The sequence below is a fragment of the Caloenas nicobarica genome, chromosome 17 (assembly GCF_036013445.1).
Source record: "Caloenas nicobarica isolate bCalNic1 chromosome 17, bCalNic1.hap1, whole genome shotgun sequence".
In the NCBI taxonomy this organism is placed as follows: Eukaryota; Metazoa; Chordata; class Aves; order Columbiformes; family Columbidae; genus Caloenas; species Caloenas nicobarica.
Window position 1 is genome coordinate 333,390 of NC_088261.1, and position 70,865 is coordinate 404,254.

Below are 70,865 nucleotides of genomic sequence, written 5' to 3' on the forward strand. Positions count from 1 at the left end.
AAAGTGCTTGCTCTTTTTTTCTTGACTTGTAAGACCAAATGCTTAGTAACACAACAGAGCTGCTGGCTACGAACCTGCCTATGGCAGGTACAAAGGGCTTTGTGGATGTGATCACGTTCGTGTTTCTTCCTCCGTGACTTGCCGGCGGGCGCTGTGCCGCCCTGCCCGTCCCAGCGCTTCCCTCGCCGTTCCTCTGCCGTGCTGGCTGCTGCAAACCGAGACCCACTGGCGTGGGGAGAGCGGCAGGCACAGACCCTCGGCCCGTCCCTCGCGTCCAACCCTAGGGTCTTTCTGCTGTGTTTAAAACAAAATGTGTGTTTTATGCGTAGCTCATGTAGAATAAGCCAATTTGGTATTTTGTAGTATCGTTCTGTTAATTTCCATCACCTTTTACCTTGCAGATAACTTGTTTAATTTGAAAGTCTGCAATCAGGCTTGGTAATATTAATAAATTTTAAGTCGGCATAAATAATACAGAAATAAAACCTAAGAAAGCAGGAATGATTTGAATGTGGACGTTATCAGAGGCTTTAGCTGCCTTCTGAGCTTTCTACATGTTGCTGACACATTGAAAATTATTTATAGAGCATGTGTGTGCTATTGTTTCTAATTTAAATATGTGCACTGACTGTTTTAAGACCTGGAGGCAGCCCTGCTGGAAGCAGGAAGGCTGTTCTGTGCTCTTGGTAATACTGATCAAAACAGACATGTAGACCAAATTGTGCTGTTGGGGCGAAGGACACTTCTTCAGGGTCAGGACTGAAATCTTTCATTGCGCACACTAAGAAGCAAGATGAATTTTTTTCTCTTGCTGGGTGTGTGTGGTGGTTTTTTTTTTTTTCTTTCTCAGCAAGCTGGTTGAAAAGTGTTTTATTGAATTAGGATAATAAAAGCTCATAGCCCAGAGACCTTGACACCGATTAAGTTGTAGCTGTGGAATCTGGAAATTTAAGTCCAAGGTGCAGTGAATTCAATAGCCACAAATGGAGGGTCACTAATCTCTGGATATTGTAATTATTTCTGTGTGTTTCTTTGATACTGGCTCGGCACCATCGCAGCAGACCATGTTTGTGTGCATCTCTCGTTAAAGACGTGACACGAGGTAGCACTGCAAGCAGCCGGGTCTGGGCTGCTCTGGTCCCCGTGCGGGGCTGGCGGGGGCAGACCCGGGTGACCCCCGTGGGGACCCGGCTGCCAGCCCGGCTCTCGGCAGCCCTGGCTCTGCGGGGCCGGATCCTCAGCTGGAACTGGGCTCAGCGGCCGTGGTGGGACAGGCCGGGCAGGTCACAAACTGCCCGGTCCAGCCCCTGCACCGTGGTGGCACCGGCCCCTCCGCCAGCATCAGGATTCGCTGATGGAGTCACTTCAAATTAAACAATACATGTCTGCGTTTGTAAGTAAACAGTTGTTAAATTTGCTCAAATATTCAATTTGTTCCATCCCAAGGATTTCCAATCAATATTGTATTCTAGCAGAAAAATAATGTAGTAAGCTGTTATTAGAATAATGTTGTTTTAGTTTGTTGATGCTCACAACTGACAGCAAATCTTTATTTTAATTAATCCTTAGATTAGTTAAATAAAAGCCATTCTCATTTTTCATGCTGCCTTTTTTTTTTTTAAGTTTTATCGTGCTCCTAATACAGATAAAACTGGCAGGATTGACCAGAATTTTTTGTTCTGATACTACGCAACTTTTATTTCTGAATGCTGTTGATGCAGGCCTGTGTTTATTTTTGGAGGTTGAGTACAAATAGTGATATCAGTTCTCATAAAATGCTGTGGAAACAAGTTGTTTTGGAAGTTGCACTCTGCATGATTCTGATTAAAGGTATTTTGCATATATGCTAATGCTTTAGCAATTTCCAACTTGGCTATATTTACACTTAGCATATATCTTGCAGGGTGTGATAAAATGAAGTGTTTTAGCTTTTCTAGCCTGAAATAAGTGTGCTGGTGCTGGGTTATGGTTATCCCCCAAGCCAAGAATCTTTCTCATGCAGCTCTGGAGAATGCCAGTGTGTGGTTTGCATCTTCTGTTCTAATTCTGACTGGCCATATATTTAGAGCAATAGCAAACAAAACATGGTTAACAATCCAAGTATACTGAAAATAATTTTGTTGTGCCTGCTGTACATGGAGAGTAGGTAGAGGTTGTATAAATGTTTGTAATGAATCTCTATGTTTAAAAAAGCTCAGAACTTAATTTTAATGCTGCTGTAGATATGAGCAGAAAATTTTGCTTCCTGTCCCAAAAGAAATTTGAGATTTCAATTTGTTTACCCTCTTTACTCTTTCATATTGCTGCTACTTTAAATGAGAGATGAAAGGACAATTTGTATGTCCATGAATGTAATTAGTCTGAGGAAGAAAACAGGCCCAGAAAGGATGTTGCTTCACCTTCACTTTATGGTTGGTGGTTTTTTAAGCAACTGAAATTGTAAAGCTAATGTACTCTGAGCTCTACTGGATCTTTTTCAATGAATGCTGCTTTGGCAGTTGTAGGGCTTTTTCCAAGTCTGTGTTCTTAATTTGGGATGCTTTGAATGCGGCCTTTTTCTATATGCGGTTTCTGCGAGAGCGGGAAGAGGGTGCGGGATGTTCCTTCAGCACCTGGTGTTCGGTACCTTCCCCTGGTGCTTCTCGGTGACCTGGGCTGGAGAACCGAGTGTTCCATGGGATTTATTGATTGTTCTTAGCGATGTGATTAACTGGAGGGGTGCTGAGGTACTGGTGATGGTCACCAGCACAAAACTCGCAGACAGACTAAGCAAAGCACTAGATAACATCCTAGGACCCTGCAGGAATACCCTGCACCTCGTTCTGGGCTGGATGGCCTTACAGGATTTCTGTCCCTGGCAATTAGGATTAATCCTGTTCATGGCTGGTAAAGAGTTGTCAAAGGCAGAACCTCTTGTCTCTCTCCTTTCTGAATGAGCATTAGAAGAAATAAATGCGTGCTTAAAGCTTGGGCCTGTTTCACCCTTCAGCAAAGAAATTTAGTCATGACGGCTCGTTCCTGCGGCCTCGGGATAAAGCGCTCGGAGGCTGCTCAGAAGGGGCGAGCGGGTCCTGCACATCGGGGTCCCTTAAACACCGAACTGGGAAAGTGGATGCACAGTTACCTTGTACATCTCTGCCCCTTCCTTCAGGAGGTGTTTGGCTTTCAAATTTGCATTGTTCTGCAGACTAAACTCCACTTGTGATGGTGTTTCTCCTCTCCCCTAAAGCGGTAGACACGGATAACTTGAGCTGTTGTTGAAATATCTCTTGCAGCCGAGGTGCTGTGGGAGAGGATCTCTTGTACTGAGGATCCTGATGTTATGGGAGAAACAGTCTAGCAAATTGATCTTTATTGGCCTTCTGAACTAATACAGCTCAATTTAAACATTCAAAATTGACCTTAGCGAACTGGAAAATGAAGAGGCTAGTGCTGCCATTTGGTTTGAAAGTGAATTTCATCCTTTCAAGTTAACTTTCCCAGTGCTCTGAATAGGAAAGACATTTTTTTCTAATTTATACCAGCTTGACCTTCTCAGCAGCAAATGTGCTATAAAACAAGTAATGGTCTGTCTACAATCCATTTTTTTTTTTTCCAGGAATAATATAAGTAATGTGCTGGGTGGATTCAAAATATGATGCGAGTATCGCTATAACTGTTATTGTTCCCTGAACTTTGCACAGTCTCCCGAAGGCAGAGCGGGTCCCCTGGTCTGGCTGGGCTGGTTGGTGTTCTGCGGAGCTCCCTCGCTCCTCAGCCTCGGGAGCACGATGGTCTCGAAAGGGTGATTAAATGACACGCTTGTTTGAGAGGGCCTCTCAAAAGGTGAGAGCTCTTCTCTTGCTCTCCGTGTTCGGGTTACTCAGCCGACTTTTCCCTGCCATTGTTGGGATTTATGTGAGCATGAGCAGAGAATCAGGTCCTGCACCAGGAGAGTTTCCCAGGAGGGGAGAGGAAAAAAAGACCCAAAGTGTGTGTGGCTTTTATAGTAAAACGCAATAATGATTAAAAAAGATTACTCCCTCAGCTGGTCTGCTCCTTGAGACGAGCGTTTTGTCTGAACTCACAGCATCTCCGGGTTTTCCTGTGTAACAGCTGTGTGCAAGTTCTGCAGCACAGGAGGACGCAGACCCGTGTGTACTGGGTACGCTCCAGGTGCATCCTGTCTGTTGTTGTAGTAATTAAATACAAACCCTTAATTTATCTTCTAATTGGGACTAAATCGTTGTTATTAAAACTGAAATACTACTACTACTACTTGATCCTCTAAGACTATTACTACGCCAAGAAAATCCTTGCAAAATAGACATTTTGACAAGCTACATACTTAGTGGAAAACTGGCAACTACACAGTTTTATGCAAAATTAAAATGCTTAATTCTTCCCTCCTTTTAGAAGACCTTACGCACATTTGTAGTCTGCCAGTTTTCTGAGCAATGTGTAAATGTTCCATACTGAGGAGAAAAGTACACGCTTGTTTTAGGTCACTTTTTTCCACTATGTGCTGTTTAATATTAATGATGTAAGTTGCTATGTCAAAATATTAAATAATTGTAACCTGTCTAGGAAAGGAGTTTTATTTTAGCCTTTGAAAACTGTATTTACATGTTTTAGTATATATGAATAATGCATAAAGTTAGGCGCTAAGGTTATTTTCAAAGTCAGCCATTTCAGGATCAAACTGTAGAAAACAATAAAAGAGAAGAGTGGTCTCTTTTCTCTTGCTCTCCCTCTTTCTGTAGTTCCCCAGGATTCAGGAAATAGCATTGAAGTCTTGTGCCATTGGGATTTCTCACTAAACTTCAAAGCTTAATTTAGTCTCTGCTGGAATGAAGAGAGGCATCAAACAGGCACAGTGGAATCCATTTAAATGAGTGACTGTGAAAGAAGTACAGTTTCTAAGAAAACCAAGGTTCAGCACAGTCTTGTAACAAAAAGTACTGGCCGGAGCACGGTGGCCAGAGCACGGCTGCGCCGCGGGGGGCTCGGGGCAGGGAGCACCCCTGGGCCCTTGGGGGACGCAGGACCCGCTGCCAGCGCCGTCACACGTGCACGTACTTGCGCACATTTGACATTTTTCCAGAACATCATTTTAATAGGGTAAGGCAGCATGGAAGATTTGGTTTATTTTCCAGCATATTTGATGCTTCATGAAGGATGCAGTTTTACTTCAGATTGCTCCTTTATAACCCTACTCGTCAAAGAAATGTTCTTGTCATTAGCAAGGTGTTTCCTTTAAATCATTTCCCTATCTGTATATTTTATCCATTGTGACATGAATTTTCTTCTACGAAATGAGCTGTATAATTTTGCTAAGGCAGTGCTAAGTGCTTTATTTTAGAAGCATTATAGGTTAATGCAGACTTGCGACATATCTTAAAAAACCAAAGGCTGTGATCGTTTGTTCTGCCTCTGCAGTAGTTTTATGATAATTGCTTGTAATCCAGTCGGTGCACATATGCAGGAGCTGCTCCAGCTACGCAGTATTTCTTCTGACCCACTCCACTGATGCAGAACTGACCTTGAAAGATCTCACCACTATGGTCTGCGTGAGAAAATGATTCTCCTTTTCAGTAATTGTAAGAGCCCGCAATGGTACAGCCTCTCCCATCTGCACACGACCGTGCTGTAGGTTTGGACCTGCTGAAGGGTGGGCAGGCGGGTGTTACTGGTTGCACCAGGCAGGACCTGCGGGAGATCTGGCCAAGGCTTTGATGAGCCTTGGACCTCGGAAAGTCCTGCCTGGTGTCCCTGGGGTGAGCAGGAGCCAAACCGGCAGCTCCCGGGGCAGGGAGGGGACGAGGGGGCTCCCCGAACCGGGGAGACACAGCTCTGCGGGAAACGGCGGGGTGGGGAGACCGGCTTGATGAAATGACATAGCATTAATTAGAATTGATTTCATTTAAAAATCTTTGGGCCTATCGTACTATTTTAACTATTGCATAAAACATTTCATTTTAATAATGCACTTTAATCTTTTCATTTATGGGAGTGCTTGACACCATTTCCTGTGACTAAGAGCAGCCATTCTTCTCTGTGCTGCTCTCACAGATACCATGGTCCGAAGTATGCACCCATTAATGATGACCATGCCCATGTGCAGAAATGATGTACTTTCTGACATGTTTCTTGCATTTTCTTGGATGTACATGCGAGTTGCTGTATTTGTAAGAAAAATAGCGTAGTGGTGCCACCGGAGAGCCCTGCAGATTGAAATGGGCCGTGGTGTTTGGGTGGGAGGCTGAGTATTGCAACAGGAAAAACTTCTGACCTGAGAAGCATTAATTGAAAATAAATAGATGCTGAAAGGAACCAGAGCAAATGCAGAGAGAGAGCTACATTTGCTGGTCTGAGTACAAAGAAGGCTAAAAAATGCTTTCCTCTGAGACACTGTGGTTCAAAGGGGAAGAGCTGATTTACAGTCCATTATAATTTGTACATCTGGAAATTTGTTAGAGTAATTAAATGCTAATATAAAAAGGAGATTCAAAGGGATAGCCTCCTTAAAGATTACTCTCAACTATGTGGGGTCAAAAGTAAATTATAAGTAATGCAGTTGAGAAGCTGGATCTTTCTGGCTGAATAAATGTCACAACTGAGAAAAGCGGTAACTCAACTTTCTATATTTGAACATCTCATTATATTCTAGGCCATTGAAAGACACATTAGGTTCCAGAGAGGTGACACGTAAGGTCTCATGCTGATAATCCATCCTTTAATTATTTTATGGAGGTTAATGTTGCTGTAGTAGAGTGGTAGCTTGGTCTTAGCAGTGAATAATTGGTTTTAGTAAAAATGAGTTTAATGGAAAATTAATAAAGCAGTGCAGAATGGCTGAGTTGCATAAGAAGGCTGGTGATGACGTTCATGCTTTCTATGCCTTTATGCCCCCTGTTCCTAGTAAGATCTACCTTTTCTTTTTTTTTTCCCTCCCCCTCCCTGTCTCTAGAAGGGTGGGGAGTGCTGGAGGGGTCGGTAGATCTGAGGTACTGACCCAGCCTCTGTGGCGGGGTTGTCCCCCCTGCCCGGAGCGGTTTTCCAGGAGGGGCTCATGGTTCCCGCCTCCCAGCGAGTCTGGTAAAATGTTGCTGGTTTTTGACTCAGCAAGAGGATGGAGGCATAACCTGAATCCAGGGGTGCAGCAGGGCAAAATGTAGCTGCAATTTAATGGAGCATCTTGATTCCAACTTGTTTTTTGTGACAGTTGTTCACTTTAAAAAACTCAAGTGTTAAGCTCTTTTTTTCAGATGTAGCATCTCTGTTTTGTTCTGGTTCCCTGCTCATGACTCATCACAGCCTGAGCTTCCCGAAGAAAACTGAAAGCTTGAGGGAATTGCATGCATGTTTCTAATATGCTACTATTGGATACAAAATAAGAAGAAAAATGTATGTGGAGTGAACATAAACATGACTTTTAATGGCATAATAGCTTTTTTTTTTGACTAAAACATCCCAGTTAATTAAAGGTTGGTGTGATAAGCATAGAGCTTGTTGAGTATAGGAAAACCTGCCTTGCACGGAAATTGCTTGGGGTGTTTTTAGCAGTTTTCTTCATCTGCACCTGTGTTTCATTAAAATAGATGCAATAAAACCTAACATTCACCAATAGGATTCTGCTGTGTGACAGTCCCAGATGCAACTTAATTTGACTGATTTCAGTAGATTTATTGCTAGTGTCACTCCCTGATCTGGCATGAACAGAAGAGTCCCAGTAAAATTTGTTACTGGATGGAACAATCTGCTTTTTCAGAGCCTCCTGTCCCCTTGACGCGGAGCAGGTTTTGGGCTCTGACCATTATGTCATCTGCCCACAGATTATTTGCTCTTGTGAGATGGAGCTTGAGAGAGGATGTGATCCATGTCTGGGCAGGTAAAAAGGGCTATTTAAGCAAAAAGACAATGCCATCAAGAAAAAAAAACCAAACAAAACCCAACAACAACCACCAGAAAAACAAAGGAGTGCAGTGAGAGCTACAGATATGTTCCGGCTGTTGGTTTGGAGATAGTTCCTGAGCATTAGAGGAAGAACATTCTACATCCTTCTTCCTAGGAGAGTAAGGGGTAAAAGTACTGCAGCTGCTTTTGAACATAGAACTCAGTGTATTTTTATGAATAACTTGCATGCATGCAGTGCTGCAGGTAGTAGCAGGATTGTGTGCAATGGCCTAGGAAGCCCTTGTCTACGCCTATGGCCTTAAATCAGCCAGAACATATAGCAAGTTGGATATGTACATGTGTATATATGTACAATGGATATAACACATGTGTATATATTTTATATTAAAAATACATATAAATAACAAGGCAGTCTCTCTACCTCATCTATTAAGAGTTGGTTAGCTACAGTTTCTTTTTTAATTGAGCTGATTTTTGGCATGTACAGAGCTAATGAATATTTATAATTTTTGCCCATTCTAATTTTAGCCACCTAGAGTCTTCATTACAGGACATGCACATAATTAAATAGCCTTCTTGAGAGTTTGCAGGCTGTCCTTGCTTTCACCATTTACAGGTTTGGAATGATCAAAATATTTCTTTTTAACCGATCCTATAAAGCTATGCCAGGCTAGAAAGGCAATATGATGAAATGTCATTCTCATAATGTCAGTGTTTTGTGGTCTGTGGTCTCATGCGTGTGAGTCAGTGAGGCCAAGAGCAGCTTCGTTCTGTGCGGTATTCGTGCCCCTTCGTGCGCTGGGCTCAGCTTCACAGGGTGTGAGACGTGTCCCTCAGCAACCAGGGCCCAGGGGGACCCTCGAAGTGTTTTAATGTCCATTTCAAAAAGAATCTGCTCTTTACTAAGCTGCAGTAAACGTGATGGTAGTCCTGTTGTGTAAGCATCCTAATAACCCCTTTGTGTGTGTTTCCATACCTGTGGTGTTTGCTGGGTCTGTAACAAGGTATTGTTTGGTTTTGAGGCTAATAGGGGACTTGTGGAGAGAATGTTAAAACCAGACTAGTTTGCGTAGCAGTCCCGGCCAGAAAAAAACAGGGGTGGGTTCCCTCCCTGGTGGGAGCTGCCCCAATGCTGTGTGCACCCTGTTCTGTCCCTGCTCCCCGTCCCCAGCCCCGGGGAAGCCCTGCAGGGTTCCACACCCTCTTTTTTTTTTTTTTTTTTTAAGCATCAGTGATACACACGCAGAGGAAGTCCAGCTCTCTTTATGTAAATTTCTTATTTTATTAAAAGTATTTTTTTCACTCAAGGTTTTAAGAAATCCTTTATGTCACATGAGCAAAGGCATCCCGCAGCAGGGCTGTGCGGCTGCACCATCTCCGAGCTGCGCTGGCAGGACCACGGAACTGGCAGGTCCAGCAGCACCGCGCACGACCCAGCACGGGAGGAACAAACCGCAGTGAGTTAGAAATAAACCGCACATCGCTGCTGGGGCGGCTCCAGAGAGCAGCAAGAGCTGCAAGAGGGCGGGTGATCCCGGCAGGGCTGGGGCTCGTCCCCGCTCCCTGGCTGCTCAGTGCCGCCCAGCCCTGGCCACTGCTAGCACCAGGTGCACCAGGCGGTGACGTTTGGCCCCGGTGTCCACCCGGACCCACGGTGACTGTCCAGGCACAGGGGCGGAGGCACAGAAACCTGTGCTCCTGGCCTGGCTGCCCGCCCTCCCCCAGCCCTCTGGGTCCCCTCCATGCCCTCGGGGCCAGGCCTTGGGTCTGTTTGGGGCTGGTGACACCCAGGGATTTCCACCCCCGGTGGGGGGATCTGCAGCCGCCCACCTCCCTGCGGGGCTCCTGTGGCCCCAGGTCGTGCTGTTCCGTGCGGAGCCCTGGGGTCGCTCCTGCAGCATCTCTGTGCCCAGCGCCCCAGGCGCCTTCGCTCACTGCTGCTCTTCTCCTCCTGCACTGCTGTGGCAGCTGACCTGACCAGCAAACCCAGGAGAAGGATGGGCAATACTGAGATTTTTCTTAAATGATCGGTTGAAAATTGTTGATCAGCATTAAGAATTTTTTTTTCCCCTCCTCCTTTACATCCATCCATTTTCAGCACAGTTGCTGTGCAAACCCAGGCAGCCCCTGGCAGGTCTGTGGTGGCAGCAGGTGGAAGGTGGGCTGCCTGCTGCAGGGCTGCTCTGCTGAGAAGGTCTGAGCCGTTTGTGCAGGGAGGGGCACACGCAGGTAGACACTAATAGCTTTTTGCCTTGGTTTATAACACAATTTCCATCCTTCATTGCTTGCCTTCTGGAGTTCTTAGTGCCCTGAAGAACACCCAAGAGTAGAGGGAATTTGCACTGCTCAGCAGGCTCCACAAGTATCTTTGCTTTAACTGCTATAAAGATCTGGTCTCTTTTTTTTTTTTTTTTTATAAGAAAAAATGTATTTTATTTTTAAACACAAGAGAGTGCTACCAGGCTATCATCTTGGCACATACTCTCTGGGCAGCCCTGTGAAGTTTCTTCCCCTCAGGGCTTCATCCACTGTCAGGATGTATCTGTTGATAAGATCTTTCATTTCCTGGGTGAATGGCTCAAAATCCTTTTGCTTAGCACCAGATCGCTTGAAATTCCCATCCCTGTTGTTCTCGACGCAGAGCAGTCTGTCCTCTGTCACTGTCACATTCAGAAACTCCACCATTTCCTTCAGCTTGGGGATAAGGCTTTGCTTCAGGTCCTCGTAGTGCACGATGAGCAGGCGCTTCCCGTACTTTAGCCAGTCCAGGACGTGGGAGGCCCACCAGGACGCGTAGCTGTTCACAAAATCCGGCCACTCTGGAGACCGAGAACCAGGAAAGGAGACACCATTAGCTGTGCTGCAGCTGCTCTCCAAACCTCACCCTGTGCAGCAAGATGGGTGCTGCTTCTCCCAGCCCCCCAGCCCTTGGCTGTGTAATTTGCCAAGCTGCAGCTGTAGTAATTAAAACATGTGCGAAGAGAAATGCAAGCTGAATCTCTGCTGCGGAGTCGGAATGCAGCCGTGTGTCCAGTGGGGAAATTGTAGTGTCACCGTCCAGCTTGCCAGTCAAACGCATGAAGCGTGGCAGGCATACTCTGGAGTCATTTCATGTGTTCAGGGAACACTGAATCTCAAGTCCTCTTATTGCTATTATCCTTATTTATCTGCAGCGCAGTAGCACCTGTACAGTGCTGTAAAATTTCCTTCAGGAAATGTCACGCTCCATTGAATCCTCCAAATCTTAAATGAGATTTCTCACGGTTATTACATGCTGCAGGGGTAAATTTTCTTCACCTCACATAGCTTGGCACATGGGCTGTACGCAGGGGTGTTGTACCTGGACATGTTTTCTGTGCCAAACTGTACGAGGGCAGCAATGTGCAAGCCCGTGGCCACAGCCCTGGCGCCGTGCTCCCCTCTGCTGTGGTGGTGGGTGCGCGGGGAGAACCCAGCCCTCCTGTGAGCCGGTGTGAGTGCTCTGGGACCGAGCTGGGCTGCGCTGGGACTCAGGTCCCACTTAGTTTTCAGTGCTCGTTGGGGTCCCAGTGTGTCACCCCTGTCCCAGCCTGCCCAGAAGACAGGTCTCAAACTGTCCCCATGGGCAGCCCCGCCATGCCGGCTGTTACCTTTGCTCTGCCAGTTGCGGTCGGTGGCGTAGCCCAGGTGCCCGGCGTATTTTCTGTTGAACTCTGCCATCAGCGACTTGTATGGGTTCCTTATCAACAAGATCGCAGAGTCAAACATCTCGATTTCTGTCTTGCCGCTTTCGTGTGTTTTCACACAGATGGTCCTTCTACTTCTCCAGTGGTCTTTTTCTCCTTTAAAACCTGTTTTACAAGACAGGATTGTTGGCTTGTTCACTTGATGGTATGTCTGTGCTCTTTCACACTCTAAATCATTCCCTGTAGTGGTGTAAAATTGTTGTGAACTTCCCAGTCAATTAAACCCACCCCCAGGACCTGGGAACCATCCCCTCGTGTGTGTCTCTGCCGTGAGGAAGGAGGACCCTGCAGCCCCGGCCGCGGAGCGGGGTGTGCGCTGAGCCGGGCCTCCCTCCAGCTCGCTGCAAACAGGCCACGCTGGGCACTTGCTAAATATCGTACCCCCTCAGGATACTGTCCTCCCAGAATAGTGACGTTTAAATATTCAATTCATGTGCTACCAAAGGGTCTCATCCTCAGGGATTAGTCAGGTTTTTTTAGTTACCTGGTCTTTTGGACCAGTCTTTTAGATGGGAGCTGCATGCATGTGTGTGGCCTGTCCCTCTGAGTACGGTACCTTTGTTGTAGAGGGCTCCATCGAAGTAATAGCTCCCCGTGTAGATTCCGGTGGCGTGCTCTATCAGATGGCGAGCCCACGTGTTCCCAGCCCCCGGAAAGCTCGACAAAGCAACAAACACTTTGGATTTGGTGGTTAAGAATTTCCTGTCCGTGCAGCGGGTGTCTGCGAGTACAGAAGATACTTCATTGTTAGCAATGTGGCTTTTTAATAATTCCACTGATAGCTGCTGATTACAGGGTTTATTGCTGCTTTCTTCTCTCTTTTATGAATACAGAATATCAGTTCGAGTCCAGTTGTGAGTTGGCTACTTCCCAAAATTAATTCAGCCACAAGAGGCTGAAGAGATTATCCTCAGAAAAGGTTTTTGGTAGCTTTGTCTTAGGCAACACTTTTTTGATAGAGCTGTGGCAAACCATTGTACTCGCCAGCAAGTTGTGATAAAAGTTCGGGCTGCGCCTGCCCAGGCTCTGCCTCTGGCCCTCCATCTGCAAAATAATTACGTTTCTGGGGCAGGGAGAGGCTGTGCTGCTCAATGAGAGAATGGAAAGATGCTTCTTTAAGTGTAATTGCAAGGGGGAATCTTAAGGGCTATTTCCTAAACTTTTGCCCATGTTGTGATACCAGGCACTGTGGCTAAGCTGCCGTGGGCAGGTGCTCTGACTGCTGCGAGGGGGCTGGAGCTCGTACCTTGCACCGGTGTCTGGTACACCCGGCAGTGCGTCCCGGTGCCGCGGCACAGCTGCCCGTCCGCGCCGTCCCGCAGCGGGAAGCGCGCCGTGGGGAAGCCGCAGTGGCACTCACGCCCACGGATGACGGCCAAGGGAAACTCCTGTGGGAGAGAAAACAGAGCAGTGTGTGAATGCCACGGCCTCTACAGCCCAGAGGAATGCTGCTGCTGTACAAAGAAAAATAAATTTTCACAAGGCCACTGTCAAGATAAAGGCGGTGTTTGATATATCATTGTAAAGCTCATGCTTCTTGTACTACTCCTGTCTTTCATAGGGCAATTCTTAAAAACTGGTTTTCAGACACAAGTGTTGTAAAGCTTGAAAATTCACAATGTTCTGTTTTTTTCATTATTAATAAAAATAACTTCATAATATTCCTGCAGCACCTAGCATGTAATTCCACCTGCAAAATATCAGTGTGGTAAAAATTGTTCTTATTTACTCCTGAAATGAGCATTTTTAATTGGATCATCTTTTAAACTTCTGTTTCTGTTCTCCTAAACTGAGAAGTCAGCTGTGAAAAGGTTTGCCTTATTCAGTTGATTTTACCAGGGCTTGTGTAGAGCAAACTTGCCCTTAAAAAATTTATGCAAAGAAGATTTAGACCCACTAACTGCTGCAATCATGTTTAGAAAGAAAAAAGTCAAGCCATAAAGTATGCATCTTAGTCTGACTTCTTCACAATTGCAAAGAATGAATGTGTGTAGATGGGCTGATACAGAGTTTGAGAGCTACTACATGTACTTTTTGGAAAAACTTCAGAAATAGCATAGCAAGTAGGTTTTGGCAGGTCTGTTTGGAGGGCTGGGGCTGCAGGTCCCTGGTGGGCTCAGGGCTCAGCTCAGGCTCTGGGCACAGACACGTCTTGTTTCATGGTCCCTTGCTTCTAGAAAGGGAAACTTCATTTGGAATCCACCTGACCGCTGCCAGTGCCGGCTTGCTGACAGAGGGTAGAATGTGCAACTGTGAGAAACTTATAGGTAGCGTGCATTGCAAGGAAACAACTCCTAGGGAAAATTTCCGGCTGTAATAAACTTCTTCTAAATGGATTTGATGAAAAGTAATTCAGGTCTTGATGTACCAGTCTTACCCAAACAGGCAACAGGCTGCAAAGCAGCGTTGCTGTGTGGTGGCAGAGCAGTGCAGCTGGGCTAATATTGATGAGAATTAAGAGAAGTTTGAGGGAAGTGTGTGCTAATTATTTGCTGAAGAAATTAGCAGTTGCTTATGTGCTCACTAAGAAAAAGCATGCTTGCTACTTTGCTGAAGCTGTCCCTCAAGCTCGCTCTTTTTCTTCTCTCCCAGGAGGACAGGGGTGGTTTTCCCGGGTTTCCAAAGCCCCTTGGTTGCTCAGCGGTTCAGGGTCTCAGTGCGGCCATGGGATAGATGGAGGAGGCTCAGGGGTTATTCAAGTGCAGAGCATTCAATTCCAACTATTCCAAATCAACACATTTTTGCCTTTTAAAAGTCTTTTGGAGTCTGGGAGTGTGTGACAGGACTGCTGAGCAGCTTATCTCTTGCTTTTCCCCACGTGTTCCTCCTCTGATAAGGAGTCAAATACAACACGCGTGCCTTCTGTGCCCAAACAGCCAACATTTGCTTAGAGAATGAGATATGACATTCTCAAAAACTATTTACAGATGATGCAAGGGCAAAATAGTTGTGTTTCTGTGTGCAAACAGGAATTTCTCCTTTAAAATGAAGCAGTGTTTCTCAGTTTAAGAAATTAGTAAGTGTCCTGGCGCTCAGATGCAGCCTGGAATAAAAATGTACCTTGTACTTCATGCCAAGAGGCACCTCAAGCAATGGAGTTTTCCGGAAGGCTGGAGGTTTTGTGAGGAGACCTCAGCAAACGCTTCTCTGTAGCTCTGCACCTGCACCGCTCGATACGGAGCTGTTCTGCCTGCGGTTCGGGGTGAAGGGATGGGGGTGCCCTGCCCGCGGGGACGGGGGTGCTGACCCTGGGTCCGGCAGATGGGGCGGGAGGGAGGGGAGAGGTGGGAGTGGGCTCTGCAGTGGAGTTCAGAGCTGGGCGCTGGCAACACCAGCGGTGGAAGAGCAGGGTGGTCGTTCTGGAGCAGGATCCGCAGTGTCTCCGCACAGAGCGCTGATCAGCAGCTGATTATTCCGACTGCATCTGCCTGATGCAGCGCACGCAGCCATTGCAAAGGAACGTGCTCAAGCTTGACTTCCCTTCACTATTTAATCAAACCCACAAGCCATCCACTTTGCTCACCGGTGTGTTTATACATGCCCCAAGCTCTGGTCATGGCTTCAAGCAACCATGTAACTTTTAAGTGCAGGACTAGTCCTCCAGCTAAGCGCACGCAAATCTGCAATGCTTCACTTCAGTTAAACACAAGTGTATTGCCGGAGAAATCCATGGGCCAAATGTTCCCTCCTGTGAGGATACCTGAGTCTGTCAAAGTCAAAATCCTTCAGTGCTTAAATCCACGATCTCGCCCTGTGTAAGTGTGGAGGGTGAGCGCAGGAGATGCTTCAGGCCAAGAGGATGCACGTGGGTGGTAGATGTTAGCCTGTCCCTTCTCACCTTTTGCACTCAACTGACCTTATTGGTTTTTTGTAGTCTTATACATTGGCATAAAGTTCTGTTTTTAAAAAATGGAATCACTGTAGATTAATTACATAGGTTATAGTGAAACTGGTATAAATTCTTCTGGTGTGGAAAGAGACACATGGTATAAAAGTACCAGGGAAGTCTACCTGGTTGTTTGGGGTGGTTTTTTTGGTTTTTGTTTGGGTTTTTTTTAATACTTAAGATTGTCTCATGTTCCTAGCCACCACAGTTCCACACTGAGGTAGAAATTGTGTGCAGGTACCTCAGCACTGACTCCTCTGTTCCGCTGTGGCAATGCCGGCTGTGCTGCCCAGGGGCCTTGGGGAGCAGATGAGGCTGCACTGCGGGCGTGCTGGGGACCGACGGCTCCTCCTGCCCGGGGACCGACCCGCGGGGCGCCGGGGACGCGTCTGGGAGCTGCCGGCCCACAGCCACCCTCCCGCAGCCCGTGTCCGCGTGAGCCGCAGGCACGGCCTCCCTGGGGTTTGACTGTGACACGGAAACGGTATCGATCTCTTCATGGTCGATCCTCGTCGCACAGAATGGCTTTTCTGTGCATCATATTTAGTGGCATTGCTCTGGCTTTCCCTCCTGCCTTCCCACTCCAGAGAGCAGTTGGACCACATGCATCACTGAGTGTTTACTCTGAGTTTTGTCCTTTAGAAACTCATTTACAAGTTTAAAGCTCTCAGGCACTAATCTCTGCTATTCCCGTAGTAGATTAAAATTTAAAATAACAAAAAGAAAAAAAAAAAGGAAAGGATGTGAAATGAGAACTGTTCTTACTTTCTTGGAGCAAAATTCAGAGCACATCTCCACCGTCAAATTGGGCTGTATCAAAGAGGCTGGAAAGGTGTCTGTTAAATTTTCTGGAGCTCTAAAACATCCTCGATAGATAACATTCCTCCCTGCAGGGATATGAAATAGGTTTCTCTTGAGAAAACAATGTCTGTAGTATCCTGTCTCTTTCGCAAAGAAAAGTATTAGGTTCAGAAGCTAAAAATAATAAATCGTGTATTCCAAATGCTGTAGAAATAAGAGAAACCATGATATGCACTAGAAAAATGTGTTGCAAATCCTGTGGTATTGAAAGGAGCACAAGCCTTCAGCCTTGTACTAACCAGGGAAAGTGGGGCTGCAGCAAGGAGTTTAAGTTGAATTCCACCAGTGGAGGGCATTGCTATTGTTTGCAAGTCTCAGGTTTCTTTTGAAGACATGCTTTCCCCTGAAAGACTTAAAAGCCCCGATAAAAATCTACAAAGCTTCCCCTGATCTGCACCAGAAAAGGCATTTAAATGAATCCTGAGAGCCCCCACAGGGACCCACCTTCCTGCACATCTGCTTCATGCCTGAGCTATCCCGCTCCTCTCCCCACTCTTTTCAGGGTAAGGGATTTTGCTGCAGCCTTCAAAATCTAAACTGCACTTTTGTAAGCTGTCCAGGGAGAACAGCTTTCTTCAAGTCTTCAGCATCAGCCTCTGATCTCACCTGCTCCTGTACAAATGCCACAGAGTTAGGCAGAATCGCTCTGTTGACTGAAGTCAGGATTTGGCCTAGATACTTGTTAGAAGCAGCAATACAATTTTCGCTCCTGCTTAAGAGAGAAATGTCCCCTGAAAGAACCAGACAAAACCCCAAAGCTGTCATGGAAACTCACTGCCCCGGGGGACGCAATGTGTTTGCACAGATGAACTAATGGTAATGGAGCAAGTAACATTGCGTGGCTGGTTAGAAAAAGAAAAAAGTCTGCGTGTTGTATGACACTTCTGTAATTCCCATGATTTTGTGGGCTTTACAAAGGTGGACAATTTGTTTACTTCATCACTCTGTACTAACTATTGATAGACGTTTCCCAGCATGACTCAATAGGGAGGAAGGTGGGTTTAGGAATGAATTTTGTTCTTCTGAGTCCTGGTCAATACCCACTGGCTACCTTAAACAATACTCACCAGAACTGATGTGGGAAATGTGTTGGTTGACAGGAGAGTTGCGCTTTTGAAGGAAGAACTTGGTTCTGCATGAATTTCCTGGCTGAAGGGCCCAGATTCCCCAGCACGAGCCAAGAGCAATCTAAGGAGAAGCTGCTTAAATAGTGTTCTAATAACTGTACAAACCAGTTACTAAAGCTGTGTGGTGTCTTTGGGATCAGTCAGGAGATGTGAAAATGAAATAAAAACAGAACTCCATGCAGTAGCTCAGACCGTGAGCGGGGCTGCGTTCCTGTGAGGTGGGGACATGAGTCCCGCGGTGCAGCAGGGGACCCTGCGAGCCCCCTGGGACGGTGGAGACACTGCTGCACCTGCTCCGCGTGAGGAGAAGCCTTGGGCAAGGTCTGGTCTCTGTGTCCGGTAGTGTAAATCACGGTGCCGTTACTGTTTCGGAGTTACTCTCCAATATACTTGTTCATCATGATTAATACTTCTGTTGGCCACTCAGCTAGCTTGTGTCAGTGGGATTCTTCAAACAGTCAAATATCGGGTATTACTAAGGGCAAACAAAATACAAGTCTAGCTGCAGGCTAGACTAATTTGATGACTAACTAATTAATACTTAAGAAAAAAATAAATGCCGCCTTTTCCTGTGAAATATGTATATATATTTTATGCTGAAGATTTAAACAGTGATGCATGTCCCGGGAAACCTGCCAATGTGCCTGTCAGCCTGACACTAGCAATTTAGCTCTATGTACCTTTGATATATAATTTATATGTAGCTGGGCGGATTACTGTACAAACCTTGACTTGTCTCTAAGAAGAAATGAAGTACCATGAATACTGGCACAACCTAAGGTCTTGGTGCTTCTCATCAAATAACATCCATTAAGGTCTTGTGAGCTTGCCAAAAGTAAAGACTGCTCAGCTGTTTAGATACTTTATGTGCTTTGCGTTGGTCCAAAGGTATCTCCCCTGGTAGCTAGTTGAATGACAAGTAGAGTAAGTGTTGTCATCGAAGGTGAAACAACAATCCCAACCCCTGCTAGAACAGAAGTCCTCGGAAGAGCAAAACTCAATGGTCTCTCTGTGGCTTGGGAGACAGGTGTGCATTGTGTGCATTGCACCAGACTCCCTGGCCTCTCCTGATCCTCCTCTGCAGTCACACAGCACACACTCTGTTCAGCATCATTTCTGAGCACAGGGTGGCATCGATAAGTGCTTTTCTGCCCTTCTGTTATAAGACACCCTCTTCAGGGTTGTTTCTTAAACACGTGTGGGATTGTCCCCATGCATGGATGCGAAAGGGAGTAGTTTTTCCCCAGCTGAAATTCTGCTGCTGTTGCAGTCACTGTGCTCTGTATTTTCTTTCGTCCCTGGTGACACTAACTTTCCTTGTGGCAGCCCCGAGGCAGCCGCAACAGGCATGTCTTGCTCCGAGGTGGTGAGCAGCGCTGCTATTTCGAGAGGGAGCCAGGGACTGCACCAGCAGCAAATTGATACCATGCCCCACGGGCACCTTTGTCCTCTGCTGTTTCAAACTGGTGATAAATGGAGTGCAACGAGCAGCGGGGACAGCCCTGCGCTCAGCCTGGCCGCGCTGTCCCCCTGGGCAGCAGCCGTCCCTCCGCAGTCGCACACACACTCACCTCGCCGGGCGCCTGCCCGCAGCTCCTCCACCCTGTAGACGGACAGCCGGTTCACCCCCCCGCACACGGAGCCCTTCTCGCCCTTGCACTCGCTGTTGCACTCCTCAGGCGCGGCGGCGGTGGCCGGGAGCGTGTTCCCGCAGTAGCACTCTGCTCCGTACGCCAGCCCCGCGTAGCTGTACGCCCTGCGGGGAACAGAACCAGGCACTGTCGGGATGGACACCCCGTGCCTAGGGCAGGGCTCGGGAGGGGGAACTGGGCTTTGCCTCCCAATGCAGGTGTCCAAGTGACAGCCCCATCTCCAGCTGCTGTCCCCTGCTGCTGCCGCAGACACGATGGCCTCGCTGCTGGGGTGATGCTGCCCCAACCCAGGGCTACTGCTTCAGGTTTTGATCAAAAATGGTTCGAGTGGTTTAGAATGACAGAAAAGAGCAGCCTCTTTCAGAGGTTCTGTTAACTGGCATTTAAAGCTGACCATTCTGAATGCAGTCAGGCAATTTTCAGACACTCAAACCGGGGCAAGGCCATTGCTCGACCAGCCGGCCCAGCACTTGCTGCCTCTCCTGAGATGCCTGAGCTGCCGCTTGCTGCTCGCCCCCGCGCCAGGTCGCTGAGACCTCCGGCGCTGAAGGTATGAGATAATCACAGTTTTCACAGGTGCTGTATGCTCAATGTATGCATCCTTTTCCCATTTCAAATTCAGTTCCACTTATTGTCAGAAGAGAGAAGACTTGCAGTGAAAAAACATCACTCACCTCTCAGCACAAGCTTCCTGACAGTGAGATACTGTCATTTTTCTTAAGTCATAAAACACAGCTCCCTTCAGTGTCCTCTCCCTGGAGTCATCGCTGAAGCATCCCACGTAGGTGCCTGTGTGCATGCAAGACCAGAGTTAGGCAACGCGCATGGGACGGAGACGGGAGAGAGGAGAAAAAAGATCCCGAGGTGAGCTGGTGCCATAAGTTGCAAGCAGGGCTGTGTTCCACCAAGTCCCAACTTGTCTGGGGTCCTGCTGTTCTGCAGACCTGCTTTGGAGGTGCTGTTGGAGGGTGAGCTCAGGTGTCCAGTGAAGTGAGCAGCAGGGAAATGAGACTTTTCCTTCAGCTGGTTACGTTCCGCAGACCCAGAGTGTGCAACCGCCCCGAGCTGCGGTTCCCGCAGATGGCTGCCACCTGCTCGACCCCCGGCTTCGGTGACAAAGGATGGCGAATTTCCAAAGTAGCAGAGAAGGTAGTCTGCAGAATGGTATACACTTTGAGAAATCTTGTTGGATTTCTCCCAAGTTTTCTTGAAAATCTCTAGTTGATAATGAGATGGTGCAAGAGAAATACTAAGAAAACCAATTTTCTTTGGGTACGTAGAGTTATATTAAACCTATAATGGAAAGGTAACTTCAGTCTTAACTGGGCAGTAGTGTCTAGCTATCACATGGAACTATCTCTCCGGAGCAAATGAATTTCCTAAAATATGTCCTCCTTTACTTAGCATATGAAAGATAAATATTTCTCTTAGACTGCATCCTATGTTAAGCCTCTTTTTTGTTGTTATGAACAAAGTACTATAAAAATCCAGCCCGTATTTTAATATACGATTGGAAGGATGATGTGGAGTCCACTATTATATAGCAATTCTGTGTATATATTTTATCATTAAAATATGAAAGAAAAAAGGAAATTTGATTTTAGAAGTAGCAGTATTGAGATGGTAACACAGGGAAATTAAATAATATTAGCTGTGGACAGGAAGAGAATAAATGATGAAAAATGAAACTAAAAAGCATTATGTTAACAATAAAATAATCCACAAGTAAAAGTTCAAGCCACTCTAACAGAGATTTTGGAGCTAGGAATAATAAATCAAAAATTTAAGTATTACAAACACAACAGTAGATTCAAGGACCTGCACACTGGTAATTGTCAAAAATGCAATTAGCAAATTCACAAGCTGTGACTGGACATCCCCAGCACACTGTTAACGAGATGGGAGTCAGACACCCGCAGTAAGGATGCTCCACGTTGTACTGGAGGCTGTTGATTTGGGTACTCGATTCAAACCCACGGCAGCAGAAGCCTGAGCGTGTGGGGCTGAAGAGCGTCTGCCTCCCCCCGTGTCCCTCCCACCTGCGGCAGCAATTCCCCGTTCACGTCCTCCTGTGAGGGAGTCACCGAGAGACTCCGCGGTCTGAGAGCCCAACCGCGACCCGGTCCCTGTCACCTCTGCATCCTGTGCAATGGCACAACCAGGCCAGGGGAAACAGCATCAAACACCCCATCTGCCAGAACCATTCGTAACGGAAAATTTTCATTTTTTACCTAACAAATTCCTGTTTTGATTTGTTGTACTAATAGTATTTGCCAGTCTCCCTGGCAGGACAAGATATGGTCCCTACCCTGAGCAGGCAACATAGCTTGATGTGGAGGGAAAAAAAAAGACATGAGTTTTCTGACCCAGGGCTGTGTGACCCTGGATGGACACAGAGCAAGGCAAAGTGACCCAGGAGTCTTCACAACATGCCAGAGCAGGTGCCACCGCTTTTGTCTTGGGTGAAGGGTCTGCCCGGGGAGCCCAGTGTGGGCTGGCGTGTGGGCAGGGCCGTGCCGCACCGGGAAGCATTGGGGTGACTCGGAGGAACCCACAAGTATGGGCTCCAGTGAGCCCCAGGCTTGGTCTCTGCTGTGCGGGGTGGAGTGGCTGTAGCCTCGTGTTTTGTGTTGGTCCAGGGGCCGTCACCGGGCTCTGGGCACACTGGCTGTGTGCTCGGGGCATGTCATTAAAGCATTGGGCCCCTCTGGGAGACATCTGCATTCTGCAGCCTCTTCTCTGCCACCAAAACCTGCTGACAGCGGGGTGCTGCACAGCGCCTGCGGAGCACTCTTGGAAGCTCCAGGCTGGTGCTTCAGGTAGCTCTAGCGGTTATGTTTGCCTGACTCATGCTGTGACTCATCTCCCACACAGCATCACCGTCACCTTCTTGTTCCCATTTCTAACAATTCACTCAGTAGGAGTCACGAGGTGGCACCCATTTTGTGTTTTTTTTGCAGAAGGTGCCCCTTTGTTTGGGTAAATTCATTCAACAAACTAAAGAGCAGTTTAGTAATGTGGTGTCTCGTCATCTAGATCCCATTCCTTTTCTTATTATCAGTGAAATATCTCCAGGAGCAACTAGTTCTTCTAAAAGGCAACGCATCGTACTTTGGCCTGTGCGTACACTCAAGGCCTGGTTCAAAGGTGGCGATGAGCTGGGAGGAAGGTGTTTGTGCAGACTGTGGTGCTCAGCAGCCGCTGCCCGGCACGGCCCCAGGAGGAGCTGCAGGGTGTGTGTATGTGGAAAGGGGCTGGGGCTGTATCCCTTACCTTTGTGTTCAGCCGTGCGCCTCATCGCTTTCAGTCCCGCTGTTTGCATGGGCTCCTGGTCGCTGATGAACCTGTGGAACCACCTTCTTCTCAGCTGCCAGAGCTCCGAGTTGCGGGACACGAGCCACCGCGGGCCCAGGGCCGGCTCCTGCAGCGCGGCCGTGCCCACCAGCGGCCGGGCCGCGGGGTGGGCGTTCTGCGGCATCCTGGCATCTGCCATCCCGACCCGACCCGCCGCCTCTGGCACGGCCTGGCTAGCGGCGGTGCCGCGGGAGCCTTGCTGGAGAACCAGGCGGGTCCGCTGCAGCAGCAGGAGGCTGCCGGCCATCAGGTATGCTGCGGTGAGGAAGAAGAGCAGAAACTGCGTCCGACGGAGAAACTTCTGCAGCCTGAAGAAAGCTCTGGCCATGCCCTTGCTGAAGCCGGGCCCTTCACGCCTCCCGACAGGCCACTGAATCCCCGCCTGGCCGAGCGCTGGTTCCTCCCATGAGTTCAGCCCATCGCTGAGGTGCTTCTCCCGACCCAAGGCCTCGTCCCTGGCCGGCCGCGGCGCAGGGAGCCCGGCCCGGCCCGGCCCGGCGTGGCTGCCCAGCGCGGCTCAGCCGCCGGCCTCGGGCCGGCCCCGGGGCGGTGCCATCGCCGCGCTCTGCCGAGCTGCCCCGCCGCCGATGCTGAAACACCAAGCGGGGAGGGTCAGTTCACATCCCAATAGAAAACACCCATCATTGGGGTGACTTTCCCCCACCCACCCCCTTTTTTTTCTTTCTTCGTCAGCTGAGCATTCCTCCATCTGTTGTTTATAATTATGCACTTTAAAAACTATAATCCAATGAGAACAATTGATTAAGCAGAAGCTAGTTTCACATCACAAGAAATACCTTTATGATGAGATTACTTCTCTTGGGATGTTTAGAAAAAAAAGCTTTTTCTTTTGTGAATAACTGACATCTCCATTCTTTGTCACTGGCTGGAACAGGCAGCCGCAGTATAGGCATCTTTTTAGGAAGGTATTATCAAATTCCTTCCTTTGAGCTGAACAGTAGCTAAGCTACAAATGCAGATCAGAAGGAAACAGCAGTGTGGTTGTGTGGGGGAACACACCAAAATTGCATCAAATCACAATAGATAAGACAATAATTATCAATCTCTTTGCAGCACAATAAAATCAGGCTTTATGCTGGAAGGGTACGTGGGGGTTCTGTACTTAGAGAGCTGTGTGAGTTGCTGTGCCTGTTGCTTTAAAATAAACCAGAGGTCCTGCTATTTTTTTACTAGATTTCTGTTGCCAAATATTGATGATGCCATGGACAAAAACTAGTGAATATTTGAAAAGAAGTCGTTTCAAGTTTTGCCAGATATCTCTTGACTGCTTCTGAGCTTTGCAGGCTTCAGTTGTGCTGATGTAAACCATGATGGGATTGTCTGGGCAAGAAAAGCTCCTTTGTGCTCTAGGGAACCTTTAACCTCCTGTAGCAAATACAAGCTGGCATCTCCCCACAAGTTCCTGTTTTCCCAGTCAATCACTTCTCTGTGGAGCTGCGCAAGTGTCGAGAAAAGATACAGTGTTTTCCAGAAAAGAAAATATTATGGCTTTTGCTTATCTCGGGTTGGGGTGTGCCCTTGAAATCTACAGTCCTGACAAACAAACATCTGTTCACTGTATTTCTTGTTTTGCTATCTGATTTAAAGTTTTGTGGATATTCACTTATGCCTCTTTCTTAAATAGATACTACCAATTAAGTCTCCACCGATTCCGTTTTCATTTAGTTGTGCAACTTCTGTCTTAAGTGGCAATCAAAACCAAAGCCCAAAAACTTCTAGGCCAAAAATATATTAAAGCTCAGCTGAATCTTTTGTAGATTGAGCCTGAATTCCTTTTGTGTGACCTTTCAGTCTCAATTGCTAAACAGGTTTGGCACAAGGCAGAAGTCCCTGTCTTCTGATCTTACAATTCTGGTGGTCTCGAGGAGCCGTTTTAGGTGCTTTTTAAAAATTTTTGTTAAAGTTCATGCGTGGTGATCTCAGTTGTGTAGGGCTGCATAATATCCAATAGTCTTTTACGTGTTTATCCCTACACTTTGCCCAAGAGCTCAGTCTGACAAGGGCTTACTGCTCTCTTTGCACCAGCACCTGTGGGTCTGTCAGCAGGCAGGGAACTCGGGAACAAGCAGGTGCACTTGCACGCTGTAGTAGATTCAGACCGCTTTCTCCACTGTGACAGTTACCACAGCTCCCTTCTGATCAGCTCTGAAGCCAAAGAAAATGCATTGATTTATGCCAGCTGAAGAGCTGACCCTTAAAGTTAGATTATTGAAAATCTCTGATCAATGTTGTGAGTGCTCAAGAATTACAGTAAAAGGGTCAGAAGTACCTAGACAGATGAACAGGAAATTAGCCATAATTAGATACTGCAGATTGTTACTGCGCTAATTTATCTGAAGAAATACTATCTATCCGCATAGGTGTGACTTGATTCACCAGTCATTCCTGCCGGGGCTACTGGAAACCTGAGCTGTTCCCAAAAGGGGCTGTCTGATCTAAGAGAAGGTGCATGCACGTGTCAGCTGTTTGAGGTTCTGTCTGGGAAGGTCCCGTGCGCGGCAGCGTTCCGTGATTTGGGGGGAGGCTTGGCCGCGGGTGGGGGTGGCCGCACGCTGTACGGAGCACGCAGCTCGCTGTCCCAGCTGCCATCTGTAATGCAGAGGGATGGCCCTGCTCAATGACATGCTGCTGCAAGGCCTCAAAGGTGAGGTGATAATGGCAGTAATCACGTGCGTGTTCAAAAGGTTTCACTTATTTTTTTTTTTGCCCCTCTCCCAGCAAGGTGAGGCTAGATAAATTTATCAGACTTGCAATCATCTTTGCCCAATTATAATTCAGGGTTTCATAGCTCTTCTGGCTTACTCCCACAGTGATCAAGGTACAATATCAATAAATGCTTCGAGCCACAGCTCGCATGTCCGAGTCCCCCATGTGGGAAAGGCAGCGCTGGGCAGCTGGAGCCTCCCGGCACTGCGAACCGGCGACGCCGACAGGCAGCTGGGCTGGGGAATGGCCATCGGCGCTGGGTAGCAGAGCTCAGGCGTGGTGTGCCTGAAGCTGCATCACTGGCCCAGTTCGGTCCCTTTTAATGCCGCTGTGGGCCTGAGCCTTTCAGCAGATTTCAGTCAAATTGCTCCATGTTTGCAGTGATGTAACGTGGAGCGGCTGGAAGCTCCATCACCCCACGGTGAGAGGATGCGCCCCGTGTCTGGGCAGCGCGGCGATGGCTCCTGGTGCAGGGCGGGCGGGTTGGCCATTGCCTGCCCCAGCAACGGGGGCGCGGGCGATGGCTGCCTCCCCGCGAGCAGGTGAAAACCCTGCGGTAACTGCCCAGGAGAGTGGAGAGGATTTATGTGTGCAGCAAGCTCTGCATCCCAACACCAGGAAACACTTGGCACAGCTCCTGTTGATCTGCATAGTTTGCTTATTTACTTATTTACTAGGGAGAAGCTGCTCCTGGGTCTCAAAATACTAACTTTGCCCAATGGTTGAAAAAGTTTAAATGGTACAAGACAATTTCACTGCAGTCAATATGACATATATAAATTACCTCCAGATGTATTCGCCCTCAGTACAGTTGCCATGACAGTACATTGTGGTAAAAACCAACCAAATAAATAAGCAGACTCTCCACCCACAGCAACTGCTACAAATGTGCAACTCAAAAATTAAATGTTGCTTTCTAGTGGGGAAATAGCAGAGAGTGCTTCCGACATAAAAAAATGTCATTTGATTTTTTCCATAAACTGCATATTGCAATATCATCAAAGTATGCCTAAAAGAATTGAAGTGCATCACTTTTGATGATGATATTAACAAGGAAAGAGGATATGAACTAGTATCTGGTAATAGAAAATGTATCATTTGTCTTTTTTTGTACATTTTGCTTAAAATGAACAAAGTGAAATAGAAGAAAAGTACAGTCTCCTGTTTATCAGTTCTCATATCCCAAGGGGTTTTAGGACCACATTAATTGAGAGTTGAGTTAGTAAAATCATAAAAGGATAATGGAAAGGACTTTGAGATGGGCAGTGAGAACTGTTAAACAGCAGAGAAGAGCTCTAGGTGAAGAGAACAATGAAAGGGTTAATGCTGCAACAAAAAAAGGCAAATAATTAGCACTGGCAAGGACCAGCTTTGGAGATGGTGAGTGGCAGCACCCAGGATCTGCCGGGAGCTGCACGTGCAGCCAGGAAAGGATCCTCAGACCACGTCTGGTGGCTGTGGGTTTATAAAAGGGACAAGTCTCTGGTTATTGAGGGTGCAAATTTGATGGGGTTCAGAAGCGTCGCCTCCCTGGTGTCTGCATTGCTGCCCGGTTCTGCACAGCGTTGGGAAGTGCCAGGGCACAGACTGTGGACTCCGCGCGTTGTGTCTCAGAGTGCGCTGACGGGACTGAGCTGCACACCCGAGGCATTTCTAGGTTCAATTGCTGTTTTTCCTTTAATCCTCATTTTTCTTTCATTACATATATAATACTAGATTTATAACTGCCATTAAAAAGTTGCTATAATAAAAAGCAGGTCAGTACCTTACTTCCAAAATGATTTCGGAAAGTGTAACAGAAGATGTCACACTAGGCAGCTACATTAATATATTTGTAAAGAGAAATAGAAGAAAAATTGTTCTTGTTCTTAGCAGTTCTATTCTGCTATCTAAAGGAGCAGTTACAGAATATTCAAGGGAAGAGTAATACTTTCAGTGATGCTATTAAAGCCAGTAAAGGTTGAAGAACAGCCTCAGGCTTACAGGTGAAGAGTTGCTCAGTTGAGGCCTGTCCCTTAATATGTTGCTCAATGCAGAAACTTAGGTCAATACTGCATTGACGGCTGCAGCTCATCAATAATTGATCTTGTCTAAAGACCAGCAGGATTTTGCAAATTCAGAGTTCTTGGCACAGAAGCAAGACTATGTTTTCTACTGTAAACTGAAGGGGATTGGACTCGTGAACACTATTTTTAGAAAAATCCATCCCTCTTCCACATTTCTCCTTCCTTTTGTCAGCTTTCTTTGAGGACCAATGTAGTCAGGACCTAGCTAAAGGATTCTGGCTCGCAGCCTTTCTTTTGGAGACACACTGCCATTTTTTTGAGGTTGTTTGGGAAGTCAAGGCCAACATATCATACTGTGTGAATTCACATAGGAAGGAAAACTCTGGAGAAGCCGCAAATTAGATGTTTGGATCCTGTCAAACATTTGCAGTTCCCTTTATTGCGATAGCTAAAAGCGCCCTGAGTAACCCTGAGTATGTGCCAGTGTTGGTCCCGATGACCGACAGCAAGTGCTTCTCGCAGCCGTGCTTTCGTACGTGGCCAGAGCCATCTCTTGGGTTTTGAGAAAGAGGCTAACAAAGAAGACAAAGGCGAGCTGTCTGACTCCACTCGAGTTGTGAGGGGAGAGCTCAACAGAGAAATTCCACATTATCCCCGTTTCCAAATCATAGGATAAGAGAGAAAAAAGAAACCATGGATCACATTTGTGTGGAAAGCAGCACATGCTAAAAGTAAAGCTTAGGAGAAACATCCTGGTACCCTACTGTCTTAAGCCAAAATCCACTCAGATGAAGATATAGGTTGATGCTGATGGATTTTGGCTCAGATCCATCGTTACTTCTTCTAGCTCTTTAAGAAAGTGTCATGTGGAATCACTCACAAACTTAACAATATAATTTATGAATTTATGCAAAGGAAAGAAAAAGAGGTGATATTGTAATTCCATCACCTTTCCTAGGATATTCTTTCACCAAGAAGAATGGAAAATTTCTGTGAAGAGTTACTATAATATTTTCCTTCACTGACTTAAACATGTGCTTCTCTGTGAGATAAGGCCTATGGAATGTAACCTGATTGCTGACCTTTCTGGCGGTTACAATGCAATGCTCAGACGAGGCCCATCCAGAGTCCAGCCACCCACCCTTGCGAGGCACCTGGCTTCAGGTGGAGAGGCAGAAACACCTCCAGCCCTGGGCTGGTGTGACCCGCACGCTTCCCATCGCCCCACAGACTGGGCCCAGCAGCGCGGCTGTCCTGGGGCAGGGGGCAGCCCTGGAACGGCTGGAGCTGTCCTGGGACAGGGGGCAGCCCTGGAACGGCTGGAGCTGTCCTGGGACAGGGGGCAGCCCTGGAACGGCTGGAGCTCTCCTGGGGGGCAGGCCTGGCACAGCTGGAGCTGTCCTGGGGCAGGGGGCAGCCCTGGCACAGCTGGAGCTGTCCTGGGGCAGGGGGCAGCCCTGGCACGGCTGGAGCTGTCCTGGGGCAGGGGGCAGCCCTGGAACGGCTGGAGCTGTCCTGGGGGGCAGCCCTGGAATGGCTGTAGCTGTCCTGGGGCAGGGGACAGCCCTGGCACAGCTGGAGCTGTCCTGGGGGGCAGCCCTGGCATGGCTCCAGCAGCCACTGCAGCTGTGCTCCTTCTGTTTCTCTCCACTTTTCTCATCCCTGCCCTTCCTGCAAGGCGAGTGCGGTTGCGTTCTGCCTTTGCAGGGCAGGATGTCTGGCTGAGGCCCGCGAGGCTGAGGATGAGTTAGTGCCTGTGCTTTGCTCGTGCACATCCTGCATCACCCCCCGTGTGAAACCACGTCACTCAGTTCTGCTGCTGCAGAGCTTGCCAAGAGTTTGTATTTAAATACAATAAAAGGGTTTCTTCCCCATTTCTTCCTAAGTCACCTCCAATTGTTTGATTTAGAGAATAATTTGCCACTTAACTATTTCTAGAAACTAACTTTTCCACCCCTTTCCCATCAAAATCAAGCTTATGATCTAGGGGTTTTCAATGAAGTAATGAGATGACCAGTGAGACACAAGCGAAGGGACCTGCCCTGACCACTCAATCTCCGATGTGTCCTTCCAGCTTCCCTCCCAAAAGGTCTGGCCGTACTGTCTGGGCTTTTAGAAGCAATAAGCGCTTCTTCCAACTTTCCAAGTTTTACTTGCTTAGTGGATGGATCTGTGCTGACTGTACACGTGTTGCCCTCCTGAGCAGCTTTTTCCCGCCACGACGCTGCTCTGAGCGTTACTGGAAGCACAACACAAGGTCTGTCAACTAACTAGAGGTGAGGTAGAAGCACCGCAGTTTCTCTGCAGGCTGTGGTGGCAAATGTTGCAGCTTGAGAGGGCTTCCCAGCAAGTTAAGGTTTCCTCCCTTCCCACACTGTGTTCAAAGTGCACTTGCTACAAGATGTAATAGATTGCAGAGTTATCTCTTCGATGCTGATACCATGTTAAAACTGTTAAATAATGATGAACTGTGATAAACCAGAAAAAAATGTTTTTGCAGATGTAGCAGAAAAATTGAGAAAAACTCTGTAGTCCATAAACTAGTCACATGACGTTGAAACTACACAAGTTAAAAATATACATGATATCCACTGTATACAATATGGGAGATATTTTACAGTTAAGAGATAATCAGCTTTGGAAGTGAAAGGCCATGTCACAGAACAGCTGCAGCCTGAGCAGGCTGGAGAGTCAGCGCTAACTTGTGCGGTTTGGTCACAGCAGCTCTTTCACTAGATATTCCACTTTTTTGAGACCAGTTTTCTAGTGTGGCCAGGTGTAAATCTCGGCAGTGGTGTCGGCGGTGCCCGCGGGAGCGTGCGGGGGATGCAGAGGAGCTGCGGAGGCGGCGGGTGGTGAGACAGCGCTGACTTGGACAGTGCTCCGGTCCAGCCCTGACAGCCCACTGTGGTGATATGGTCTTTTTTCCATTAATCCAATACTTTTTTCCTAGCTCAGTGATAAAGTAATAATCAGGAGAACTGATTCCATGCCAGCATGGAAAAGATGCAGATGTGTGCATATGTACATTTTATATGTAAACATACACACACATCTATATGTATGTGTGTATGCATTCTGGGCATAGAGGAATGTGTACTCTAAAGATAACATGGAATCTGCTTTCACCCTTCACTGATAATCTGACACCTATCAGCAAACAGTATTCTCAAACCTAGAAAGTGTCTTGATCAATAATAAACCATTCATGCATAATGTACATCCCTTGATATTAAGAACTTAAGCACCCAGCAAATGATGCTTTATCTGCAATTTCCAAAAAAACCACAATGTGGTTCTGTGGCTATAGGCTGAAGTTTTGCAAGAGATTGTTGTAAAAAATGTACCATATATTGATTTTTGCCTTATCCCACAGTAGCTAGAGATGAGATTTTTTTCCTGTGTGCAAGGAAATCTACTGGAATTAAAATAATATGCAAGTCCGTAACTAAATCATAGGTGTTCAGAAAGTGTCTTTCATAAACCCCTCAACATGCAAATTCCTGCAACATCCACCTACTAAAAATTGTTACAGTATTTATTTAGCACAATGATGCTTCAGAAACTGTTTAGAGAAACCGAGCTTTCTGGTCTGCCTCCCCAGGCTACGTGACACAAACACACACGTTATTCACATCTACTTTTCAAGTGTAATGTTTTGTGGATGCTCAGAGAAGGGCATCTCGAGAGCCAACTGCAATTGTTATAAATAATGCAGCTAAGCCTCATGTGCTTCGATGCCATGGATAAATTTAATAAATCAAACAGCCATTCAGACTGCAATGAATGTTAATACCTCAGCCTCTGCAAAAAGTTGTCTGGTTATTACTTGTGTCAAGGCCGGCTGACAAACAGCTTGCAGACACAGATAATAATGCAACTATGTAAGAAAAGGAGGAAAAAACTCACCTTTATTTTATGGCCGAAGAATTCCTGTTGTATCCAGGCAAAGTCCTAGACAATCCGGCGGAATATTATAAAAAGCCGTAATGCATATCTGAAAAGCTGGTAAATCCTGCTCCTCTGCCCTTCCCGCTAATCCGCTGCTGCTCCCGCTGCCGGCGGCGGAGCCGAGTCCTCCCGGCTCCTCCCGCGCCCCCTCCGCGCTCCGCCGCCGCTGGTCCCGGGGCCGCCGCTGCTCCGCGGGCCCCGCCGGGTCCCCGCCGGGTCCCCGGGCTCAGCGGGCCGGGGCCGGGCGGGGGAGCGGCGCTCCCCGGCCTCCTGCGCCAGCAGCCTGGCTCGCAGCCGCCTCAGCGCCGCGCTGCCGAGATCCTCACGCCACAGCTCGCGTTTCGTAACGCTCCCGTTCGGGAGCCAGAGCCTCTGCACGGCTGCTGCGCGCAGAGCTCTGCAGCCTTCCGCAGCTACAGACGTTTCCAGAGCTCCGCGCGCTCCGCGTGTGCGTGTGTCTGAACGCGCGGGTGGCTGCACGGGCAGGTGTCGGAGGCAGCGGCAGCACCGCGCAGACCCGACGCGACCAGCTGAGCGGATGCTCCTGTTCGTTCGCGGTGCCTCTTCCCACTAGGGGCAGATCCCTCTGAGACCCAGACCCTTCCCAACAGGTCCAGAGGGTCCTGGGGGAGCAAGACCCCGCAGCCTCCCAGCACCAACTCGGAGATTTCAGGCGGCAAATTGTTATTCTGGGCACAGGTAGATAGAAGTAAATTATTTATAAATGTGAGAGCTAAAAGGCAGTTCGCTGGGTGTGCTTAGGTCTGCCTGCTCTGCCGCCTCCACTGCACATACAGGCTCCTTTCTGCTGCTGGTTCACATAGAGGTTGATCCGTTTATAATTATTCTTCAAGCATCTGCATTTAAATGGGAGTAGGCTGCGCGCTTCTAACTGCATGTGGTTTTGAAGCACCTCCTAGTCTTCACAAATTTAAATGAAACCTGTGGAGATTTGTCTCTTGGACTCAACATTGGATGCAGTAGTGGGGACCCTCGTTTACTCCCTGTGCTGAGGAGCGCAGGTCAGTAACGTCAGACTGAGCACAGCCTGGCTGAGAAAGTGGCACTAGGGTGTTCTTGGATCTGAGAGGAAAGAGGGACGTTGGATGCCACATGGGGACTGACCCCGTGTCCCTCTGTGCCGACGGTCCCTCGCGCTCCGCCAGCCCCGCGGTGTCCGCGATGCTGCTGCATGGGGCTGGTCTGGACCTGACACACCGTGCTAACGCTGCCGAAATTACACTTGGCTTTCCCACCTCTGCACAGGTTAGATGGAGAGGGACCTCTGTTCGTTTCAGATCTCTGCACGCATGCTGGCTAATTGGCTGAGCAAAGAAATAGAGAACTAGGTAAAAAGCTGAGCAGGATGCAGACATGGAAAAATGATATAATAGTAAGAGAAAAGGGACAAAACTAGGAGAATAAAGCATGTATGCAGTATGGTAATGTTTTAAAATCAGCCTTTTGATGGAGTGAGGGCTGTCTGGAGGCATTCTGCATCTGAGTAAGATCCTAAGCACTTTCTTTCTCTGCTTGATGGTTCTGCTTCGTTGTTCCACAAAACGCAGCACAGAAATTACAAAATGAGTGGCATTACTTTTAGAATCCTGTTGTGGGAGCAGTTCTTGCGCTAAATGGCTCAAACTTTCAGTCACTTTAGAAAATAGGCTCAATTGTAAAAGTAAGGATCAGTTCAGGAAAGTGACAGTTTTTACTAGTGTGGTTTCAAGAAGAAACATCTGAAAGACTGTGGTTTCATAAATGAATGTAAAGTAGCAAATAGTTTTCTGGTCCTTTTCATTTAATAATCCCAAATACTCAGGGATTAGGCATTTCATGTAATGCCTACCTACAATTTTCAGTTATTTCATGAAGTGACTGAGCAAAACAGCTGTTTAGTGCAGTGGTTGACAATGTCATTCTTTTTTTCAGAATGGCTGATTTCATAACATAGATGCCATATTATGTGTAACACAGGGAAAATAATCAGGTCTCATACAATTATTGGCAAAACTCCCAATGATTTGAGAGCACCCCTTATGTCAAATACCATGCATGGAGCATTTGTGGAAGATTGTACAGTTCAGTAAAGAATCTTACGTTCCTAAGACATCTCTCAGAATTTGCTTCAGCTGTGAAAAGAAAGGCAGATGCTGAACTGGTGCTGATCTGTACAGCGATGCTGTGTGATATACACACGTTACGCTGTTGCATCTGATCCAGGTAACGATGGAACGTGGTTCAAACGGGTGGGAAGAGCTGCTGGAAGGTGCAGCACAAATCAGCCCACCTGGGTCTGGAGCCTCCAGAGCCTCCTCTTTCCTGCTGTCGTTGCTGCTAAGGTGGGTTGTAGTTTTGGAAGCAATTAATACCACTTCATGCCTTTTGAGGATCTGAAAGGACAGATTCTGTTCCCACTAATGGATGCTTGAAGAAACAACTCCTTAAAAGATAAATGTTGGAAAAGGATAGCATAGATGAGTGCCTTGAACACACTCCCAGTGTCTAAGTGGAGGTGAACTAGCATTCGAAAATATGAGAGACGTAATAAAACAAAGCCAAATTCAGGAGGGATTTGGAGGGTGAAGGTAGATTCTCGGCATCAATAAGGATTGCTCTAACTGTAGCTGGTCCTATTGTTCAACTCCCAGTTCATTAAAGACTGAAGTATACTGTGAAAAAGGAACGGGTAAATAAAATGAGTTTTGGTCAGGATGTCGCTGGCCTAGAGGTCATTAAGATTTTGTTTCTCACCTTTAACACAGCATCACATAAAATGGTGAGAGGAAGCTTCAAAATAAACAAGAAGTGGCGGTGGTTCTTTGCACTGTGTGTTACGAAGCTGTGCAGCTCCCGAGTGCCTCAGTGCTCATCACCGGGCGGCAGCACGGAGATCTGGGACTGCAGCACTTGTCCGGGGGTTTTTTCCTCCTTTCCAACAGTGCAAACTTGTTGATGTTCCCTTACTTCAGGCATACATTATGTTGTGTTACATTTTTTCTCATGTTTCATTTACACTCTTTTAAGTTCCACAGATATTTAAATACTTTTTGAAGAAATGCCAGCTACACAGATGGCAATTGCACATACTGCTGCATGAGAAAGTGCTGGTGGTGTGGTTAGCATCCCTGGGAAAAGAAATTCAACTGGTGGAACAAAAATTAGATGATGACATGGCTTTTCTGTACTGTCAACGAGGAACAAGACAGCTAGGTGTTGTCAGCGAACAGGAGGGGATTCAAGGGACTCAGCTGCAGGCACTGGGCAGAGTAGACAGACATGAACATGAGTTCTGGAGTAAAATTTATTGTTAGTTTTGCAGTAAAACCCAACATTTTTGTGATCTCTGCTGGTCTTTGAGCTTGCAGCTTCATGCAAAAGCAACTAAATTGAGGATATAATTTGACCTGACCCTCATGAGATGGTGGTGATGCAAAGGGATTGTTTCTAAGTGGCTGCTGAGGGTAAATTTGCTAAAAGTACCACTGAAAGATTTGAACCCAAAGAACACGGGAGCACTTTGGATTGGTGATGTATTGAGCGTATTGCAACATGTGTGCAGAAGTGTTTTTATATACATGTAATCTTTGAGGTGATTCGATTCTGATTTGGGGAGTAACAGCCATAGTCGTAAGAGATGGTCTCTGGTGCAGCATGACCACAGGACACAGCTGCGGTGCAGGTCACTGGGCGTTCAGTGGTCTGTATTCTACAGGAAGCTGGACTGAATAGTCTTGGTTCTTTTTGGCCTCAAAATCTGTTCAGCCCTTGTGGTCACACCTCCTGTAGTCCTCCCAGTTCTGCCCACGTGTTTCTGTTGGTTTTGATGTCCCCCTTTCCTTGGCTCAGTGAAGGGCCGTAACCCGCTGGGGGTGCAGACGCCCACAGCGCCGTTCCGCGGTGTCTGCCCGCGGTGCGGCCGTGCCCGAGCCCGCGGGACCCGCCGCTGCCCGCGGTGCGTGTCCGACCCCGGCCGTGCCGTGTCTCCGTGCTTGGCCCCCCGGTCCCGCCGTGCTCCGAGGAACACAGCAATAGCAGAATGTGGAGCTTGGCTCCTTGGCGTCCTGGTCCTGAGTGCGTAAGCACTAAGGCTTGTGAAGGCGCACAGAAAACAGCGTGTTTGCAATCACACCGTGAGAAGCAGAGTGCTTCCTGCTATTCAAGTGCCTTCAAAAGTAACTGGGATGTGTATTCCTTCCTGGTATTGTGTATGAGCTGTGGGATCCCTTTGTGCTGAGCTCAAGGGAGATGGACAGTCTGTGGCCAAGTCAGCTTACTATCTTTGTCCTTCCTCTTCGAGTGTTTTTCAACCTCAGAAAACACATTTAGCTTAAAGTACTGGTATTTTTCTGAGTGGTGCCTTTTGATGTTCTTGACTGGTATTATCTTTTAAATGCAGCTGTTTGTTGAAGAGAAGTACACTGCAGTGCACCTGCAGCGTCACCAGCACCTTGCGTCACTGCTCTGTTAGGTACCACACCAGGCTCTTGAGATGCTGGTCCTCCCCGTGTTCAGAGCCAGAGCTGGATTTCAAGGGCTGCTTTATTGGAGCTGCTCAGCCAGACTACGTGTAGGAGTAATGTGGATAAGACCTTACATTGTGGTGATCACCAAGCAACCCCAGCTAAAGTCTTTGATCAAATAAGTCTGCTTTTGTTTTCTGCTTGAAGGCTTGTTTTTCTGACAAGTGTTAATAATGTCTTGTTCTTTATTTTTAGTGGACCATAATAAACCTGAGTACATAGAAAGTCACCTGAGCCATAAACATTTGAATGTCTCCAATGCCTGCCTATTTCATAAAATATAACAGCAGCACCAGCGCCTCTCAGAAACCTCTGTAGCCTCCCTTTGCAGATTCTGCAGAGAAAAGGGAGGTTGTTAGATCAGGGGGTTTGTCCTATGCTGGCTCAATCAGTCATTATTAGGAACCAACAGCAACAATTAGTGAGCTCTGAACACCCAGTACAGTGAAGATGACACTGATTCAGAGTGTAAATGAGAGTCGGGATACCGTACCGTGCTCTTTGCAAGCTGGCCTTGCGGTTAACACTGACCACCTTTCTCGGCTTTGAAAGGAGAAATAGTGGAGTCATGGCAATTAGTCTGCTGTCTTCAGTGCCTGTGGGTTAGGTGATTGTCTGGCAGCACTATCGAGTTGGGCAATTAGTTTTTCTATGGCGAAAGCTTCCCCCTCCCTCCAGTTTTAAGTGCATCACAAACAACAAACATGGAAAATGGTCAGAGGTGAAGCCAAAGAGCTGGGGATCACGGGAGAAGGACAAGGGCAACATCACAGAGGAATGTAGAAACACAAATGCTAGAGAAATAGCGAACTGGAGGTGCAGGTGTTCAGTGATTCTCAAACTGAGTTTCAAGACTTAAAAAAAATGTTTGCACATTTGCCTGGTGACATGCAAAGGGTGTGAAATACATCTATGTAAGGAAGTAATAACAGTCCCATTAGTGATAGATAATGGAATGAAACAGGAGTACAGCAAGACCTTTCTTTTCTCAGTTATGCACAACACAGTTTTTTTCAGAATGACTGATTTCATAACATAGATGCCTTATTATGTGTAACATAGGGAAAATAATCAGGACTAATACAATTATTGGCAAAACTCCCAATGATTTGAGAGCACCCCTTATGTCAAATACCATGCATGGAGCATTTGTGCACTTAGAAAGTCTGTGCAAGTCGTCAGCATCAGTGACAGGATGCTGGATTGTGTGGACAACTGGTTTATGTCCCCAGTCCTAATTTTTTACGTGATGAACAGAGCAGATGTAGATGGGCATTTTTGGTGTTGGTGTCCTCAGCAGTCCCGTACGACATTTAATCACCGTCTTCCTGCCGGTGCTTCAAGCCGAGACGTTTGAACACAGGGCTCGGGTCCAGCCGGCGGGGTCTGGGGACGCGGCTGCCAGGGGCTGTGGGGCAGCGTGAGCAGGTGAAGGTTTGGGGCCAGTTCCCTGGAAATCAAACCCCTTGGACAGCTCTTTGTACAGCTTAGATATCAGCTTAGATTTTTGCCAGCTCAACTCAGAGTCTAAACTAAGCACATGTTGTGCCTAATTCTCATTTAGAACAGTAAGGGAGGTAACAAAACAGCTCGTGGATTAGATAAGCGTAATGATATCCATGTCTGGAGTTACTGGGATGAGACACCGTGGAGCTCTGGACCCAGCGGAGTTGTGGGTTTTCAGCTGCTCACAGAACCAGCCTGGAAGTCTCAGGTCCCAGGAGGTTTTGTTTTCTTCTTTCCATTGCTAGATCCCCGAGCTGTACAAAATCATGCAAAACACTTCAGTGTGTCCAATGCATGTGAGAACTATTAACTTTAATTTACAGTTCTGTTTGCTGTTTCTCTTAGTTTTAGTAATATACATCAAATTATGCTCCTAGTTACACCCACATAGAACTATTGCTCTTCTGCTGCAGCTCCTGGGTTTATTTCAGATTTCCCCGTTCTCCCTGTTCCTCCATCAGACTCTCCAGTGAGACGCATCGCTGTGTTTCCACCCTCGGTACGTGTTCTGGAGCATCCCCAGCCCCACACCTGCGGGCAGCACCCGCTCTGGGCCCCCCGGGCCCTTCCACACGAGGCCCTGGGGGGTACTGGGGGACCTGCGGGCTCTGCCCCCGGCCCTCCCGAATTCGAGGCGCTGCTGGCAGCGGAGCAGGGGCTCAGCAGTTGCCTGGTAACCGCAGCCACATTTCAAAAATGTACTCTTTTGCAGCCAGCTTCCCAAACTAATGGCTTTGAAAGGAACAGTTGTTCTTTCAGGATCATTTTCAGTTTGTTCTTTCTTTAAAAAAAAAAAAAAGGAAAAAAAAGTCTTTCAGTTCCAGCTTTGCTTTTCTTCTCTGCTCTTTCCTCGCATCTGGTCCCACAAGGGGGGCACTGTCACATGCCCAGGAGCAAAGCCCTTTCATCCTCCTCTCCTCGGGGTTCAGCTGTTATCATTCCTGGATTTCACTCAGAGCGGAAGGAAACTGCGAGTACTTCCCATAACGTCTGCATTGTCTTACGTCTTCGCTGAGCGTAGTTTTCTTCTTCTAAGAGTTATTACACATTTCGCCCTCTTCAGGGAGGGTGGGTTGGTGTGGTAGGTAGAGGTGTTCAGTATCTGTTCCCGTCTCTCGTGGTTTGCTGGGTGTCTCTCTTGGACAAGCTGTTTGCCCCTGTCCGCAGACGGGGCCGGTGCCCCGCGCTGTCCTGGCTCAGCTCAGCCGCGGCCTTTCCGTCACCAGCGTGGGGTGAGGTGGGTGGTCCCACCAGGGCTGTAGCTGGAAGAGTCACATCAGTTGTAGAACGCAAGCAAAGAAAAGGAATAACTGCCCTGAAACTGAACTGCTGTCAGCCGCCCGTCCCCCTTTACCAAGGGACAGCCCTCCCCACGGCACGGTGACCGCCCTTTGGGAGCCCCGGGATCGGGGCTCTGGTGTTGGAATCGTGGTACATCAGGGGTCTGTAGTGTCAGTGGGCAACAGAGCTCATTTTCTGTTTATTGCCTTGCCTTTGTCCCGTTCTTTTGGACTTTCACTGTGACGAGCAACAAATCTATAAAAAGTCTCTATGCATCAAAATAAATGCCACTGCGTAAAACAAGATTGCTGTTCCATAACACAATTAAAACCAGGTATAATTCGAGCAACATCAATATTCCTTTAGAAGGCGGTGCTGCATTACAGAAGTAAGCACTGCTCACATTTATAAACATCTGCCAGAATTATTTCCTGAGGCAAGGGAAAGTGACATCCAGCACAATGTCTTGAATGAATTTATTTTAAGTTCCAGAGCTGCGTGTGTAAAAAAACCCTGCTTACGGCAAATACCATCTTGTGCTGTAATGCTTTGGTGGGAATTAGGCTGGAGGAAGGGCTGGCTGGGTCTTCACCCGTGCCAGGAGCTGTGATTAATGCCTTGGAGACCACCTGCCAAACGAATCTTTCTTCATCCCCGTCTGTTTTCTGCTGTCCCCTTCAGCTCCCATCAAGGTCCCCAGGCCCTTCTGCTCTGGCCCACTGTGGTTCTTCAGCATCCCTGCCTGGGGTGTGGTTCTTGTAATCATTGTAATCATTTAGGTGCCCTCACTTGGTTTTATATTACAGGGTGGGACAAAATTGGAGATCTGTGTACCCTTGGCACCATTACTGAGTCATTTCCACACCAGTTAACGTCTCCTCCAGGGCAGGAATTTGGGGCATCTGCTCACGGCCACACTTCATAGTTACCTTTTGTTCACGTAAATATTAACCGCGGTCACTTGGGTGTGGAAAGAAAAATCTTAGTCTGTTACATGTGTATTGCTGATGTCCTTAGTCAAACCAACCAAATGTTCAGAGTGTCCCTGAAATATTTGAGAAGAATGAGACAAGAAAATTGCCCATCGTATTTTCAGACTGGTAATTAAAAACATCCGGAGAAACAGGCTGTTTGCACAGTGAGGAGATGGCACGGGAAGTGCCGTGGAAGAAAGCGAGCTGGACAGGAGGGACAGGGCATGGGCACCGCAACAGCCGGGTACGGGGGCTGGAAACCGCGATGGGGAACGTGGTGTGAGAACAGAGATGGTGGAAACCACAGGCGAGGAGGCAGGGCTACTAAATGTTGCATTAATAACAAGAAAGGATCACTCTCAGGCTCAATGCGTGCTCACCTCCTCTTAACAGCAAGTTCAGAACCAAATGTTCATTATCGGGTTTTGTTCTGCCTGTTTACTTTTAATTTCTGATTCTCCATTCTGGATGGTTGCAGCCATCTGAACCTTTGGGTGCATTAATATTTTAGCAAGATGGGCAACAGGAGGCTGTGAAATGTCAGTTATCTTTGAAAAGCAAAAAGGATTTGCAAGTTGATGATGGGCAGGTGGTTGTCTTAATTCAGCATTACAACAGCAGAGATAACGCTGACTCCCTCCTCTGTCTCCTCCCCCTCCCACAGGCACACTGAAAGAAAAATAAAAGACATTTGCATTCATTGGCAAGCTGGTGATGTGCTCAAAAGGATCTTTATCCAGCCCGTAAACAGAGTCATGATTCCCTCCCCACCCTTCCCCAAATTCTGGGTTGATGACTAGTTTCCCTTTGCTTCTCAGATGAGTAAGTCTCTTTAAAACATAAGCACTGATGTAATAAATCAGAGAAAGGAAAAAAAGTGCACACTCATGTATTGCAGAGGGCTTGCTTGAGACAAGCAAAAATGAAGTCAAATGGCACACGACTCATAGCCAGCATTTTCAGAAAACTGGAGTCAGACCTTCCAAGTCCACACTTAGTGTCCTTTTAGGAGCTATTCATTCATCAGAGTATTTCGTATTACCTGACAGGAAATTATATTTACGATGCTTTTAGCTCCATTTGGGACATTTTTTTAATACTACTTCTGGGATGTAAATTATTTAAAAATCATCAGTTTAGTTCTTTACATGAAGAGATGAAAGCTTAACCAAAAAGCTTTCCTGTTCATGGCAGCCTTAAATTCTGTGGGAGATCTATGTATTTTTGCTTAATTGAACACCTAAAGAAAAAAAAAGAGCTTGGCCTCATAACATTTTTAGGAGAAGTGCATGTTAGATTTATTTAGCCCCATTGACTTTTGAAATACAACCACTAATAGCATCTGTTTAAATATTGTCCTCCAGAAGGGATAAAACGTTTTATCACTAGGCATTAAATTCACCAAGAGAGCATTTTACACACCTCTGTCCCTCGTGCGGCTTTGCTGCGGCTCCAGCTGCGTGTCCCCAGGTAGGCGCAGGGACGGGGTCCCCGCGGCAGCGGCGACGGTGGTCGCAGCCCCGAGAGCCCGTCGCTGCCGCAGGGAGCCGGGGTGGCCGGGGCTCAGGACAGAGCCCGGGAGCCCCCGGCTCCATCGTGCCCATCCGGAGCTGCCCACGCCGTGGCGTGCCCGGCACGGGGGTGACAGCCTGGAGCGTGGCGCTGGCCGAGCGGAGGTGCCGAGACCTCGCGTTAGGGGTTAAGGACAGACTTGGGGGCTAGGGGGGCTCCCAGCCACGCATGCCTGACCTTCCCTGTCTGAGAACGGACCCTGGCGCTGCGGCACGGGCTGTGCCAGCTCTGTGCAGCCGCGTCCCCACCGCCCACCTGCTCTGGTGCCAGCAGCACTTGTCCTGGCTGTACCCGTCTGGTCACACAAACAGATATTCTTCTTCCTTAGGTGATATTTTTGGTTGCATATGATTCTTTTGTCTTGGTAATTCTTTTAAAGAAATAATGGGAGCAGTGTCTGAGAAATCCTTGGACTCGTGGCAGATACAAAGCAGACATAAACAACCTCCAAGACCAAAGCTAAATGTAACCGAAAAGTCCCCAAACACAAGCTATCTGCGGCTACCGTGTTCCTCTCTGAGCAGTTCCAACCCCAAACTGGTCCTCGGGAGGTGGGTGTGGGATGGAGCCACAAAACTGGCTGCTCCTAGAAAAGGAACCGATCCAACTGCACAAGAGAATTGCAGTGAATGGTTTTGACATTCTTTTAAATCCAAAATACATCTGTCATGAATAAGAGTGTGGTAACTTGCTAAATATTCATTAATCTGGGTTTTCCTTCATTGCAATTGTGCCTGGGGAGCGTGGGGTGTTTCCCCAGTCGCTGTCTGTCTGATCCCCTCGGTGCAGACCTGGGGGCAAAGGGACACAGCTCACAGCAGGGCCCTGTGCCTGATGCTGACCTTAAAATCGATGCGCGAAAAGCTGGTGCTTGCAGGTGAGTGTCACTACAGATGCACTGCAGCCCCTGGGACTCCCCATCATAATTAGCATTGACTCCCCTCTCATTTGGGGACTTTGTTGTCTGTGAACTCATTAAATTGTGACCTGCATGCAAGACTTGCATTTATGCTCTGGAAAAGTCAGCATATTTGCTGTGGGTTATTATACTCTTGGGGCTGGAGTTGTTTAAATGCATGTGATGAGAGGACTGCTCAGAAATATTTCAAGTAAGAACTATAAAAGCAGGTTCCAAGGGTACTTTTTTACAGCCAGAATCTGTTCTCTTGCCTAAATGTGACATACTAAAAAGGCAGCATTCTGTTTATAAAACCAGCATGGAATCTCAATGCCTGCACTCATTGTTCCTGATGAATAGGGGGTGGCAACAGCGCTGATGGAGCGTACTTGGAGGTTGATTTGGCTCAGTTATTGCTTTCTTTAGGAGGACTTGACTCTTTTTTGTGCTGCATTGACTTCCAAGTGATGCTGGAAACCCCAGATCCAGCGCAAGGTGCAGGTGTCCGCGGGCTGGGCAGTCCTGCAGGACTCCGCGTCCCCCGGGGCGCTGCTCAGACCCGGCTCCTGGAGCTGGGCGGTTGGGAAGAGGCACTGGCTGAATACGGCTCGACGTAAATAGATGTCGTTGTCCAAAAGGAGTGAGGGCAAAAAAGGTACTTTTCATCCAAGAATAGAGTTAAATAAACTCAGTTGTAAGGCAGGAATCAACAGACAACAAATGATCAAATCTTTGGTTTCAGTGTACGTTTAGACTGATCTATGATGCAAAAAATAACATGCTCTCGTACTTTTCTTTGAGACAAAAATCAGAATTCAGAAGATTTTAAAACTCAGGGGATTTTATTCCCCGTGTTTAAGGGACACGGGGAATAAAAAAAGAATTAAAATGGGGAAAAAGAAAGCACAACAGGATCATCTTAGAGCAGCCAGATGGTGATTAGGCAGTTGAAAAGTCTCCCCCTGAAAATTCATGTGTTGTGAAAGTATAAATGACTTATGCAGATCCATTTCCTAATAAAAAATAAAGAGAAACCCTTATTAAGAAATGAATCTTGTTATCCTTACATGTGTTAGCCTCCTGGAATATGACTGTCCTGTATCTTCATTACCATCCTGAACACCTTTATGTATATTCTCAACAACAGATGCAGTTCCGCTGGGACCATAATTGCGCTTTGATGTGTTATTCTGCCCCGTTCTCCTGTATCGGTTTTTCTCCTCTCGTCACATTTAACCCTGAATATTATGTTATTCTGGGATTTTTTGTTTCTTCAGAAGTCCTCCAATTTGTTTCAGTTGATGAATCAAGGACTCAAGCTTCGTTTTAAGCACTAATTGAGAACGCGCTTTATCCTTAAAATGAAAAATGCACTGAACATCCTTGTGCTGCCGACAGGGCTGAGAGTATTTATGTGACTTATGGTTCCGCTCCGTTGTGTAGCTGCCGCACAGGTTTTGACCCTGTTCTCGGGAGAGAAAGCAACAGCTATTACACAACCCAGTGCAACTTTAAATTAACCAAGTGAAGTCCAGCGTTTGTTGTAATTTGTTTGTTGATGTCAACAAGCGCCGCTCCATTCCCTGGCTGGGGGTGGCCGCGTGTCCCGTCCGCCGGGCGCTGCCCTGCGCGATGCTCTCACTGCCGCCGGCACACCAACAGCCTCTGGAGGAAACAAAGTAATGTGGTTTCCAGACATTACTGATGTACCAAAACTGGACTGTTTTGGCCTCGAGCCCAAACACCCGATCAGCACTGGTTTTACTGGTGAAGCTGGGGGTGCCGATGGGCTTTACTTGCCCGAGAAACCTGCTGTGCAGTGGAAATTGCACCTGCACGTTGGGTCTGGGGTTCATCTGAGCAGAGCTGTGCTTCTGTGCAGGGAACGTATTTGTACCAGAGGAGTTTTGCTGAGGTGGCCACTCCTGCCTGGTGCTCGGGCAGGAGGATTAAGATACGCAACAGTTGGGTTCTGTATTTATGAAACCTCATGAGAAGGAAGTTGAGCTGAATATGTACAATACGTTGAAGTGTAATAAAGCCAACTTGAATGGGTGTGTTATTGCAAAGCAGACTGTTTAAATGCATAACATTTGTACATTGCCTGACAGTGCAGTCCTGTGAGAAATACAAGAATCCTAGTCAAATATGACTTGCAAAAAATGTGAATGAACTCTGCTGCCTGTAGTGTGGAACCTGTGATGACTCAAAAGCCTCCTGGACACAGCACGTCTCCCCTCCCGTAACTCCATAAGGACATATCATCAGCTGTGCTGTTTTGGTACAATGATAATTTTCTTTAAAAAGTGGCTGTAAGTGTGAATTTAGTCTACTTATTTTTGATGTCCAGTGAAGCTTTAGACAGCAATTTAATAATCATTATTGCTATTGTACAGCTGCTCTCTGGAGGAGCTTAAACCATGTCAAAAAGGGAGCCAACATAATGAGTCTGACAGAATTTCAGAGGGAGCGATTAAATTTGGGATAATGAGTTCTGCTGAATTTTTAATGTTATTGTAACAATTCACACTACTGCAGCCTGTTCATCTCTGGACTCAAAACTGAAATGTGCAATTGGGAATTGGGCTGTGCAGATATTTCCTTCTCCAAGTCTATTTCTCTTAACAAAAAAAGAAAAAATAAGACAAAAGGAACTCTACAAGTTCTCTTGCTCTCTCTCCCCTCTCCCCTTCAGTTTTCTCGGATCTCCAGGCTGTGCTGCTGCTGGGCATCCTTCCGAAACTCCGTGTTTGCCCCGTGCAGACCCCCGGCCCAGGGCGGGTCCTGGTTTCTCTGTTCCGCTTCCTTCCCGTGGCTGCAGACAAGGTCCCAGCAGCCTCTGAACAAAACCTTCATATAATAATAAATAATAAATGCTGCCCGCATATGAGCTGGAACAGCCCGTTCTTGTTTTCCTGAATCAGACACCAGCGTACAGATGAACTTTAGCGTTGTGACCCGCTGTCTGTGAGCGTTTAAAGCGGGGAGCGGTGCTGTGTGCGCTGCGGTGCCGAGTGCGTGCAGACGCACGGCGGGGGTGTCACACAGCAGCGGTGCCTGGGAACCGGTTTGCTCCTTCTGGTAGAACGTGTTGGTTCATTGCTGGGCCCTAAGCAGAGTTCAGAGCTCAGAAGGGCTGATAAAAGGCAGCTTTCACTGGGGAAGTGTTGCTGCTGGACTAGTGTACCTGTTCCTCTTGGCCTCTCTCCCGACACAAACAGCATCTCTGTTTGGTATTGAGAACAGTAATTCTCTTATCTTGCGTGTTGAACAATGTGATATAATTAATAGAAGTAATGACAATTTATTCACCGAATACCAATTAGTGTTCAGCTTTCTAAGGGAACAGAGATGGGGAATGGAAAGCAGATTGGATGATACCACATAAAGAAATTACTTACTTGATGTAAAAGACATTAAGCAAGTGTTTCATCCATGAGAGGATGAAAAATGAAGCAAGCTTTATGGAAACCATAAATATTTTCATCTGTCAGTGGTTCATTCTTTAATGGAGACGTGAGGGACCGTAGTTGAACACAAACACCCCAGTGCTCATGTCACCACTTCACGCACGAGTTAACTCTGTTCTGGGGATGCAGTTGCTGTAACGGGATTTCTTCCATCCGAAAAGATGCACTGGTGACAGAAGGGAGAAAGCACAAACCAACTCAAACCTATCACAATGAAACAGGAGAAGCAGCCCCAAACTGCAATGTTACTCTGGCTTAATCAGCCCACCCTGCTGCTTCTGCCCACACAGAACATCAGTTGCTAAGCCCATCTGTGAAATGTGGCAGTTGAGTTGCATTGGCGGAGAATGAACAGTATATCTAATGGTTGCTTAATCCGTTGTGGGTTTTTTAATGGTGTGCTGAAATGCCAGGGTGAAATCTGAACTGCCTCATTTATTAGCTCAGTATTAGGAAGAATGAGGATGCGATTAGGATTTGGAAAAATGAGGTTAAATACCCTTTTCCTGATGCAGAGCTACTAAGGCTCCTCCTGTTTCACATTATCCCCAAACCAGAGGGCAGGCTGGGCGGCAGCCCTGTCGTTGCTGCAGATGACACGGGCCACACTTGGAAGCACCTCAGGAGTTGAGTGTCAGCTGATGTGACTCACAGAGAGCGGCAGAGTCACAAATCCTCAGTCCGCTGAGGCTGGACTGCCCGTGTCCTTGCTGCTCCTTGTTCAGCCAAGTCCCGTTTCCAGTTCATGTCTCACCAGCTGCTTGATAAACTGGATGATCTTCATTGCTGTCCTGCCCCCACTCCACTGGTTCTGCCGCATCCCCTTTCTAACTCTCACTTATCCCTCAAAACTGTTTCTATTTGTCCTCTGATGCTCTGGCACATGAAAAGGACTTGACACCGTTACGAGAGGTGCCAAACTGCCCAAACTCCTGCTCACCCCAAGCAAACGCTCCTCCCTGCGCCACACCAGTTAAACCTGTTTCTTTCTGGACACTTGTAGGGACTTTCCCAAAGGACCTGACTTTTGGACATGCCGAAACCTCTCTGAGCAAAGAGTTGCATTAATGCGCTCTGAATGTTTGAGCCAGCCTGGAAATGCATATTTCTGGGATAAGCAGAAATGTACAGAGGAGAGGTTTGTAAGCTGGTCCCACTAATTGCACATTGGTTATTTCCAAGTGCTGAGGTGAAATGAAGCAAACTGTCCCAAATCCAGCCGTACCTGCATTCCTGCCCCCCTGCAGAATCATGAAATGACTTTCGATGTGGAGTCAGGAGCCATTGGTTTGCAGCAAAGTACCACGCTCTGTTAATATATCCATAGCATTTCCTTTGAAATAGCGGTGAATTGGCACAGTGTTGTTTTGCTGATGAAATTCAGCAGCTAATTGGTCCCCAGATAAATGGCCTTCCCAATAAGGCAAAGCCTTTGCCCTAGAGAGCACTCTTAGAAAAGTATTTTTTCTTGAAAAAAATTATTTTAAAAATATACTTACTTTCCACTGTGTGTCCCCCTGGTAAATGGAGCATGATGTTTTTCAAATGCTCTTTGAAAAGCATTCTTGAGATAAGGTCATTAGTATATAAAAATGGTTTCTTAGCAGAGGCAGCTTTTGTTGGAAAACCTTCATTCGTAGTAGATTGGGAGTAATTAAGTGCAATGTAATTTAATGACTCAAAACAACAAACAAGCTTTGGCATAGCTATTTATGAACACGCAGTTCTCCTGGGGAAAGCTCCTGGTTTGGCAGGAGTGCAGAACGCGGCAGCGAGCAGGGCCTGCGGTGCCGGAGCTGCGGCAGCTCCCGGCGGAGCCGGTTCCCCCATGGTGCAAACCGCGGCGTGCACACCCGTGCAGTGCAAACCCCAGAGTGCAAACCCTTGCAGTGCAAACCCCGGCAGTGCAAACCCCAGAGGGCAAACCCCAGAGTGCAAACCCTTGCAGTGCAAACCCCGGCAGTGCAAACCCCAGAGGGCAAACCCCAGAGTGCAAACCCTTGCAGTGCAAACCCCAGAGTGCAAACCCTTGCAGTGCAAACCCCAGAATGCAAACCCTTGCAGTGCAAATCCCAGCAGTGCAAACCCCAGAGTTAAAACCCCAGAGCGCAAACCCCGGCGGTGCAAGCCCCAGAGTGCAAACCTTGCAGTGCAAACCCCAGTGCCGCGTGTGGGGCTGTTTGGGGTTTGCACGTCCCACCCTAGGGGCTCATCCCGATCCCACGGTTCCCCGTGGTCTCTCCTGCTCTGTACGATCCTGGGGACAGTCACCTGCTGGTCCCTCTGGTCTTGCTTATGGCTGCTGGTCTTGGTCGTTAATCTGAGTTCCTGGTATCACTAAAATTAATACCTGTCCTCTCTGCGCTTCTCCTAATCCTTTATGTGCTGCTCAATGCGAGTGGTGGAGTTTCTACACCACAGTAGAAAAAACAAATGCAAATGAGAAAGTCTTTACAAGGGCTTCTAGAGAAAGTGAATCTTCAGCACGTGGGTTTTCCCTCAGCTGAGGATGTTCGGTGGCGTCCTGGAGGACAGTCAGACCTCTGGTGCTTTTCAGAACCTCTTAGAGACCCATGAAGATCAGAAGTTAATTTTCATGCCTCTTCTGTAGCTGCTTTATAGTTAATTTCTCTGAACCAGTTTGTTTTTCTGCTGCCAAACACTTCAACGCATGTATGTAAATTATCAACATCTGAAGCCTTCTTTCTTTAGAAAAGAATACAGGGCAATCATCAGATGAAAGTCATTACATATTCAGAGCTATTCTGCTCCACTGATAATAAAGCATTCTTAGGGGAAAGTGACCTTTTTACAATAGGCTTATTAATGTCAGGACTTCAGAATTGTCTTTTCTCATTACAAGTCTTACCAAAAACATTAAAAAGAGTGAAGTTTATGATCTTAAAGATGGTCAAAGCACAACAGTTAAAGACATTTTCACAGAATGTTATTGATGTAATCCATTTTTTTGTGTTTTATGTGGCAAGTATTGCGAGTCAACAGAACTCTACGTTCATGGCTCCTTTCTGTTTCTGACCTTACTCTAGAAACCCCAGGGAAGTTTCCAGCCCCGGGGAGCTGCCCCGTGCCCCAGGCTCCCAGCCATGACCTGTCGCCTTTGGGAAGAGCCACCAGATGGTTTTCATCGCTTTTACAGAGGAAGAGCTGCACGTTATCAAAAGGCCACTGCTGTGGTCAGTGTTCAGGAAGGGTATTAATATTAAGTACATACCCAGCTACAGGCATTTGAGCTTTGAAATCGTGTGCGACTCCATCAGAGCTTCATCACCTGATACGTGCTAGGAGCTTCTGTCTCCAGAACTGGTCTCAGTGAAGCCCAGAAAACTCCAAGAAAAAGATGAACATGCTTAGTGGCTATGAAAAGCTGATACAAAATGAGTTTGGTTGGTGGTTTTTTATTTATTTATTATTTTTTAGTTACATGAACTAATTTGTGAAACCATTATTAAAGTGGAGAAGATTATCTGAAACATTTTGACTGAAATGTGTGACGGGCTTTAGCAAAGGAAACAAAAAGGTGGAAAAAGATAAAACTGTGACTTAATTTCTTAAATTCATCTTTGAAAACATTAATAAGATTGAAGGTGAGCACATTTATCCAATGAGTTACAGTGATATATACAAGTGACAACTTGATAGGTCTCTGTCATCAAATACTCCTGTACACATGAGGAGAACATAACTCCTTCAAATGTGAAAATGTTTTTTTTCAGTTCGGGATTTGTGCACCAAGCTGCGAGCAGCTCTACTGAAATGCTAGTGTAGAATTTCCCTCTGCTTTTTCGGATTTCCATCCCGCCCTGGCGTGAGCGGTGCTGCTCATCCTTGAGCTGTGACAGCAGGAATTCAGCCCCAGGTGTCTGCACTTTGGCATCTTTCCAAAATCAATATTTTAAAGAAACTGAAATTATTCCTCCTACTGGAATCATGATTCATGCAATGATAGCATCAATATTAATACAATAATCTAACTTTAATTTTGGTTGCTAAGTAACCTATCATCCCCCACAGAGCAAACTGGACTCAAACCAGAACAACTGAAAATGGAGAAAACTTAGTGTGAAAAAGCAAGTATTGATGGAAGGGAACATCAGTCAAGCACCAGTTTCTGCAGAACCATCCTCTTGGCCCAGCTAAGGCTGAGATCTCCTTTTTCCAGATGTTCCGTGCTGTACGTGCTGCAGCCCCGGTGCCGAACGCCGATGGGAACGTGGGCAGCGCTGCAGCTCAGAGCAGGGCTGGGGCTGTTCAACCCTGCCGCTCGCTATGCGAAGGTAATCTTCATACAGAAATATGAAATTAATACAACCCACGGAGCCCACTCTGCCGTACGGGCGATGTCTGTAAGATTTTTCTGCTTGAAAAGTGAGTCAGTCAGAGTCCAAGTCTCCAAAGGTCAAACGGATTTCTCAGTTCGTGCAGTTTTCATGTCAGAAGCGTTCAGCGCCTCCTGCGCTCGCGTCGCCTGCCACGAGCCCTGCGGGTTCAGCGCCCGCAGCCGCCGGCGCTCCTGGCGGGGGGAGGCTGCAGGTGGCACCCGCCCCGTGCGGGGCCGCGGTCTCGGTGCCGCGGTCTCGGTGCCGCCACCGTCGCCCGAGCAACCGGGTCCCCACGCTGCTCAGAATCAACAAGAAGTTGTTAAAGAAAACATCGGGGATTGGGGCGGGAGGGGGGTTGAGCTGGTTTGATTTTTTTTTCTGCGCACTTTTGGAAGACCAATTCAGTGTTTTTCTTCTGGTGAGCTATTTTATGAGAGAAATCCCACAGAGCTCCATTTCTGCTGTTTGAAGGTTATCTAATGGATTTCAGTATGGCCAGTTTAGAAATATGTGTCTTGATGTGCAGAGAGCTGGGAATAACAGAAGGGAGGAAAATTACTTATTTCAATAGCTCTTTAAACAAAAAAGTAAGTGCATTTAAAAGAGGGAAGCCCGTGCAAAGTATTTCCATTGTACTGGTTTTTTTCATGAAGCATTATCTTGAGAAGCCTGAAGAAGTCTGTTTATCTAGGAAATGAGAGCCTGTTTTGGTAGATGATGCAAGTGGAGGTTGGGAAAGGCTACTGGAGCCAGCTGGTGCAGAAGGAAAAGAGAAAAGAGGTCATTCATGATAATTTTTCCTCGTGGTTGCCAGCAAAACAGAGGAAGGAACACGTCCTTTGGGATTTCCCAGCTGGCAAGAACATCCTCACAGGCTGACTTCCAAACACACCAGCAAATGGAAAAAAAATAAAAGTAAATCACTAGAGACCTACATCTTTGTGGACGGTATCAGCATATTGGCTAGTGCCCTGGTTGTTTTAATCTGAAGAGTTGCACGATGATGTGAAGTCGAAAAAAACTAAGATCCCCAATTCTAGGAACATACCCAAATTGCTCTTATTTTTTGTTTTTCAGGGCTCCCCAGTGTTTCTCCGCCTTTTGTGTCTCTGCCTTGCTGTTCTTTCCTCCTCCTCAGAGGCAGTTCAGCGTGCAGGCCCCGCGTGGTCGCTGTGCAGAGCACGGCGGCGCCGCGCGGAGACGCCCGGCAGGGTCGGCAGGGTGGCTTTTCCTGTTCCAGACATCAGCTGCCTCGTTTTCCACTGACTGTCATTTCCGTCTTGTCTCTTTAATTAGCTCACCTAACGCATTGGCTGCAAACAGCGAGCCGGTCTGCTCGTTCTCCCCCGGTGCTGACGCGTGGCCCGTGTGAGCGCTCGCGTCTGCAGCTCCTGCGGGTTCCTCCGGCCCCTGCTCCCCACACAACACGCGTGTTGAGCTGCTCCTAGACCCTGTGCAAGTACATCTCTGCATCAAAACCTGCCTAAGGGCAAGAACTGTCTCTGTGGCATTTATTCGTACAATTGCAAACAAATTATACTTGTTCTTTCCCTCCCCTCTGAAGTCTCAGTTGTTCCTGCCGAGGTGATTTCCTGGAGGTGGGCTTCTGCTTCTTTCCTTCCTCCAAACCGTGTATTTCTCACGGTTCCGATTTTTCTGCAGCTATTTATTTTTCTTTTGAAGGAAAGTAGAAATCAGACCTAAATAATCTGCTTGATTTTTATCTGAGACAGCTGTGTTGGAACAGAACCCATCGTTCAGATCTGTTACCTTTTACACAACAGAGATAAATTAATTACAGGGCTTTCTCCTGACATCCAGACTCTTGCCTGCAAATGTTCACATAAAAGATGAATTGCAATGAGATTCTCATTACAGCTTGATGAATTAGCCTTTTCTCTTCAGGTACAGCAAAGTCTACTTCATGGTCAACAGTCTTGGTTGGGCCCAGCCATTTTTATTTCTCTCTTTGAATTCAAATCAAACATCTGCTGTCAAACTACTTCTCTTGGTGCAATCCATTATTTTTCACTGCCCACTAGAATTTTTCACTTTTCCAGGGAATTCACCCCACTGGTTTGTCAGGAAAATTGTTACTCAGCAACAGCATCTTCCTCATTTTGTGTAATGCAACATGTTGCAGACCTGTGGCTGCCTGGAGCGGTGGAGGCGAAGGAAGGACAGGAGAGCGTCACCTGTGCAGCCCTGGGCACAGTCCTCTCGGTCCAGGGAAGCCGAGCTGCTTCCCCACGGCCCGGGGACAAAGCGGGTGAGATGGGCGGCGTGTCCCCGGCGTGCCCTGGCCGGGCTGGCCGTGCCCTGGGCCGCGTCCCTGCCGCAGCTGATGCTCGTGGGCAGTCGGTCCTGTCCCACTTCTTCTCGCTCCATCCCCCGTGCTGTTGGGGCTTTGGAAATGAGACAGAGCCGTGGGGTTTACAGCTCTACCCAGGTATAGGCAGACAGACGTTCTGAAATCCTGCCCAGTTTGATGCAGTGCATCCCCCACCTTCCCAAACTGTTTGGAAACACCCTTCAGCCACTTCAGGACCCAACCTCTCTGTTGTGCTTCCTGCCTTTGTTCCTGCACAGTCATGTTTTCATTCTACTACTATTTTTTTTTTTTTTTTTAAGTAGCAAAAGCTTAAAATAACATAAATATTTTATTTGGCTGGAGTGGATGTTGTAATACAAAAGCTAGAAAGGACGGAAACACAGTTATCCCCCACTAAAGTGCGGTGGGGTAACAGGTGTTGCTCTCAGTGCTTCGGGTGTTCCTGACAGCAGAGGGGACACAAACCAGGCATGGACACACAATAATCTTCTTGAAGTATCATACACAGTGTAGTTAAAACTGAAACATAAATGGGGCAAAGGGAAATGTGCAGAGTTTTTAGGAGGAATTGCACAGGTATTAATTCTTTTCCCGTTTGTAAGCGGGTGGGACATGTCCCCATGTCCCCAGGTGGACTGCAGCCCAGGGACACCTTGTTTGCAGGGTAGAAGCGCCATTTGCCGACCCTTTCTGCTGTGAGTGGCCAAATGGTTTTCCTGGGTAATTGGAAAAGCTATTGTCTACAAAAAAACGAAGTCAAAATAACCATCCCCGCCAGGTGCTGTTTTACAAAGAAAGAACATTGTGTTTCTTGCTCGTAGCTCCTGGCAGTTCATCATGTTCATTTGCCTGTATCTTTAAGTGTCAACATCTTGATCAATTTTATTGCACCTGCCTGTGGCCAGAACATTACTAATGGTAGCTCTGATTGGTGTTTAGGGACAGGAATAAGGCATTTATAATGACCATAAGTGAAAACATCAAAATATTGGTAGGAAAATAGTAGCCATAGTGTCAAGCTGTCATTATTTATGTGGCAATATTTACTTGTACATCTTTTCTATGTATCCTAATGCTTCCCAGGCCACACTTACTTTGCTGGGTTCTCCTGGTTTTAAGAGGTTTGTGTGCTTTTGGAAGTATTATCAGAACCAGGCGCCAAGGCAGCTGGTGCCGATGGTCGCCGGTGATGCTGCGTCAGGCGGCAGCGCCTGTTGGACCGTGTGGTTCCCTCCCGGGGCGGCGTCCAGCCGAGCCGCCCCCACACACCCACACATTTTTGGGGACATAAGGCTTTCCAGAGTTCCCCTGCCCCCTTGTCTGTCTGCCCAACCTCTCCCTTTCGCTGAGGACAAGGCAAACATCTGAAAAACGAATTTTTCTGTGTAACCATTGTGTGCAGATGTGTGTGCAGAAGTGTCCGAGGCTCCCTACCAGAGGGAGCCCATGCAGCAAATGAACTAGTCTGGAGATGATGTGTGCCGTAATCACCTGTGCCAGAGGCCTGGTGGCTCTTCCCTGCTGGCATTCGAAGGGACCTTGCGGTGTGCTGGAGGCACAGGACGTCCTGCTGGCTGCTGGCGTTGCCGTGGGTGCCGTTCTGCAGGGAGGCACAGCCGGACAGACAGCCAGCCCCACCGGGACGTTCGCCCTGCTCCTGTTCGCAGGGCTGGCTCTCCGGCCGTTCCCTCCCGCTGCTCCAGCGCTTCCCTGCGGTGTGTCCCAGGCTCCTGCGCGGTGGCTCTGTGTCCTGGCACGTCACTGCTGCTCCAGACGGCTCTCGTCTGCGGGAGCCCTGCAGGGACGGCTCTTGCAGAGCTGCCAGAACAGAAAAATCCCTTGGGAATTTTGACTGCTCTGCCTGCCAGCCCTTCAAGGAAAACTCCGATCTCTCCAACCATAAAATAAAACCGAGCAAAATATCACTCAGCCATATGGACACAGAGCAGCGTGACACCCTGCTGGGACACACTCCCTGCTGTCTCCGGTGCCGATTATGAACGCAGCTTAGAGCAAAGCTGAGACCTTAATGCCCAAAGCACGATGCGCTCCTTTGACCTTGTAAATTATTTTTATTGCTACTTTGGCTGGCCATCTCCTTTGCAGGTTGCTGAGCTATAAGCAGATGCAACAGAAATGGTGGAGACGGCTAATTTCAAGAAACAGCGTTCTTTCACAGTACGTGGGAAATGTGAAGGTTTTGAAATCACAGAATCACAGAATGGTTCTGTAAGAAACACCTTATTTTATGTGAAAGCCTTTCCTACATGAAGAGTGACGGATGTCAGAGCCGCGGAGCCCCTGCCCCGGGAACGGGCTGTGTCCTCGGCCCTGGGCTGGCGGTGCCCCGGGAACGGCCAGGGACTGGAAGAGGCTTCTCCTTTGGGGCCTCCACTGCAACATTTTCTGAAACCTATTACATGGTTAATATCTGCAAAGCTTGTGATTTCATTGTTTGATATAATTTTATTCAGTAAAGCTGCCTCGTTGCATAAAGGTCTTGGTATTTAATATTTAATAGCATAAATCCCACGTGAGTACTAGGCAGAGGATGAAAATTACATTTTAAATTAATGTGCACTCCAAGCCAGCTCTTGTTTCTTTCTGCATTTAAAGGCCAACAGCCATTTTCCAGCATAATACCAGCTTCCAGAGATGATGTCCATATTCTCCTCTTCAAAACGCCTCGTTATCTTCAGAAGATATGTGGCAGTAACTCCTCACATGCTGGAACAGAGGGCAGGTGGACGCCGGTTTCTGGTGGCGCTGGCCTCGTGAGAAGACGTTGGTCCACGGGGCCAGGTCTCCTCCCAGTGCTGCACCTCGTTGCAGAGCTGCCTCGTTACTCAGAACACAAAGAGCTAATTAGTGGGACGAGGGTGTGACTGCGGCCCCTGGGGAGGGACCGAGGCAGCCACCTGGGGAAAGGAACTTTCCTGGCAGCGCCAGCTCTGCCTCTCACCTCGCTGAGCAAATCAATCTCATCATGGGTGAAGGAAACACATTTCAACAGGCTTGTAGCTTTTGTTGCTGAGGGCCAAGGAGCTCCTGGGGCTGTGGCTTTTGAGTAATGTGGTCCAGCTCTTCAGCAAATCTTCAGGTATTATAAACGTTATAATGCATACAACTTTGGTGGAGATATTCAGCTTGCTGTGTTTTGGGAGATGGGTCAAACACCAGCATTGAAGTGTGCCATTTTTTCTGAAAACATTGGTCAGATTTTTTCTTTCTCCTGTGTAGGTGAGGACAGTAACTCCAGCTGGGTGCCCTGCGAGCCGTGACCATTCAGCACAGACCCCAGGATGCACAGACCCCATCGCTCCTTCGTGCCGGCAGCGTGTGACGGGGACACCCACGGCCGTGTCCGTGGCGGGGCCTCCCGTGCGGCGCCGGGTCCCCGCGGTGCCTCGTCCCACTGACACCAGCGCGGCACAGCCAGGGACGCGCAGCAGCAGGGTATGAACCGCATTTCTGGTGTTGGGGGCAGCGGTAACAGGTCTTCGGTACCCACCAAGTGCTGCAGCAGCACCTCTCCAGGCTGGGTTTTCAGGGAACCATCAGCATCCATCAGATTGAGCCAGATCTCTGAAGGATTTCAGCATGCAGCACATACCTGGTATTTCACATTCTTTTACAGATTGGGCTATTTATATAGCTGCTTTCACAGGAGCTGAATTCGGCAGTGACTCCTTATGTCTGGCCCCAGACATTTACTCAGCAAAGCACGCTATACACTTAGAAATGAAACAAATGCTATTTTACAGCCCAGTCTGGCGAACACTCAGCAGCCAGTTTGGTACTTATCACTAGGATTATCCTAAGTGCCTTCAAGATCACTTCCTGAGTGAGCTTTATTTATATATTGTGAATAACTGTTTGCGTCCAGGCCAGGCAGAGTTTCTCAGTCTCGGTGGCGGAGAGGAGAGGCAGGAACAACTGCACTGTTTCTGTGCTGCTTTGAAAGCCTGAAGTGCTCCAAAAGGAAGGTCAGACAAAGCATTTCTGTGCATTAATCTTTTGAGTGGCATTTAGAATTAACCGACTGCGTTACAGACTTTTATTACAATAGCAGAGCCAGTGCTGGAAGTTTTGCTCTCACGTGGTTTGTAGCTCTAGCGCTATGGAGACGTTTTCAGAGCGCAGGAGCTGCTGCAGAGAATTACGTTGATGTTCTCTGAGGCCTCTTTCTGCTATAATTCTGCCGCCTCCCGTGGTGGGGAACGACCCGCCGCCGTTCTGCTGTCCAAGCGCTGCGGTTTGCTGCCGCCAATGCTGCGTCCCAGCACCGGTGAGCCCGTTTGAGACGGAAACCTGCACCTAAATATTTTGTTCTTGAGACGTAGCAGCCAAAAATGTGTAACTTGCCACACAGTTTATAGGCCCCCACCACAACTAGCAATAGGCATTGTCCCTTAGATGTCGTTTCCTCTTACCTCAGTGAAGTGGATATATAAATATATGTATACATATAACATTTCAAATTATGTAATTCTACCATCTTTCTACTTGTGAAATTGCTTTAATCTCACAGGAGGCTGTATTAGCTCATGTTGGCCACCCCTTTGTAGGGGTTGGAGGAGGAAGCAAATAAAAATGTGGGAGGGTGGGCAGCAGAAACGCGGCGGTGTTTGTTTTCCTGAGAAGCTGTGGAGCGCCGGGGGAAGGTGGGGATCGCACCTCGCGCTGCCCGCGGTGAGGTTAATGGATCCCAGCACGTGCTGGTTCCAGAGGGCTGTTAGGAGCTTCGGTGTGTGTGAGGCACAGCACGTGTGGCGTCTTGTCCCTCGTTGGTCATGAAATGATGAAGTTATTCTGTGTCAGGCTGCTTTTTCCTGTGCTCTGTGACGGGGGCTTATGTCCCATACTGATGGAGAAGAGGGCTGCAGCATGGGGCTGGAATTTGGATCCCGAACTTGAGTATCTGTTTCTCGTGAAACTAGATTGCAGTTGCAATTTATATAAAATCACTCTTTTCAAAAAGAACCAGAGGGATCACAACCCTCCTTTCCCATCTTCTTCATTTTAACCGTTTAAAAAGCACAGCTGAATTCAAAGCGGGTATGCCAGCTGTCCACAGAAGCACGTGTGGTCCCATGTCTCTTCCTCTTCCTTAGTGTCTCTACAATTAAAAAAAACCCCAACAACAACAACAAAAAAACACCAAAAAAAAAATCTCTACAACATAACATAACCTTCTCTAACTAGGCTAGAGTTAATCAAGCTGAATTTATTAAGAAGATCTTTGCAACCAAATGAGCTCATTACCAGTAGGAAGAAACTTAGTTTAATATCTGATTTTTAGAAGCTTGAATAATTTTAGCCATTGACTTTATTGTCAGGCCAAAGAACTATTTCAATTATTATCTCTAATAACTTCGGAGGACATCTTTAAAGTTCTTTTCCATGACTCCTACTTCAAATGCTGCTGCAGAGATGAAAGGAACAAGCTTAACCCAGTGAATAACTGATAAACCAGAAATATCACTGCCTTGCCTAGAAACATCACAGATGAGAGCTCGTCCCTTGAATATAATCACAGTGTATGCTATCTCTGGCCTTTATTGGAAGCGAAGCTCTTTTATGATATTCTGTCATTTATGACAGTTCCTCCGGAGAGTTCATTAGGATGAACATTAATGTGGCTGAATCGAGGAAACTGCTTTTCCTGACATAATGCCAACATACATTACAACACGGTGCCGATGAGGTGGGGGAGCTTTATGGTTGTTTAATGCATGTGTGTGTGTTGCAAATTGCATGACTTTTTAACTCTCTCTGTAAAGCGGTATCTTTTTTTCCGAATTGCCACCACTATAAATATATGTAATGGGGTGCTTGAACAGCTGTTTTGTTCAGCAGTTATCTGTGATGATTATGTATTCATAGGTTAGAGTTGCCAGCACTGGAGAGCTGCAATTAATCCACACTGTGCTTCAAACCATCAGAGTGAGCACCTGGGTTTTCCCCCTACTTTATTGGTATTTCTTCGAGCTCCTTGTACATAAAAGTCTGTATTAGGAATTGAGGCAAAGGAAAGAAGCAATGGCAAAGAAATAGCTGACGACTTCCCCATCTTCCATCGGTTTCCACAGCTGTGCTGTGCAGGATTAGCTCGCTGGGGTCCAAAGGCAGGGCCCTGGCTCCGGCGCGGTCCTGGTGGAGTGCATGGCGTGGCGGGATCGGTCATGACGGGCTATCGGCGTCCACGCAGCGCAGAGCATGTCTGTGTGTACTTTAAAAGAAAACCAACAAAATTCCCCCCCCAAAATCCACAATAAGGAGAGATGTAAGAACCGCCCCGCCCCCCCACCTGTTGCTGTCGGAGGTTCGTACATCTTGCTATGAAATGGAACTTGGTGAAGGACCTTGCTGCTCGTGTCCCGTGGCCGGAGCGTCGCTGGGCGCCGGGGCCGCCCCGTCTGCTGGCGCAGGGACGGGCGGAGGCAGCTCCGGGCTCCAGCCGCCCTCTGCAGCGCTGACCAGTCCTTCGAAGCGATTGTTTTGCTCTTTCAAGTCTAACGATGTCAGGAAGAAGCAGCCAGGTTATGACTCTGTTCTTAATAATTAGGAAGATTGGTGTAGGACTGTGGAGAGGTTTCCAAATGATTTTTAACAGCTGGTTATTTCCTTGAGCAGCCTGGATTAGCATCCCATATAGCTGATGAATATGCTGGAGAGAGTGGATTGATTGACAGTAATTTCAGGATGTGACTGGGAATTCAATTAACTTTTAAAAATGTTTAAGCACACAGCTTAAACAGAGTTGTTGTTGTGGGGGTTTAGCAGCCATGAAGTTTGGTTCCAGTTTGGAACAAAACAACAAAAACCCCCCATATTTACTGGGCTCTTAATGTGTTTAAATGATTTTACTTTAATGCAGTAAAGTCATTCTGTTCAACTAAATCAGTGCTTCGTTCAATTGTATTTTACATGAATATTGATATCTGTACAGCACATAGTACTATTTTGTACAATCTTATGTTTTCTAATGATTTTGATGATAAATAACAGCACAATTAACTTCAAAATAAGAAAGTTTCAAAGCCAGCCCACTCCACTTCTCCCCAGTAAAGTCAACACAGAACTGTATTTTTAGGGGTTTTTTTCAAAACACTTTTTTTTTTTCTCTGATCAGCTCTAGTACAGGCAACAGAGTTTTGTTTGCAGACGTGTCACTTGTGAGCTGCTGGGGACAGGGAGGGGACAGGGGGGTCCCCGTCCCCGCTGCACCCGCCGCGTCCCTGTCCCCTGGCTGCAGGCCCAGCCTGGGCTGGGCTGCGTAACAGGCGGAGAAGAGGGAGAAAGAGGAAAAAGAAAAGGATAAAGAAACTTTGAGTTAATTGGTGCAAGGCTCTCTCCTTGGCTGACTGTGTGTGTTTTGACAAGAGCCTCCCCTTCATCCCTGGAGTGCTCTGACAAGTGAAACTCTTGCAAATAAAGCAAAGGATCCGCTGAATGCACAACCATGCATAATTTAGTGATGCTGGAGCCTTCTGCACATCTCATCACAAACTTGCACTCAGTAAATGCGAACACGACTCCTTTGTGGATAGGGATTTCTGTGCTTTTTTTTTTTTTTGGTAAGATTTGGACATCAGACCCCTACCAGGAATTAAAAATTGACCATCAGGAAGCTTGTTAACGAGGCTAATGCTTAGCAGACATATCCATTCCTACATACATGCATTTAAAATAAAGAAATGTTTGTGAATTCTTGAGTGGGTTGACCTTGAAGGGTAGTATGAATAAATAATGGCAAACTAGGTTTTCTTGAACTCGCACTGCTCACTCGTATGTCATAAAAACAAACTTGATGCTAGAGAAAATAGCTCTGGGGAGTGAAGGGGGGAATAGACAGCCCTTTTCCATTCTAAGGAGAGAGAAAAAAAAAAAAAAAGAGTGTTATATATCTGGACTAGGTATTTGAGAGGAAAAAGCCATAACTTCCTAACTTATCTGTGTCTATCCCTGTCAGGTAGATGTTTCACGTGGGGAGGAAGACAAAAAATGATTAAAACTCTGCTAATATTTACTTGGACTAATAGAATGTTGTGCAACATCACCTGAATTAAAATCAAGATTGTAATTAGTAGATGGTTCATTCTGTTCTAACAATGCAGAATAATTAATTCTTCTTTTTCACGCCACAAATAGTAATTAAAGAGAAATATTACATAGCTGCACCTGTTTTTCATTATATGGTTGCCACAGTGAATAAACCAAATCTTTTATTGATGAGAACAGCCATAAGTTTGAAAACTGAGTGAAGAGCGTGAAAACCCCTCTGAGGTTCCCTAGAGACATGCGAGAAATCTGGAATTATTAAAACATATGGTGGCACATACTGATTACCAGTAGCTCCTACTGTGGTTGTGAGCCCTGATTTCTCTTTGGCTTTGAGCTTTTCTATATATTCTCAACTTGGTGGGTTATTTCCCCCCTTTAGTAAATCTCTTGTGACAGGGAATCCCCGTTACATCTAAGCAGTAGTTTAAAAACCCTTTGCCTGAACAGCCCCCATAATCACTAGGCTTTATTTTACTGTGGTTTTAAAACAAGTCATGTAGTCGATTTTAACACTTGACTGTTTACACTTGGTACTGTATTCAAGTCCCAGAGAGAGTGTATTTGTATGTCTGGTTGGTGTATTGATAGTTTGCCAAGTTCCCCGATCACAAGGACATGCATTGCCGCTTGTTGGCCATTAGCTGTTGCCATTCTCCTTTTATGCATGTGTAAATAGATACTGATAGTGATTAGTATGTATTTCTCATAAATAATACATCACTTTGATTCTGTAGACTCCGTTGAGAACAATGCAGAAATACACCCAAGTGTAACAGATGTGGCAGTAACGTTTGCTCCTTGCTCCATGCTCCTGGGTTGAGGGGAGGAGGAAAATATCACTAGAGGTGAGCACAACCACGCTCCTCTGCGGGCAGAAGTAGGTCATTGTGAAGCAGCAAACAGCTGAAACAACCAACCAAAACCCCACAAATAAACAGAAGAATGGGAAAAGAAAAAAGGGACGGGATTAGACTGGAAGCTGTTTTATCACCCCGGCTGCGCGGTGGCACCGGTAGCGGGCCGGCTCTGTGGCGCGGCCGGCACCGGCAGGGTCCCCGGGACCGGCGCTGGTGTCGAGTTGGGTGTTCTGGCAGAACAGGCTGTTGCAAAGGGCCTCTCAGGGAGTCCGCGTCCTCTTGTGCTCATAGCTGAATTCTGTGCGTCCCCAGAAAACGCTTAGCTGGTTTATTATTTACAACAAATTGCAGCCTGCCAAGCGCAGTCCAGCCCTCCGCCCTGGGGTTTGTGATTGCGGTGCAAACCTCGTCATTTGCTGGAAAAGACTGGTGCCAGAGCGGTTTGCGTTAGCAAAGAACAAGTGGCGGTTCGGTGGGCCTGCCCTCCTCCAGCACAGGGGCGGCACCGCGTGCAAGGCTGACCCTCCTGCAGCGCGGGCGCTGGACTGCGGCTTCGGGTCTGTTCCACCCTTTCCTTTGGTGAGAACACAGAAGGGGGAGGATTTTATGCTCGAGCCAGGATGCCGAGCGCTGGGGAATTCCCATTTTGCTCGTGCAGTAATCCTACTGATCTTTTTTTTAAAACATACGCTTTGGTGATCAAAAGGCAATTCTGATATCAAACAGCACGTTGCTGCCCTGGATCTGCGAGTGCTTTTCGCAGAGGACAGAATGCACCCGCGCGGGGCTCGGGAGCTGGGCCGGGGGGGGGATCAGCTCAGGCCCAGGCAGGACGGGCACCGAGCGCATCCACACCGCAGGCGCTCGGAAATGCCTTCTGGAGCGGTGAGAAATGTGCTATTGCAAGAAGTTATTCTTCCAGGCACAAGCTAGGTACTGTTAATGTGTGGTTACATGCAATAGAGAGCACCGTGTGTCCTGGCTTGTGGAAACTTTTGTAGCCTCTGTTCTTGGAAACACCTATAAAGTCAATACGTTATTGACAGAGACCGTCCTGTGTTTGTCACATCAGGTTATCTGCCACACCAACAAGGGCTGGGAGTTTTGCCGTTACATTCATTGCTTTTGCAGTGATTTGTGGTGCTCAGTCAACATTCATGGAACTAAATCAGGTTGTACCAGCAGAGTATGTGACCCACTGGCTTTCTGGGCAAATCTAACTCCCTGTTATGTTGAAGAAGTGTTAGGTGGTTGTGCTGCTGCTAAAAGCAAAATAATTGCCATTGAATATACATTACTCATCTAAAATATAATGAAGGTCATCATCTTTCACAGATGATTTTCAGCGGAGTCTGGTTTTTGCAAAGAGCTTATTCTAATGAAACATAATTTTTCCCCTCATGGCATGTGGAGCAGCCCCAGAGGTGACCCAGGGCCAGGCTGGTGGCCCCGGATGGGTTCTCGGTGGCCCCGGACGGGTTCTCGGTGGCCCCGGACGGGTTCTCGGTGGCCCAGGGAGCAGCTCAGTGACCTGCGGGCACTGTCCCGGCTGCCTCTTTGGGACACGGCAGGTGTCCCCTTTTCACAGGTAGAAATTCAGGCACCCAGGTTTGGTAACAGTACGATGGAAAGATTTGGTTGGCTTGGATTTCTACTGTTAATTTATCCCCTCTGGTTTCCTGGATTTTTGTGGTTTTGTCCTTGTGCGTTTGTCTCATGTTTTTATACTTGTCCTTAGTAACCTGACCTAGTTTTCACTCTCTGTGTATTTACTCCCTCTGGCAAAACCCAGAGTCCACAAAACATCAAAGATGGTGCATATCCTCTTCCAAATTTATCGTGAAATGATTGTCTGAAGGCAAATGATAATTTCCACAAAGACTGTGAAAGACTGAGAAAATCCTTGTTTCAGATGGCAGCAACCTTGGCTGAAATAATTGCCTTTTTTGGCCGCTCTTTGCACAAGCTCCTAATCATTTCTGTTCCTCTAGTTTTTCTGAATCACTTGTTAATAGTCACAGCGTGTCTGGCCGCATTATTATTTTGTAAGGGAAAAGCTGGACGCGGGCGTTGTGTCTGTGCGATGCACGTGGTGGTGGGTGCGGGTGCTCTGGAGGCTGCGGAGCCCTCGGTGCTCCCGTGCACAACGTGAAAAGCGTTTTCATGTCTCCAGTGGGAGTCTCTTTACATATCTGATGTCATTTAAAAAAAACTAGAGAGAGATCCTCCATCTTTAGAGTTACATATTTTGTCTATCAAGAGAGAAAGTCTGGTGTGTACGAATATGGAAATAACTTTGATATGTTGGGTGGCTCTGAGGCTGGCAAAAGAGACAATATTTTAAAAAGCCAAAGATTTGAATCTCTGGTGTCTTAATATTCTCTTTTGCAGGTCCCTGTCTCCTTATGAAATATATTGTATAACCAACTTAAAACCATCACAGTTAAATCTAAGTTTGATACTTCTAGTGTCATGCTCCTGGATGTAATTTGGATGCTATACAGTTTCCTAGTCATTACTTAGGAATGACACTCTACAAAGTCAAGCTGAAAATCAATTGGAAAGTTGACTTTTTGCAACTTCTACAGCTTTTTCTCTTTTCTTGTTAGTTTAAATATTTTCCTGCAAGAAAATGGCATTGACTGAATTGCTGTGCTTCTGAGTTGTTTCTTGCTTTGCAAATTCATGGCTGTTCCATCTTATCAGAGTGGAAATTTCATTAGGGAAATTTTGAGGGCTTTTCTTTTAATTAAAAGGAGATATCATACTTACTTGGTCAAACTACAGCTGCTAATTCCCAGCTGTAATTGTGGCATTTGTTTAATTAAGAGACTGGAGACCCACGAGATGGGCTCTATCAGCATGTGCAGGGCAAGAGCTGTAGCTGGGGTGGATCAGCATCGCTCCACGCGGTCGGTGGAAAACGTGCACCTCCTGCTGCCCCGGGACAGGGTGAAGCGACTGTTCATCTTCTTGGCTCCGAGCTGCCAGTTCGGCGTCCCCAGTGCTGCTGGTCAGGAGGTTTTCCCACCGATCTCTCCTGTTCACGACGCTCAGCTCCTTGAGACAAAACCTGGCCATCTTGCCTTTCTGCATGTGTACTTTGCCATCCTTCACACTTTTACCATAGTTTATGCTTAACTTTTTTTTTTTCTTTTACAAAATTAATATTTAGGGGTTTAGCTTACCTGCCCATCTTCTGGGGAGCTAAATCTATGTGACTTACCAGTCATGTTCATATACGTTTGATTGATTTGTAGACATTGAGGTTCCCATCAAAAATGTATGCATTGTGACCAACTGTGATTTAGTTAATCAGAAAGATAGACATCATTATATTAGCTTAGCAAATTGGTATTATGGAGGGGAAAAATCCCCTGATGGAGATAAAACAGATCTCAGACACCAGTCATCGTCTTGCTGACCTTCAGATGAGTTTGGAGTCCTAACCTATTATCATCCCAGCATGAGTGAAATATCAAAGACCTCTCTGAGCATCGGGCAGAATTAATGATTATCCAGCAAGGAACAATGTAAGGGTTTTTTTTTCTTTATAGGGTCTAAGAATGGATAATTTGCAAAAGGAAGATTAGAATTAGAAAACTCATTATAGTTTGTTATAATAGTTCTTCCTTGATTTCATGATATTGCCCTTGGAAGCTTGTCAGCCCTTGCTGTGCTCCGGCCGTTCATCCTCCCTCAAGGAGTTTTTAAAGCCTGGAAAGGTATAAATCCATTTAAAAAAATCTCATAACTAAAGGTAAAAAATGTGGAGAAAATTTGACCTGTTAATAGGGGATATAGTCAAACATTTATGTACATATTTATACTGCACTATGCCATTAGCTTTTCCAGTTAATCTGCTTTCTCTGCTAATGGCTCTGAGCAAAATATGTTCCCAGAGTAGTTTACAATAAAAATTAGTGCTGTATCTGGCCTATAACTCTTCCTTCACAAACAACTAAAAAGGGATAAATGCAAAAATCCATTTCTGAGCAGACTTTTTTCCCCTGACCACTGATCGTTCTTTTCTCTTATGGAAAATAAAACAATTAAAACTCAACAGAAATTGCCGGTTTCTGGGAAGCCTGCTTGGTTTGCTTGTCATTTTGCAAGGCAACTTTTATTTGCAAATGAAGAAATCTGAAGAATTTTAAAATGTCACTTAGAGCATCTGCAATTGCCCTGTGGAAGAGTTTGTTCACCTGTCAGCCTTTATAAGCATATGAACATGGATTTCTTTTACTGCCGGGAAATTTGTCCAATTCTAACACTTTTCAGTGTGGTTGGCAAAGGGGTAGCCTGAAGTTAAACACAAGAGCATGTTATTGCATTTGACACTTCTCACAGATGTTGCGCTTAGTGTATTTTGAATATTGAACACGAAAGATCCTCAGCCCACTGTGAGAACCTGGTTCGTGCCGGGAGCCCAGTACAACCAGTATGACCAGCAGAGCGGCCTCTGCTGGGACCAGCTCCAGGCTTCTGCGTTTAAACAGCGAAATGCTGCTTCACTTTGCATGTAAGAAGAGTTGCAGTGCGGAACATTTGAGTTCTGTGCTATGCTCAGATGCCTTATGAAGCAAATATAACAGCCCTTCTGCTTTGTGAACAGCTGCCTCTTGCAGCAACGCGGAGGATTAAACCCGCTGTGGGCCCCGTAAAACCCTTTCATTCTCCAGATTCTACGCAGTCAGCTGCAATTACTGGTTGAATGGGGGTCAATATTTTTAGAAATGCTGAGACCTAAAAAAAGCCGTGCATCACAAAGCAGCTTTAGGTGCCGCATGGTGCAGCCCCAGCCGGGTTTGCCGGGCAGAGGCTGTTCGTGCCGGGGAGGCCGGTGCTGGGCTGGTGGACATGTCCGCACCAGAGGAGAACCCAGGGACCCCAGAACAAGACGTGAGGATGTCTCTTCCCCCCCCTTGTCAGCCGAAGGGACCAGGGGTTTAAATGCTACAGCGCAGCAAGGCGTTGCTGGGTCTGCCTGGAGCGTTTGGCGAGGGGGACAAGCGGGGAAGGGTAAAGACAGGCAATTTGTGGACCTTCAGGTTTTGTTCTGATTTGGAGCACTCGATTTTGAAATCTCAAAATATTCTCAGAAATATTGCCTTTCTCTCAGCTGTATCCATGTCCCCTGGGTACCGCAGACTCAGCATCGGTTGTGCCGTTGTGACCGAGCCTGGATTTTCCCTACAAACCCCCACTGCAGACAAAGTGCTTCCAGTTGGGCCTGTCTGCCCTGCAAGGGTCAGCCCGCAGGTGTTCACGGCAAGAGCGCAAGCTAACAACAAATGCTCAGCTTGAGAAGTCGCCAAAAGTGAATGCAAAAGTCTGTATCTAGCTGCAAAAGATGCCCGTCTGTGCGGTGTTGGAGGCATCAGCTCAGGAGCCAGATAAACACGTAACTTAGCAACAAAGAGCAAATTGTGAGGGTTTGCAGTGAAATGCCAGAGCGCGATCTCTGGATCAGTTGGACCCGCGCGAGCAAACGCCCGTTGTGCCGCGCTGGGGCTCCTGCGCTTCGCTGCGGCTTTCCTGGGCTCCTTCAGTCCATTCCACTTTTCCCTGGGTCTGATAAAAAGTGACTATGTCCATCTCCTGCCAAAGGGACCCTGTCGTGAACAAAACCCTCCATGTTGTATCCGCCTTTCTCAAAGTGATAAACCGCGTGTTGAGCCTACAGCATTGTGCCATGTGTCTGCGTGAATTCTTGTAACAGATGTGCTGAGGCTTGGAAAAACTTATTTTAGATAAGCCAAATAATCTTTTCAATTATCTTTTGCTGAAAATATTGTATTTTTGTAGGCATTCAAGAGTGTTATGGCATAAAATACTAGCCTAATTATCATTATGTTTGCTGAAATATTTTTTGGAGTTGTCAAATATGTGTCTATTTTGTTATTTGGGAAGGAGTCTTTAGACAGCTGTGTATTTTGTTTCCTGATCGTGTAATTCGATCTGCGCATTTGATTGCAAGATGATGTTATCCGAAAGGGCAGCAGAGGCAGCTCACACTTGTTTATGAGGATTATTCTGTTATGGCAGAACAGGTTCCTCGGGTGGCTCCTGCCCACCCGCGTTTGCCGGCAGCTCCGGGGCCGCCGCAGTGGGCGCCGGGGCGGGTGTCCCCCCGGCTCTGCCGGGCCGTGTGTCCCCCCGGCTCTGCCGGGCCGTGTCCTCGCCCCACCCTCCGAGCCGGTGCTCAGCTCCTGGCGGCAGAGTCAATAATGCTGAAATGCAACTTTTTGCCACTAGTTTGGTGATGAGGTACAAGGCTGATGGAAAATCCCTCCAGCTGCTAATGTTGCAGAGCACTATTTGTTTGAAATTAAGAGAAATTTTATTGCAACGGGGAGCCAGCAGAGGGGATATGTTTACAATTCATCCCAGTTCCATACAGAAAATGTGGTTTGGATCTGGCTGCTGAATAACCACGAGAGGTGCTGCAAGTGCTGGTGTTCATCGTCAAGGGGTGGGGTAAAGCGTTGTGCTTTGAGCATCCGTATATCCATTTACTTAAATTATCGCTAAACCTAATGTCACCCCGTCTACTCCATCGCATGTTATTGAGTGCTCCAGCTGAGTAATCTCATTAGAATTCGTCTCGTTTTCACCTCCAGCAGCAGCCATGTACACAGCTTCTGAAAAGGTTGTTCACACAATATTGCATGACCTTGATGAAAGGCTAATTTGATAAGAATTCAATTTAAAATTCCATTTGTACTGACAAACCAGGATTTTATTGATGTCACAAATTTTCGGCAGTGGAAGTGACACTAGGAGTGAGACTGCGTTATTCGTGGGCCTGAAGGTGAAGAAGGCAGAGGATTTATAGGAGCTGCTTTAGCAAAGGGTCAACATACCTTGCAGCAGTTTAGTCTAAATGCTTCTGTAGACTGTTCTTAAGCCTTCTTCCCTTTATTATATTATTTTTCTTTCTAGTTTACTTAAAGATCTCTTTGCAGTGCAAGGACAAAACAGCTGATAAGTTAGGTTGTTTCCCAGCACATTTCCAAGTGCATTTTCTACTTGGCCTTTCATCCTTTGGTCTCCAGGAGGTTGAGACGAGCAATTGGATGAATAACCATCAGGACTTGCTCTGTGTGCCCGGCAGGAGCCGCGAGGTGTCTGCGAGCGCAGGGCTGGGCCGGCGCGGGGTCGGACGCTCGTCCGGTGGCGCTGGGGACGGCGCCGGTGTCTGCGCCGCGGCACCAATCAAAGAGGAGCCCGAGGGAGCGGGAGGAAAGCGCTGTCGTCTCCGTCCACATTTACGCTGTTGATTTAACTCATCTTCTCCCTTCCGGGAGTGGCGATGACCGGCCCCATGAGCTGCTCATCAGTGTGCACCGCAGTCCTTGCATCCGGGGAATTGTGGCTCTGAACCAGATCCAGTATTATAATTACTCTGAGTTGGTACCTTGGAAAAATCTAATGTGCTCTGAAAGTAATGATATCCTCTGCAAAAAAACCTGCAAAATAAAAAGCCAGCCTTATCTGACTTAATTTCCTCTTGCTTTGATAGGTCTTGCAATAAATTACTTATTTAATGGATAGCATGAAACATCACACAGTGATATTTCAAACATTCAAAAGCCTTGATCATTTAATACTATTTCCCCTTTTTTATTATGCCATAGGCGAATTTTAATTATAATATTTATGCAAATTATGTTTGTATAATCATATTTGAAAGACTGTGTGGATCAAATTTTCCAGCCAATTTATCTAAATACAAGCCTTAAACTTTCCCTTTATCACTGTCACAAACACTCTTTCTCTTAATTTGTCATTTCAGGCACTCCCTATTACAGTATCTTATAAGGCTCAGTATCATTTGTGGCCTCCAACAAAAATAAGGACTCTGGAGCCATGGTAGGAAAACCCAAGGACATGTTTGTGTATGGGATGCAGAAAACTTCAGCATTGCATTTAAGATTATTTATTTTTCAACTGCTTTTTCTTTTTTTCCCACCACTTTACGAGTCTGGGTTTTGCCCGTTGTGTCCGTCCCAGAAGACGTGGTCTGGGTTGCCGGAGGGCGCGCGGGGGCTGTCCTGGGGACGGCACTCGGGCTGTTCCTCCCTCTGTCACCTCTGTGCGGGGTGGTGGGGAGGCGAACATGGGGAAATCAGAGCAATTTGCTAGAGAGTCTCAGTTATTCGTTGCATGTCTCCAGTTCCTCATGTCACCCTTCTTGAGGTGGGTCTGAGTGACCCCTGGCTGGGGGCCTGTGCGGTTTTCTCAGCTGAGGGTCCCCGGAGTTCAGCTTGCCAGCCCGACGTGAGCAGGACGGCGTGAGTGCCCCGCTTGGAGCCTGAGCATTTCAGTTTCCAACAGAAGTGGTGGTATTTGGTCTGAAATCTTTTATACTGTGTATTTCGTACCAAATATTAGCAGAAGTTGACATGTGTTGCAGTGATCTCAGAGGGACCTGCTGGTGTGAAGGGAAGATGTGGAATATTTGCAACTTCTTGAGGATTGGCAGAGTTTTAAATGTGCTGTGACAATATGAGAGCAGAAGCCCAGAGTAGAGAGAGAGATTAAATATTCTCAGCTTTCATCTTCTCTCAGAAGAGGCTGGTGCGGTGGGAGTGGAGCGCTGTCCTGCCAGCCCTGCCCGTGCGGGCTGGAGGATGGAGAGGATGGAGAACTCACGGTGTGATGAACAGACCTCGGCCCCTTGGGGCAGGAACCGCTGGCAGTTCCGTGTGGCGATGCTCGGGTGGCTCCTTAAGTTGTCCTCTTGTGAGAGCCGGCCCTGTGCCAGGACAGGCGGGTGCTGTGTCCTCTCCTGGACAAGCCTGCTGTCCCATGGTGGAGGTGATGCTTCCCCCACGGCACAGCCTCTTGTCCTCCTGTGGCATTTCGGGCTCAGATCCCAAGGAAACGTGTGCTTCCCCTTGCGGTTGGTGGAGCGATGAGCAGGTCCCGCTGTGCAGCACCAGCTTCTCGTGCTGGCAGTGCTGCCAGGACACCTGCTGCCACGGTGCGGTGGCACCAGGCTGGTGTGGACCATCCCATCGCGTGGAGGTGCCACCCGCGTGTTCCTTCCAGCGGGCTCGGCACAGCCCCGTGTCCCACGCACCCGTGCCAGCACGGGCAGCAGCTCCCACGTGCTGCAATTGGCACCGTGCCGGTGGGGACGGAGCCTGTCTTTAATTTCCAGGCCGCGACACAACAATTGTGCAGTAGGGGCTCAGGAAGGCTCCTGCACCCATAATGACGAACTTGATGTCTTTCCCCTTCTAAATCTGCTTAGAGTGCCACATGTAAATCCTCCATGCCATATTAGTGTGTGACGATGTTCATTAGCAAATGACTCCGGGGTTGTCTAAATGAGAAAAGCAATTAGGCAGATTTGTGGAAGACAAAACATGTGTTGATTAATGTAACGATGACACATGCAGAATCATTTCGGACTCAGAAAGTAAAAATCAAAAGGGAAAAAAAAGCAGGTGTTTTCCAATTAAGGTGTAAATCAACAGTTAGGACCTTTCTCTGACTACCTGCTGAAACTCTCGGCATTAATCATTGCTGCTCTGTACATAATGCTCCAAAGAAAGGAAGCAACCAATATTTTCACATAATTAAAGGAAATTATATATCCAATACCTTTTAATGTGATTAACGACTATAGGAGGAAAGTATTGAAGAGCAGCAGTTAAGAGGAGTACTAGAGTGCCATTTAGACTGAGTTAAATAACCAAAGTTATATCTGCCCAACTGAATTCGAAAGGTCTGCATGGTGGATAAGATAAAACTGTTCACTCAGATAATGAAACAAGAAGTACCTGGAAAAGATTATAATTGTGGCTGCAAAACAAGGCCATGTTAGTATTTATTTGGCTTTCCCTGTG

General features: G+C 47.1%; 1 protein-coding gene across 2 annotated transcripts; it reads right to left on the reverse strand.

Annotated features, from left to right (window-relative positions):
- Nucleotides 1-9,203: 9,203 nt before the first annotated feature.
- Nucleotides 9,204-31,707, reverse strand: WSCD1 (WSC domain containing 1). Of its 2 annotated transcripts, none has more exons than XM_065647331.1 (9): nucleotides 31,144-31,707; nucleotides 22,421-23,091; nucleotides 19,822-19,936; nucleotides 19,067-19,251; nucleotides 16,273-16,394; nucleotides 12,868-13,009; nucleotides 12,178-12,342; nucleotides 11,526-11,726; nucleotides 9,204-10,715 (listed from the first exon to the last, which is right to left on the reverse strand). In XM_065647331.1, the coding sequence occupies exons 2-9, from the start codon at nucleotides 22,827-22,829 to the stop codon at nucleotides 10,363-10,365; spliced, it is 1,692 nt and encodes a 563-aa protein (XP_065503403.1). In that variant the 5' UTR covers nucleotides 22,830-23,091; nucleotides 31,144-31,707; the 3' UTR covers nucleotides 9,204-10,362. The 2 variants fall into 2 exon arrangements, with proteins under 2 accessions (XP_065503403.1, XP_065503404.1); XM_065647332.1 differs by having other exon boundaries at nucleotides 22,421-22,756; nucleotides 31,144-31,706.
- Nucleotides 31,708-70,865: the final 39,158 nt, after the last annotated feature.

What these genes read in the sequence shown, in the direction of transcription:
- WSCD1 (XM_065647331.1), bottom strand. Translation starts at nt 22,829, where the DNA reads ATGGCCAGAGCTTTCTTCAGGCTGCAGAAGTTTCTCCGTCGGACGCAG. An exon ending in GCGCACGGCTGAACACAAAG is followed by an intron (nt 19,937 to 22,420) that starts GTAAGGGATACA and finishes GCATGCACACAG; the next exon opens with GCACCTACGTGGGATGCTTC. An exon ending in GCGGGCAGGCGCCCGGCGAG is followed by an intron (nt 16,395 to 19,066) that starts GTGAGTGTGTGT and finishes ATATCCCTGCAG; the next exon opens with GGAGGAATGTTATCTATCGA.